Below are 52,212 nucleotides of genomic sequence, written 5' to 3'. Positions count from 1 at the left end.
GATCCCAGGACCCTGGGATCATGACCTGAGCTGAAGGCAGATGCTTAATGACTGAGCCACCCAGGCGCCCCAACTAGGGGATTTTCTTAATTTTGGTAAACTATACAAACAAAATTGACCATTCTACCATTTTTTAAAGATTTATTTATTTGAGAGAGAGAGCATGCAGGAGGGCGGGGGCAGAGGGAGAAGGAGAGAGAGTCTTAAGCAGATTCCATGCTGACCGCAGAGCACTCACACGGGGCTCAGTCTCAGGACCCTGAGATCAGGGCCTGAGCTGAAATCAAGAGTTGGATATTATCCATCTCTAGAACTTCTTCATCATCCCAACTGAAACTGTGTCCCCATTAAACAGTGACTCCCCATCCTCCCTCCCCTCAGCCCCTGCTTACCGTCATTCTGCCTTCTGTCTCTACGCAGTTAACTGTTTTAGGTACCTCATATAAGTGGAGTCATTCAGTTTTTGTCCTTTTCTGTCTGGTTTATTTCACTTATATTATCAAGGGGAGCCTATTTAAAATAGAGGAGGGCGCCTGGGTGGCTCAGTCAGTTAAGCATTCAACTCTTGATTTCAGCGCAGGTTGTGATCCCATGGGTTGTGAGCTGGAGCCCGGAGTCATGCTCCCCACTCAGCGGGGAGGCTGCTTGAGATTCTCTCTCTCTCCCTTTCCCCCTTCCCCTCCCCCTGCTCACTCGTGCTCTCTCTCTCTCTCTCTAAAATAAATAAATAAATAAAAATCTTTAAAATAGAGGAAAACAGCAGAATAAATAAATAACTTAGTTGGTCGGCAGATGTGGCAATGGCATGGGGGTGAATAAATATGGGGAATTGTCAGGCTGGGAGAGCAGAAGACTTCTCATCCCTCCTGTCTTCAGAGGAGCAGCCAGAACTCCATCTGTTATGCCTGCTGTGAGGAAACATGTCAAGGACACAAGGAAGAGGAGGCAGTGAAGGAGGCAGAGAAGGAGCCAAGTATAAACTCCTCATCCAAAGAATTAACTGGGCTATTCTGGGAGACTTTGCCCTCCCAGAGCCCTTGCACTCCCAGAGCCTAGGGATTGGCTGTCCACTCTGTGAATGGCTGATGGGCAGCTGATAGATGGCCCAAGCTACAGGCTACATCTGGTTCCACTTCAAACCTTCTGGTGCCATCTTTTCCCACTCATCTAACTGGTCAGGGCCCAAGCGACGGCATCCAAGGGACTTCGAACTGCTGCTAACTCAGGTTATGTCCAAGACACCAAATGGAAACCAATGACTGGATGTCACATATCTCAAGGATCTGAGTTAGTAGGGAGATAATACTTCAGGCAGGAAACAAGCAGAGAGAAGACGGGCTGGAAAATCCCCAGGGACTAGGCTCCAGAGATTGCAACAAATGAAAGCATTTTCAGGATGGAGAGGGAGGCTAGTTCTTCCCTGAGGGTTGGGGTCCTGGCAGAGTCCAGACCCAACGTCTGAGTAGGCAAACTCGTAGCACCATGGCCCAATGAACCAGAAATGTCAGGATGTATGATTTTTTTTTCTGAGAAACACATTCATTGCCTGGAATTCTCTAAATAAATGTCATGTGCATGCTACAGGGTGCTTTGTGCTGAGTGCGTGTGTGCGCTCCGGTCTGTGGGAGGGACTACCGCCATGTCGATGGTGTGGATTGCTGTGAGCAGTCCGGCCCTGCAAGCGGATCGGTTAGTTTCTGACTCAGGTCAGCTCTAACTAGCAGCCAGGCCTCACCCAGCTGTGCAGTTTATAAGATATTATTCTTTAATCCCATAAACTATAAACTCTTGAGAGAAAGGATAAGCTCTGTTCTATTCCCCGGTGGTACCCTCTCTCTAGCACAGTACTCAATATATCTACCTAGGTAATGTAGCTCATTGAATATCCGTGGGATGAATCAACATATGCATGATCATAGGCTCTGATATCTTTTATTGAATTGTCATCTTTCTCCGGTGTTCTTTTAAAGATATATGACATTGACATATATTATATGTAAAGATATACAACGTAAGTTTATGTGTATATATGTAACATCTATATGTTTGTGTAAACATATAATTTGTTAGCTTTCTATATCTAGTTTTGTAAATATCCAGAATCTTGTGATATTTCTTGAGGAAAAACAATTTGCTTTCTAAAATATAATTTCCATCTCTATTGCTGGAGTGCCGTGTACCCACTCCTACAATCAGTGTATCTATCCCTGAAAACAGAACAACTACACAACAGCCACAATGTGACTAATGGAATGTAGTTCCTTTTTAAAAATTACAACAATCTGGGGCGCCTGGGTGGCTCAGTCGGTTAAGCGTCTGCCTTCGGCTCGGGTCACGATCGCCGGGTCTTGGGATCAAGCCCCGCATTGGGCTCCCTGCTCAGTGGGGGGCCTGCTTCTCCCTCTGCCCCTGCTCCCCCTGCTTGTGCTCTCTCTCTCTGTCAAATAAATAAATAAAATCTTAAAAAAAATAATAAAAATTACAATAATCCTAAGAAATCTTCTTTTGAAAGAGGACACAATTCAAATGCGAGTGGAGTCATCACGGGTGAAAACAAGAGCTCCAGCGGAAGTCCTTTCTATGCAACATTCCCCTTAAGGGAACAAGTTCTTCATGAGAGGAATTCCATGTTTGTCCCCAGTCAAGAACTTTCTGCTCCAAGTTGCTAATCCTATTTCAATATTTTATTTCAATCTTGGGTCTACTTCTGGGGTGGAAGTACTTTTGGTGTTACAGAGAATCTAAAGAATGACAAAGGGAAGAGAGACAATGTCGAGATCTTAAGTGGTAGAAAGTATTTTTTTTTAAAGATTTATTTATTTATTTGAGGGCGGAGAGGCAGAAGGGGAGAGCATCTGAAGCAGACTCCGTGCTGGGCCTGCTGGGCTTAGTCTCACAACCCTGAGATCAGAACCTCAGCTGAAACCAAGAGTCGGAAGCTTGGTTTAAAATATATGCCCTACATGGTTGAGATACAGATATATACTCTTTGAACAATACTAGATGAATAAAAAGCCATCTGAGCTTATGCAAAATGTAAAATGTGGTTTTGCCGTCAGGAAACCTTCCATATCACATGTATATTTATATGTACCGTGGTCACATGTGGTCAAATTACAATAGTCACAAGCAGTAATGCAGATAATAAAGCAGGGGCTGTCACATACCCAGCTCTGGCCAAGGGGTCTTCTCTGTCCCCTGCCCTGTGGACGTCCACCCGGGCCAGGTCTTGAAGGCTTTGCGCACCCTGGCCACTGGCCCTCTGGTTCCATTTGGATCTGGTTAACCATTTGCTCCGCTCCAGGGTGAGGTAATCTGAGCTCACTTGGGAGAGGTGAGTACCTGCGGGCAAACCAGCCCAGCCTGCATCGCAGGGCTGATGTCACCCTGACCCTTCCCGAGGCCGCTGCCCTGGCCAGGCCTCGAGTGGGTGGGGAACAGAGGGTGCTTTCTTGAACTAAGGTCACATTCCAGACTATAGTCACCCCTTCTCCCACCCTAGCTGTCTCGTGGAACCCCCTCCCATAAACCCAGCCCCAGGTCCCAGGTGCAGCAAGAGGAACCACGGACTAAAGGAAAGAGAATCTTGGGGCGCCTGGTGGCTTAGTCGGTGAAGCGTCTGCCTTCGGCTCAGGTCATGATCTCAGGGTCCTGGGATCAAGCCCCGTGTCTGTTGGGCTCCCTGCTCAGTGGGAGTGTGCTTCTCCCTCTGCCTCTCCCCCTCCCGTTTGTGCTCTCTCTCAAACAAATAAAATCTTAAAAAAATAAAAATAAAGGAGAGGGAATCTGGAAAAGCCCTCCCGCCTAATCTGAGGGGCACTTGATGGTGGGGCAGGCTGTGTGGCAGGGCAAGAGACACAATAGTTGGAGATAACCCAGGAAATGTGGAAAAAGCCCTGCATTCGGAGTCTGTAGACTTTAGTCCTGGCTCTGCCACGGCCCCATGCCCCCATCCTTACTCCCCAGTAAGGACAGACCAGAAGCTCCTTGGTCCCCTGTCTCTGCTTGGAAGTCCCTAACATGTGTCAGGTGCTTTACACAGATGACCCTGTTTAATCCTCAGAACAACCTCAGGAGATGGATATGAGTACTAAACATATTTCAGAGGTGGGAAAGTGGAGGCATGGAGCTGGAAGTCCCAGCCCCAGGACCGCACATCAGCAAGGCTGACTGAGGACTCCAACCCAGGCAGGCTGGCCCCGGGGCTCTGACCCACAGTGCCATCTTGCCTGGTGCCCCTGGTGGTCCTCCCTTCTGTCTGATCCCCCAGCCTGGCCTCCGTACCCTGCCCTCCCTCCCTCTGCCTTTTCATACTGATTCCTGGCAAACCCCAGGCCCTGCCAGTTCTGAGAGGAAGGCCTGTGACGAGCTCACTCACACAGTTTCCTCATCCCTCCCAAGAGCACGACAAAGAAAAGTCCACCGGTAGCAAAGATGCCAATCTTTTACCTGTTGATTAGAGTTAAAGGTCCTCAACCTTGTTAGAGGTCACCAGTGAGGAGGGGTCAAAGGTAACAACTGATGGCCATTAATGTCTGTATGAAGTGTGAAGTGGGTCTGCTCATTTATTCAATAAATTATTTATTGAATGTCTTCTCTGCGTTTTGTGGCATTGTGACAAAATGGGCAAAACTCCATACCCTCACGAAGCATACAGATTCATGGGAGAGAAGGTCAACTGACAAAAATAAATAAATAAACCCATATATGGTGTGTCTGATCATGATTAATACAATGGAGAAAACGAAATAAAACGGGAGGAGAGGATGAGGCGTACTGGCAGGGCTGAAATGGGGGACGGGTTGCAATTTTAATCAGGGAGATCGGTGGACTTCGCAGAGGAGGTAATATTCAAACGAAGACTCACAGGAGGTGTGACAATAAAGCATCTGGGTACAGAGAAGACTCCCAGTAGAAAGAGGTGGCAGTTCAAAAGCTCTGGGGCCCCAGCATGTTCCAGAGCAGTGGGGTCTATGTCTCGAACAGAGCAGAAAGCAGTGGGTGCGATCAGAGAGGTGAGGCACCAGAGGGAGTCCGGCCTCACCTACCCCTGGGAGGATCTCAGCGTCTCCTCTGACTGGGAGGGAAGCTTCAGAGGATTTTAAGCAAAGGATCCACTTGATCGCAAGCCTGGAAGAACAATTAGAAGACTTTTGTGTTAAGATAAGTGATCTGGTTGGTAGCAGAGGAGATGGGTGAAGTGGTTGGATTCTTGATATATTTTGAATATAAGACAACAGGATTGCATCCAGGAAGGATATGACACGTGAGAGAAAGAGAGGAGTCAAGGATGACTCCAAGGTATTTCTCAGAGCATGGTGGCTGGGTCCTAGAAGCAAGTGTCCAAGAGAATGAACCAGACGGAAACTATATTGCCTTTTGTGGTCCAGCTTCAAGAAGACACAAAGTCTTTCCACTGCATTCTATCCATTAGAGTTACTAAGACCTGACTGTATTCAAGGGGAGGGAAACTACACAGATTTTCAAACAATTGCACCCAGCCAATTGCACTTAACTGAGAAACAGGCCATCAAAAGAGAAGGCCCTTCACTTCCTCCATCTGCACCCTCCCCTCCTGCCACAGTCAGAGAGGGGGTGCCTTCCTACTGTCCCACAGCTCAGCCTCCATTGGTGCTCTGACTTCATGCTCACGGAATTCTGATCTATCAGCCATTCTTCACCCTCTCTCTCCCCCCGAAAGACCACATCCTCATGACGTTCATGATTAGGAGCTAAGACTCCCGTCTCTGGAGTCAGGATCCTTGGGAGCCTGGTCCTGTCACGTACGTACTTGGCTCTGTGATACCAGGTGATTATTTAACCTACCTGGGCTTCATTTTCTCATTTGTAAACATGGATGGTGGTAATCCCAGCTTCATAGGGTTGTTGAGGTTTAAATCAGATTATCCATGAGCAGAGTTCCTGGACTTAAGGGGGAATACCCATTCCTCATTCCTGCCGTCTCTTTGGGAGGGTAACTTTCCTGGCCCTTCTATGCCCCTCACTCACTTCTCTCCTGGCAAGATGGAGTGACTGGTAAATTGAGGAGCATGAACAGAGTACACGTAGCCCAGACCCTTCCTCCCTCTTTCTCTCTGGACTGAGAGGGTACAAGTCCTGTTCTGCCTATGCATCTAATTTTTACAAGGGAAGGCCTCAACACGGTTGGGATGTGGAGGAGCACACGTCTAGTGCCTCCAACACTGGATGAATGAGTCTGTCTAATTGTGAGCTCAGTATTTCTGCCTACAGAGAAAACCCACATTCTCCAAGGTCAGATTTATCAGGAACACGTGTGACATTTTACTCTTCATTTATCTTACTCTTGTAAAATGTGACTTTTATTTCTCAGAATTTGGTTGGGAAATCCCAATCTCTAGTACATATGGAAAATGCTCCACATTACTATCTTCTGGGTTTTCCTTTTTAAGATGTAGACATGCCCAATGTTCATCTTAGAAATTAACACCTATGTAGGGGTGCCTGGGTAGCTTGGTCGTTAAGTGTCTGCCTTCGGCTCAGGTCATGGTCCCAGGGTCCTGGGATCGAGCCCAGCATCGGGTTCCCAGCTCAGCGGGAAGCCTGCTTCTCCCTCTCCCACTCCCCCTGCTTGTGTTCCTGCTCTTGCTATGTCTCTCTGTCAAATAAATAAATAAAATCTTTTTAAAAAAATTAACATCTATCTATATCTTCATACATAGTCACATCCAACTTCTCAAAGAGAAGTCTATATTTTTTTATAGTTTTTAAACAATTCCAGTATAATTAACATACAGTGTCATATTAGTTTCAGGTGTACAATAGAGCGAGTCAACAATTCCATACATTACTGCTCAGTGCTCGTCATGGTGAGTGTGCCAGAGCAGTCCACGTTTGTGAAGAGCTTAGAGACACAGACCGTGGACTCTGTGAGTACAGTGGCCTTCTCTGTCTTCTTCACAGCCTACGTATTCCCAATACCCAGTGTCCAACTCCTAGAAGATGCCCCATAAACCCTAGTTGAATGAACGAACATTCCTTAACTCTCATTTCCTTGTGTGGTTTCTTTCTTAACTACTGTAATCGCAACAGCCCCAATGAAGCCACTATTCACTCATATTTCCAAACTATAAGCACTTTTCTGATAAAATGCTACTTAAGCTTCCTTTGACATTTGATACTGTTGACCATTTCTGCCTTGATGTTTCTACTTCCGGGTCCCCTGTGACACCATCCTCCTCTGGTTTTATTTTCTTCCTACCTTGCGGATCTCATTTTCTCAGTCAACCTGCCCTGCTTCCTCCGTCTAACCTCTAAACATCCAGAAGCTCTATCTTTGGATGTTTTTCTCTCTATTTTCTATACATTTTTCCTGATGGATAACCAACTGTTAGCTTCAACTATCATATATATATACACTTGATGACCCTAAAGCCTGTATTTTTGGCTCAAATCTTCCTCCTACACACCTGCCTGCGGAACATCTCAAGCCCCTTGATACTTTTTTTTTAAGATTTTATTTATTTAGGGTGCCTGGGTTGCTCAGTTGGTTAAGCCACTGCCTTCGGCTCAGGTCATGATCCTGGAGTCCTGGGATCGAGTCCCGCATCGGGCTCCCTGCTCAGCGGGGAGTCTGCTTCTCCCTCTGACCCTCCCCCTTCTCATGCTCTCTCTCTCTCATTCTCTCTCTCAAATAAATAAATAAAATCTTTTTAAAAAAAAGATTTTATTTATTTATTTGTCAGCGAGAGAGAGTGAGTGCTCGCACAAGCAGGGGGCACGGCAGGCTCCCCGCTGAGCAAGGAGCCCGATGGGGAACTCAATCCCAGGTCCCTGGGATCATGAGCTGAGCTGAAGGCAGATGCCCAACCAACTGAGCCACCCAGGTGTCCCTCAAGCCTTCAATTCTAACAAGTGCAGGGTCAGATCAGCCCATGGGATCTTTCTTCTGAAGAATGGCAGCCCCACCTACCCATCATTGAAGCAGATCCTTTGTGTTATCCTGACTCTGCTCTCCCACACTCATCACTCACCATTCTGTCCTGCCCGTTAGACATCCTTGGATCTCCTGACCCCTTGCACCACCCCAAGCCCATCTCTGTTGCCTTCCCCATCACTCAGGTCCTCACCCCCTCTTACTGGAAACTCTAACAGCCTTCTGGTTGGTGTCCTTGTCTTCAGTACTACCCCATCAATCTACAGCATACGCCGCCCTCCCTGCCCTCGGTGGGATGTTTCGCTAAAGCAATTACGACTCTGTCATCCCATTAGGAATACCTCAGCCCCCTCCGTGACTATCATTACCCTTAGAACCTGACAAAGGATTTCATGGTTTACAAACCTCTTGGCCTCATTTTTTGCCTCCACCGCCTGGAATGCTATGCTCCCATCCTACCCAATCTCTTACCAGTCTCTGTACAAATGGGACCATTTTGTGCATCTTTACCTTTGCACATGATGTTCTTTCAGCCTGGATGAGCCCCATCTCTGTGCCCTGGCAAGTTCCCGCTCATCTTCCCACCCACACCTCGTTCCAGATTCCATGCTCTGCTCTGTGGTTTCAATATCACTTGGTGAACTACTTTCATCACACTAGGAATCCCAATGTGCAGAAAACACCTGCTTACTCATATGACTTCGTGATGGGAGGAGAGTGCTGGCCTAGTCCTTGCTTCCTTCATATCATCAACGTCTGGAACACAGCAGATTCTTCAATGAATCATCATTTTTAATGGAGGCATAATATTCTAGATTGTAAATAGATGAGTCATACTTTAGTTACCTTATCCCAAATATTAGATGTTTTGTTTTCCTTTTTTTGAGTTACTAATGTTTATTTTTCAAAATGGAAAAAGCATTTGTCTACTTTTTTATTTTAAGAGCACTGCAGGCTTATTGTAAAAGAAAATTCAAAAACAAACAAACAAAATTCAGGCAGTACAGAAAGGCATGAAAACAAAAGGAAAAATCATACCTGATCTAACCATCCAAAGATGGCCTTTGTTATCAAGCTGATGTACATCTTTCCAAGCTGCTTTCTATGCATGCAGACCCTATAGTTATCTCTACATTTAAAAACCAAAATTGAGACATACTGTCCATACTATTTTATAACCAAACTTCTTTTTTTTTAAAGATTTTATTCATTTATTTGACAGAGAGAGAGAGAGCACAAGCATGGGGAGCAGCCGAGAGAGGGGGTGAGGGAGAAGCAGGCTCCCCCGCTGAGCAGGGAGCCCAATGCAGGACTTGATCCCAGGACCCTGGGACCATGACCTGAGCCAAAGGCAGATGCTTAACCGACTGAGCCAACCAGGCGCCCCTACAACCAACCTTCTTTACTTAACAGTAGAACATGAACAAAAAGAACAAAAGTCAATGTTGATAAATAGTCATATATCATTTTTCATGACTGCATAGTGTTTCATTATATGCATATGACAATTTATTTAACAAATTCCCTCTCTTTGGACATTTTGATTGTTATCAAGATGCCGTGAACCTCCTTGTAGAAACATCTTTGTAGGGCGCCTGGGTGGCTCAGTTGGTTAAGCGACTGCCTTCAGCTCAGGTCATGATCTCGGAGTCCTCGGATCAAGTCCTGCATTGGGCTCCCTGCTCAGCGGGGAGTCTGCTTCTCCCTTTGACCCTACCCCCATCTTGTGCTCTCTCTCTCTCTCTCAAATAAAATAAAATCTTAAAAAAAAAAAATCTTTGTACACATCTGATGATTTGCTTAAAATATATTCCTTGAAGTTAAATTGTTGGGTTGGAGGGTTGCACATTTTTAATGCTTTGTCCCAACTGTTCTCCAGGAGGATTGTACAATGTTGTATTTCAACATACAGCTGTAATGTATGATAGCGCCAATCTTGCATACCCTGACCAATAATGCAGATTACCATAAATTTTCTCTTTGTTACCCTGGGATGAAGGGAGAAATGTTTATGTATCTATTCTCTTTGAGAGAATATTAATCAGCTTTGAAGCCAGGAACTCCCCCAGATAATTACATTGTAGGTGTTTAATAAGTACTTTAAGAATGAAGGAATGGGTGAGTGAAGACAGATGCATGGAGATAATACCACACAGGATAAGCTCTGGACTTGGGTCCAACACACACAGTGTTCCAACACACTGGGTTCGAATCCTGGTTCTGTTACCTAATGTCTGTACAATCACAGACTAGTTACTTAACTTTATTAAATCTTGGTTTACTCAATTGTGAATTGGAAATCCTAATTCCTATTTCATATGACTATTGTAAGGTTAATAAGATACTGTGCTTTAAGACAATGCTAAAGGGTGCCTGGCTGGCTCAGTCGGAAGAAATGTGACTCTTGATCTCCGGGTCATGAGTTCAAGCTCCATGTTGGGTGTAGAGATTACTAAAAACAAAATAAACAAACAAAAACAATGCTAAAAGCATTTTAAAAGGAATACTTGTATACAGTAAAGTATTCAAATAGTGCTCAATAATATTCAAAAGTATTCAATACTATTCAATTTTATTTAAAACTTATAAAAAGTCTCCTTCTCATCCACACTGATTCCCATTCCTATTCCGGAAGTAACACAAGTTACCAGTTCATTTTGTGTCCTTCCAGAGCTTCTTTCTCTCTCTCATTCTTTCTTTCTTGCCCCTGTGCACACACATGCCCACATGTGTGATAACAAATTATACACATTGCTATTATCTGCTTTTTCCAGTTAATCTGTTTTGGAGGTTGGTCCACATAAATTTATGCATTCTTTTTAATTCCATTTAATTTATGTAATCAGTACTCTATTACCAGACATTTGGACATGTTTTTGTTGTTGTTGTTGTTACATTTGGACATGCTTAAGAGAATAAGCTCCAGAATCAAATTGCTTGGGTTTGAGTACTAGTTTCAAACTGGCTGTGACACCTTGTAATGGGCCTTTGTGCTCTGCACCTTAGCTTTCTCATCAGTAAAATGGGGGATGATATAGACCCACCTCAAAAGGTGCTCGTAGGCACCTGGGTGGCTCAGTTGGTTAAAGGTCCCATTCTTGATTTCGACTCAGGTTATGATCTCAGGATGCTGGGATGGAGCCCCGCATAGGGCTCCCCGATCAGCAGGGAATTTACTTGAGATTCTCTCCCCCCTCTCCCTCTGCCCCTCTCTCCACTCGCTCTCTCTCTCAAAAGAAATAAGAACTGGGCGCCTGGGTGGCTCAGTCGTTAAGCGGCTGCCTTCGGCTCAGATCATGATCCCAGGGTCCTGGGATCGAACCCCATATCGGGCTCCCTGCCCAGCGTGGACCCTGCTTCTCCCTCTATCTCTACCCCTTCCCACTGCTCATGTGCTCTCTCTCTCTCTCTCTCTCACTGTCTCTCAAATAAATAAAATCTTTAAAAAAAAAAAAAAGTGGTCATGAAGATTTAGAGTTTGCACATGTAAAGCACTAACAACATCTGACACATAATAACCACTCAGTAAAGTGACTTATATTTTCTTTCCAGTATTTTGTTATTTTCCCAGAAAGTCTGCACTGATTATCCTTGTACCAACATGAAAGTTTATCTGGAGGATGAGTCATTAGAAATGAAATAAAGATGCTCTTGGGCCCAGAGGAAGATTCACTGGTAGGCAAAATTACATGCATGTGTGCATTTGGGGGTGGTGTCAGGAGGATTTTTATTTTTCTTAAGGCTATCGAAGAAGTCTAGAACCCCCCTCAAAGAGCTAATATGCCCAGCATATGATAGAAGGACACCTCAATGTGGATAAAGACTGAGGGGAGGGGGCGCCTGGGTGTCTCAATCCTTAAGCGTCTGCCTTTGGCTCAGATCATGATCCCAGAGTCCTGGAAGCCCCGTGTTGGGCTCCCTGCTCAGCAGGAAGCCTGCTTCTCCTTCTCACATTCCCCCTGCTTGTGTTCCCTCTCTCGCCGTCTCTCTTTGTCAAATAAATAAATAAAATCTTAAAAAAAAAAAAAGAATGAGTGGAAGTTAAGTTTCCACTCAGGATGTAGCAAGCTGAAAAGGGCGTTGCTCCCACCCTAATGATAAACAGTCAGAGAAACTACAAAATCAGAACTTTCCTTGAACCTATCAGAGAGCTGGGGGCACAGGGTAACCAAGTAACATAGAAGAGAGGCCCCTCCAGGGAGAGATGGGATGCAGGAACAGGCTGGCCTGGGGCAAAGCAAGTGGGGAGCACTCATCAGGCCATACCAGTGGGGAAGAGCTTTGCTGATATTTTTAACAAATTGCTGAAGGCTGAGTGAGGGCTGGCATGACAGAATAGAGTCCCTGGGAGCTGCACATTCACAGGTGGACTCTTCACAGACCTCCTCAGGGGCTCAGGGGCTCAGGGGCAAGAGTGGGGGCAGGCAGGAGACTGCAGAGAGCCTCCCTCAGTGGTGGGAGGAAGCCTGTTAAAGCAGCCATTCTGGGGATGGGGAATTTTGCCTCCCAGGGGACATTTGGCTACATCTAGAGACAGTTTTGGTTGTCACAGCTCGGGGGAAGGGATGTGCTATGGGTATTTGGTAGGTAGAGGTCAGAGATGCTGCTGAATGTCTTTCAATGCCCAAGACTGGCCCCAACAACAAAGAATCATCCAGCTTGCAATGTCTGATAGCGTTAGCTTTAAGTGGGGGTTACAGGTGAGGGCTACAGGTCTCCCACAGTTGAAGGAGAGGCAAGAAACTCTTCTCCATACAAGATCCTGCCATAGACACAAGGCAGTTTGGTTGCCACAGGAAGGAGAGACAGGATCATTAAAAATAACCACCTTCGGGCGCCTGGGTGGCTCAGTTGGTTGAGCGACTGCCTTCGGCTCAGGTCATGATCCTGGAGTCCCGGGATCGAGTCCCGCATCGGGCTCCCTGCTTGGCAGGGAGTCTGCTTCTCCCTCTGACCTTCCCCCCTCTCATGTACTCGCTCTCTCTCATTCTCTCTCTCTCAAATAAATAAATAAAATCTTTAAAAAAAAAAAAAAAAAACCACCTTCAAGACCCAGACACACAGGGCCTGCCTAAAATGGAGACTGGACCAGAATAACAGAACCCTCCTGACCCCTCACCCCTGTGCCACTAGGCTAACAAGCCTGAAGTAACCAGCAGTAGCAGTCCACTCCTGGAGGTGGTAGGAGAGCATGGAGAGAACCCTCCTGGGCACAGGTGCACAGGGAAGGCCAAAAGCTGAGGGTGGGGCAGGAACAGTGAGAAAGCCCAACATGAAGCCCAAGGTAATGCTGGAGGAACACAAAGCCAGTGGTACACTGAAGACAAGCACCCACAGCAACAGGGAAGCTCAGGCTAAAGTAAGGTCCTGACCAGATTAACTCAATGCCCCTAGGCAGACAGACAGACAGACACACACACACCCCCCAAAGACCTAGCAGAGGAGGCATACCCATTTCCAGCCATATGTACTATTTATCTCAATCTCTACTCTTCTACATAGATGTCCAGCATTTAAAAAAAAATTATGAGACAGGGGTGCCTGGGTGGCTCAGTCGGTTGGGTATCCAACTCTTGATTTTGGCTCTGGTCGTGATCTCACGGTTGTTGGATCAGGCCCCAAGTTGGGCTCCGTGCTCAGCGTGGAGTCTGCTTGTCCTTTTGCCTCCCCCTGCCTGTTCTCTCTCTCTCTCTCCTTTTCAAATAAATAAATAAATAATCTTTAAAAAATAAATAAATAAAAATTATGAGACTTACAAAAATATCAAAGAAAAAAAATCCCACTACCAAGAAACAATATAACCAGTAGAACGAGATTCATAGATGAACCAAATGTTAAAGGCTCTAGTAGAAAAGGTGGATGACATGCAGGAACAGATAGGGAATTTCATCAGAGATAGGAAAATTTTAAGAGTCAAAGAGGAACGCTAGAAATTAAAAAATGGACATGGAGATGAAGAATGGTTTCAGCGGGCTCATCAGAAGACAATACAGCTGAGGACAGAAAGAATCAATAAAAGAACACCATAACTGCCTATGAATCTTTGGACAAAGCCTTAATCTCTCAGAGCCAAAGGTTTCTCATGAAATTGAATGGACTCGTTCTTGCCTCTGAGTGAGTGAAAGGAAGAAACATCCTGGAGACATTTTATTGTATTTTATTTTATTTATTTGAGAGAGAGAGAGAGAGAGAGAGAGCATGAGCAGGGGAAGGGGCGGAGGCAGAGGGAGAAGCAGACTACCTGCTGAGCAAGGAGCCGGACCAACCAACTGTGGGGCTAAATCCCAGGACCCCAGCATCATGACCTGAGCCGAGAGCAAGCGCTTAACTGAGTGAGCCACCCAGGCACCCCCCGGAGACATTTTTTTTTAAAGGGCTAGAGCAACGTAAATAACAGCCCTTGAAAGCTTTTTCCAATCCCTTTGATACCTAAATTTCTTTTTCAAAAGGAGAAATGGTTTAATTTCCTTCATAGCAATATATACATAATCTAACTTTTTTCAGAAAATATAAAGTGATTTTTCATCATGCCACCCAGAGATAGCCATAACATTTTACAAAGGTGAGATCATTCTACACACGACGAATGCAAACCTACCTTTTCCCGCCACTTCATAACAATAAATACAGCTCTGAAGCATCACTTTAATGGCTGCCTAGCATTTGAATAAATATCTCTCCCGGTGTTAATTTCACCAGTCCTCTTCTGATTGACACTTAGGTCGCTGTTGTCTGTCTGCAATTATAACACTACCGTAATGAGAGTCCTTGTACATATACATATCTTTGTGAATCTATCCAATTATTTTCTTTGGAAAAATTCTCAGGCATGAAATTGCTGTGTAAAGTGGTATGCATGGTTTTTTAAAGACTTTTAGACAATTTGTCAAACTGTTCTTCAGAAAGTGTCTCCTAATTCACACCTAGACCAACAGTTTATGGCATGCTTGAGTTTATCTTTACATCCTCAACAGCTCTAGACATCAGGGATGTTCTTATTATTCTTTTGCCAGTTTGATATGTGAAAGGTAGTATCTCCCATGGTCTTAAGCTTCTCTCATATCAAACCATGATAGAGAAGAATAAATGCTTCTGTCTGCCTTCTCCATAGAGATTCTAGTTTTCTGAACCCCAGTATTGGCCCTGCCTGGAGCATTTTATCTTGGCTAGAAATCAGCCAAGGACCCAAGCTTGTGCTATAAGGACTCTAAATCCCAGCATGCCTTGCAAACACCTGGGGTAGGTGAGGGATGGACCAAGGGATGCTGGGACTTTCCCCTCAGTGTTGCGGCCTGGGTCACTGAGACTGGTGCAGGTGTGGAGGTGAGCAGGTGAGGCTGAGTCATGCAGGACACTGGGCATGGTTTCCTGGATCAGCTCCAGAGTTGACACAAAGGTTCCAGTAACGGGCAGCTGAGCGGGGCTAATTGCTGTTGCTGTTGGCCCAGCCCAGCCCTGCATATAGCAGGAGGAGCAGGGGGAGGAGGAGGAGGGGCACAAGAATGACTATGCAACCCTCCCAAGAGATGGCCCCATGAGGATCTCAAAAACTGAAAACTCACTCTCCATCCTTCCCATAGGATCAAGAAGTCCCTGAAAAGCATCTCTAATTGAATCCATCCCCCCTCCCGGGCGGGTTTGTAGATCAGGAGAGCACTTCTCAAAGTGTGCATCTAATGGTGGGATTTCAGGTGCTCGTAAGCAGTGAGATATCGGCATTGCTCGGCGCCTCTCAAAACAGTCAGTTGTGGGGTTGAGAGAAGGTCAGGCAGCCAGGGTTCAAATCCTGATTTCTTCAACTTACTACCTCTGAAAACTTGAGCTGTTTCTTTATCTCTCTAAAGCCTCAGTTTCTCATCTGTGAAATGAGGGGCTCATCCTACCTTGCAGACTTGTTGGGAAGCTCATGTACATGACTTTGGAATTTCTTAGGCTCCAGCCCAGGCTCTCTACAATCCCTGGGTGACCTCTTCCCAGCCGGGTCCCCTGCACCCAGCATAGAGCCAGGCACTCAGCAGACACTCAGTGAATGCTCACTGAGAGAATAAATGAATATGGCACATTGAGCACTAACTTGACACATTACTTGGCACCTAGTAGGTGCCTAATAAGGGGCCAGCTGTCAACATTAATCTCAGGTTCTGTACTGGCACGCTGTGTGACTTTGAGCAAGTCACCTTCCTTCTCTGAGCCTCAGCTTCTTCACCTATAAAATGGGGCTTGTTCATTTGGATCTTGTGCTCTATTCTATAAATCACTGGTAGATGATTATGATGTAGGGACTAACTTAGGACACTGTTCTTCCTGAAAAGAGATGGGTTAAGGGAAGAAATACTATATGAAGAGCTGTTGCACAGATGAATGAGGTTATGACAATTCTCCTTCTCCCTCAGCAGGGAGAGAGCTACCTGGATGGGCCAAGGTTGCTGGGCAAGACTGGTGTCTTTGGGCACTCTGCGTTAAGCAGCCATGCCCAGCACAGAAGGTCTGCGCTGATACTCAGTGCGCATGAGTGCCCATTACATGCCATGCACTGAACTGGACTGAAAATGTTCTTGGAGGTGAGAAAATGTGATATTTCCTAGTGAGTATCAGAGGGCTCTGATCCCCATCCCAGGCCCTTATTGTAGAAGGAGTTGGCTGGGTTTCTATACTAGTTTTTGTTTTTAAAGATTTTATTTAGGGGTGCCTGGGTGGCTAAGTCGTTAAGTATCTGCCTTCAGCTCAGGTCATGATCCCGGGATCCTGGGATCGAGCCCCGCATTGGGCTCCCTGCTCAGCGGGGAGCCTGCTTCTCCCTCTCCCACTCCCCTTGCTTGTGTTCCCTCTCTGTCTCTCTCTGCCAAATAAGTAAATAAAATCTTTAAAAAAAAAAATAAATAAATATTTTATTTATTTTGAGAGATAGAGAGCATGAGAGGGTGGGGGAGGGGCAGCGGCAGAAGGAGAGAGAGAATCTCAAGCAGACTCCATGCTGAGTGTGGAGCCCACGACTCTGAGATCTTGACCTGAGCCGAAATCAAGAGTCAGATGCTTAACCTACTGAGCCGCCCAGGTGCCCCGGGTTTCCATACTTGTGAGCATGACTACTCCCCACACCTCCCCGCCCCCCGGCATTATGCATTTACTTACTGATATCCTCAACAAACCATCATTTTGCCAAGTAGAGGGAGTACAGAATGAGCTCCTGGTCTGGGAGCAGTAGGTAGGGGGCTAGGCATAGATATTTTCAACCAGGGGTTGAAGACTTCCTGCCTCTGGGGCTACATAGATTTTTTTGTGGTGGCCAGAGGGGTGAACTTGAGAATATATAGGGGACAGCATGATCTTGCTTCTGCATCTAGTGGTCCAGTGCGCGAGCTGGCTCAGTTCTGCCAGACCTGACCTTCTGATTTCTTTTTTTTTTTTTTTTAAAGATTTTATTTATTTATTTGACAGAGAGAGACACAGCAAGAGAGGGAACACAAGCAGTGGGAGTGGGAGAGGGAGAAGCAGGCTTCCCGCGGAGCAGGGAGCCCGACGCGGGGCTCGATCCCAGGACTCTGGGATCATGACCTGAGCCGGAGGCAGACGCTTAACGACTGAGCCACCCAGGCGCCCTTTTTTTTTTTTTTTTAAGATTTTATTTATTTACGTGAGAGAGAAAGAGCTCCCGTGCGCGCTTGGGGAGAGGGAGGGGCAAGCAGACTCCCCGCTGAGCAAGGAGCCCGATGCGGGGCTCCACTCTAGGACTCCAGGATCATGACCTGAGCCGAAGGCAGACGCTTCACTGACTGAGCCACCCAGCGCCCCAACAAGGGCCCAAGTTTTCATTTTGCACTGGACCCTGCAAATTATGCAACTGGTCCCAACTGGAGGGAAGGTCTGAGCCCACCTGGTGGGGGGAGAGGGCAGAAGGGATGGCAGGAAATGAATCAGAAAGGGGGTCAGTTGGGGCATCTGGGTGACTCAGTCGGTTAAGCATCCGACTCTTGATTTCAGCTCAGGTCATGAGATTGAGCCCCAAGTTATGCTCGGCACTGGGTGTAGGGCCTGTTTAAGATTCTCTCTCCCCCTCCCCTGCGAGCTCTCTCTCTCCCTCTCCCTCTCTCCCTCTCTAAAGAAAAGGGGGGGGCTCAGTTGTACCTGAGGGAAGAGATGAGCAATGTAACCACAGGGCTCAGGCGGGGCGAGCCTGGGGTTTCATCCACTGGGGGGAGGTTGAGGCTGTGTGTGTGAGTGTGACTGACATGTGACAGTGTGAGTGTGACTGTGATGTGTGGGTGTGTGTGATGTGTGTGGGAGATTGAGTGTGACTGACATGTCAGTATGAGTGTGACTGTGATGTGTGAGTGTGTGTGTGATTGTGACTGACGTGTCAGTGTGTGACTAATGTGCGTGTGACTGTGATGTGTGTGTGTGATACGTGTGGCAGAGTGTGAGTGGACTGACATGTGTGAGTGTGACTAATATGTGAGTGTGTGTGATATGTGTGGGAGAGTGTGAGTGTGACTGTGATGTGTGAGTGTGACGTGTGAGGGAGCGTGTGACTGGCGTGTCAGTGGGACGTGCGCGCACGCACGTATGGGAGTGGTGTGGCCGTGCAAGACCGCGGAGTGTGTGAGAATGTGTGCGGGGCGGGGGTGTGCAGGTGTGCATGAGCGTGTGTGGGCACCTGTGTGGGATCTGTGAGTGTGGGTGCGAGTCTGTGACAGTGTGTGCAGAGGGGGAGGTGGTGGCCGGGGCAGGGAGAGGCAGGGAGAGTCACCGGGCGGTTTAACAAATATTTATTGAGCACGTTGCGTGTGCCAGGTGCTGTGCAAGGTGCTGAGATGAGTGCGCGGCGGCCCTCACAGCCCGCGGGCGGAGAGAGAACTGGAGGGCAAGCGCGGCCTGAAATCAACCCTTCACGAAACCACAGCCTTACCCACTTCACCCGGGGGGGCAGGGAAAGTTAGACTTCCCCAGAACTGGTGTTGGGGGGGCAGAATCTGGGCGCTCTCTCGGGGAGGCCCGGGGCCAAAGCCCGCCCCGCAGGCACACCCAAACACGGGAGGGGTGACCTCCCTCCGACCTGCCCCGCAGCACACCCACCCGCTCCCACAGAGGCAGATAAGAGGGGACCGGCAGCCAGGGGGCACAACCTAAACAGCCCAGCCCCACCCAGGGAGCCGCACAGCCCTGGGCGGAGGCAGGGCCCATCTCTGGGGGGGTCGGCTCAGGGGCTCCAGAGCTGGTGAGAGCTGGGGGGACCGAGAAAGGCCAGCCTTGGGCTCTGCGTGGGGCTCTGCAGCGTCCTGAGGGGGAAGAGGGTGGAGAGCAGTGTTGGGGCGAAAGACAACTTGAGTAAGAAACATGTCGCTCGCCGGGGCCAGAGGAGCCCTCCCTGCCTCCCCAGCGCCAGGGCTGCCCAGGCGCCCTCCTGGGTTCCCCTCCCAGAGCTGCAGCATGGCGATACTGCCGCCCGGGCCCCCGCAGGGGCAGGAGCCCTCGGATCTGGCCCCCCGCTCAGCTGGCGGGGGTGACCTTGGACCAGCCACTAGCCTCATCAGGGACCTGGGGACGCCCAGTCTCCTCAAAGGGCTATGGTGTGGATGAAATGAGATAATGGGATGAGGAAAGCACCTCATAAACAGAAAATGGCGGGACAAAGGTCAGAGTGTAGTGCTGGGCCCAGAGCCGCCTCCCAGCCCTTCGGCAGAGGACAAAGGGGCTCAGCCCCAGGGTCCCAGCTCCCCTCCCCCACTCAGACCGTCGGGTGGGCACCCAAGGCCAGTGGCTCCGTCTTAGAACTGAAGACACTGGGGAGCAGGGCGGTGTGCTCCGAGTTCCTAAGGTTCATCCCGCACTCCTGGCTGGGCAACTCCGGCGACAAGGGTCACCTCTCTTTAGGGTATGAAGACCCCCCAAGATAACATGGGCCGAAAAATCAGCGGTGCCTAGCACCTCTTCATTTCTAAGACATGAGGTCATTCTTAGGCTAAGTTGCCCAAGGCTCCCCAGCCGAGAGGTGGCCTGACCCGCACAGAGACCAGGGCTGTTTGAGGCTAACCCTTCCCCTTACTCACTTCGACTAACCTGCTTGTGCAGTCACAGGAATACTTTGTCCAAAATGGCTCCAGAAGATTCTAGCTTCCTTCATGACCCCACTAGCCTCTCCAACCAACTTCCCCACTTTCCTTTTTACTATTCCTTATTTCTCCAGAGCAAGGCCCACTTCCACACGTCTGGTTTTCTAAGCTCCCTTCCTTACCCACAGCCTTCAGTGAATAATCTGCTATTTCCAAGACAACTAAACAGCATTTTAAACTTACAAAATGCCTTTTTAACATGCTCTATGGAATTTGAAGCCTCAAACTTAAGGAGCTTTCCACTGGAAGATATTCTTCATGAGGAACCATACGTACACCTCCTCTTAGTAAAATCCTCTCCTAGAACCTGGCTGCAATATCACTGTGGAGACACAGCAACACAGTTCTGGAATGTACTGAGGATTAAGTCAGAAGAGCCCTCACCCTGGGGACACCCCCAGGGTAAAAGCTACTGAGCACCAAGGTGCTGCCCTAGAGGCCTTGGCTGAGTCGCTGGCCCTATTGAACCTCACTTTCTGCATCTGTAAAATGGGAGGGATAAATCTCCCTCTCTCTTTTTGGGAGAGGATCAGGTGGGCTGAGGGGCTGTCTGACCCAGTGCCTCGCGTACACGAGGCTGGCAAACGTTTATTCCTTCCCCCCTTCTTTCTTATCAAGTACTCATCTCCATTTTGTTTTCTGTTTGGGGCCAACACGGCTGGAGTCTGAGGCGTCTATCCCATAAGGCTCGATACGTAATTCTAGACTTCTTAGAGAGCGTCGGATCCAAACCCCAGCCTTTCAGCAAGGAAGCAGGCCCAGAGGGCTGACTTGGCCAAGGTCACGGGGCAAATGTGTCGCGGCAGCCGGGCTGGCCCAGTGTCTGGCTGGCCGAGCTCATGCCCTTGCTTGCACGGAGCCTGGGAAGCTTTCTCAGTCTCACCTTGTTTCCTTTGCTTGCCCTCCAGCCACCCTGGGGCAGCTTGTCTGTAAACCGAGCCCTCCTGCTCTCGGACACCTGTCCCTACCCTGCAGGCCTGCCTCTGCCTTCACCCCCAGCCCGGTAAAGCTCCTGCCCCGCCCCTCCTCCAACCCCACGGCCTCATCCAATCCAGAGGCCCCAATTTCAGTATGCAGGTAGCTAAGACAAAGGTTAGAAAAAGCGCAGAAGACACTTTATTGGAGGTCTCTGCTTCCATTCACAGGAGAAAGGAGCCAGGAGCCCCAATCTGAGGGTCCCGGCATCTCCCCGCCCCTCACTGGCCCAGCCAAGGGCCTAGAACAGTCAGTCTGACCACGAACACGTGGAGGGAGAGGAGCGGGGAGGGGAATGTCTTAGAAAAAATAGATCTCTATGTACATCTGACGTATTTATAGCACATAAATTAGGGAGTGCTCTGACCCCTGCCTGCGGGGTCCAAGCACTGAGGTGGAGGCCGGTCCGGAAAGCAGGGGGCAGGAGGACCCCGTCTTGCCCCCTCTCTCGCAGCACCCCTGCTGCTTTTTCCTGGCCTCCTTGGCTCAGTCCAGGTATCTGGAGGCGGAAGGCATCATCTGTAGCTGCTGTCTGTGTTGGGTCTGGGAGGCACCAGGTAAGAGGAACGATGCTGGCAGCTGTGGTCAGCCGACCGGTCACCTCAAACCCCAGGGCTCGTAATTCCAAGAGGAGGGCAGAGAGGAGAGGCCGCAAGCCCCAGATCCCAGGATGGCGGCTGGACAAGGAACCCGAACCTCAGCTTCTCTCCACGGCATGGCCCCAGCCTGCCCGAATGGTGGGGGCCTGGTGGTCCTCCCAGGAGGGGCTGCAGGCCTCAAGTCCGTGCGTTTGGTCCTGGGTCCTGTTCGGACCCTCAGTTCCGACTCCCGGCAACCTCTTCCTCCTTCCAGCCGCTGGAGTTCTTGCCGAACTTGTAGACCAGCCGCCGGCCATCCACTCGCTCCAGGATCTCCCGTTTGTAGTAGTACCTGGGTGCGGACAAGGGTGGTCAGACGGGCCCGGGTAGGGAGCAGCCCGGACTGCTGATGCCCTCCCCCCAAGCCCCTGATATCCTCACGGGGCCTGGCCCACTGGGTTCCAGCTTATCGTGAAACCACGTGATTTTAGGGCTGGAAGGGACCTTAGTGATCGTTCAGGGGGAGACTGAGGTCCAGACAAGCAATCTAATTGATTCAATAGGGGGAAAGCCAGGTCTTGGTGGAGGCCTTGGCTCAAGCTCTTTTCACCACTAAGAACTTTTCTCAGGACAAGCCTTGCAGATAATGCAAAGAAACGTTGCCAGAGAGAGTTCGCTGTGTTTGCTATGCCGACCTACTGCTTTCCCCATGTCATCCTTTAATCCCAGAAGTGGGCAGACACTATTATCCTCACTCTACAGGACTCCAACCTGTCAGGAGGGTGGTGGTCAGAGAGCCGTGGGAGCGGGGACAAGCTGTCCCCGGCAGCATCTGCAGGACCCCGGGCACCTGCTCACCTCATGGCTCTGCTCAGCTTCTCGTAGGTCATGCTGCTATTCTTCTTCTTTTGGCCCCAAAGCTGGGCCACAGCCTCTGACCGCAGGAACTTGAAGACACCCTCTTGTCGGTTCTCCCACTTCATGAGGCCTTCATTGAGTTCCGGGTGGATGAGGATGTCCCGGATAAACTCCCACAGGTGGGTGCCTCTGGGGGCTGCAAGGCCAGAGGCTTCGGTCAGAGGCCAGGGTAGCCCCTCTCCTCCGAGACCGGTGGGCCCCGCCTGGCCCAGCACGCCGCCCCCGGATGGCTGCGCCGTGTCACGGCTGCTCCCTCCCGCCTCCCACACCAGAGGGGGCCTGCCTCTCACACAGCACAGATGTCTTATGCGCTCCAATACTGATCCTGTGTCTGGCTGGGATTTGAGAGTGACTGAGACCCACTACCGCCTGAAGGGGCCCATGGTTCGGTGGGTGCCACCGGGAAAACGCAAACACACCAACAGGTGGTGAGAGCTTGGCGAGTACAGGACCAGGGAGCTGGCCCTGGCCTGGGGGATGAGGGGACAGCTTCCTGGAAAAAACAGCCCCCTGAAGACAAGAAGCAAGCCAGGCGCAGCGTGTGGGGGGAGGGAGGCTGCCCGCACGAAACGGAGGCAAGAAGGAGCTGGGGGCCGTCACCCAGCGGTTCCCAGCGGCCGGCTGGCGCACACCAGGGCCTGAGGCCTGCAGCAGGGTCACGGTCCTCTGCCTGAGCCCCCTGCGGCCCCGCGGGCCCTCCCAGCACCCACCAGCTGCCCCCTCACACCACCGAGGGTGTCCCAGCAGGCAGGACAGAGCAAGTGCAGAGAGAACTGGAGTGGGTGGGCCGCGAACCTGGGCTCTAGTCCCACGGGCCTTCTTCCAGGGGCCTCAGTTTCCCCTCCTCTCCAGGACCACTGACCTAGGCTCTGCAAGGAGGTGGTGACCAGTGCCACACAGCCTCGGGCCCCGTGCACAGCCAGGACGGCGGCAGGGAGGAGCCGGGTGGACAGCCGGCGAACACGGGAGAAAGAAGCCCCAGCGGCGCCACAGTGAACCTGCCGCCCGCCCCACCCCCCAGGCCTCAGAGCAAAGGGGGGGACCCCAGGAGCTCACCATGCTTGCTCTTCTTGCCCTCCAGACACTCCCGAGACTCTTTGCTCAGCTTTCGAGGCCGACCCCGTTTCCGCTTCCCGTGCTTAGGATCCCCCTTCTTATAGTCGGGAAAGCCGTCTAAGACAGGGGAGGTGCAAGGTCAGGAGGGGAAGGAAGGGGGGGCTCGAGGGGGCAGCTCCTGCAGGGAGACCCTGCAGGCGAGCAGGGATGAAGGGAAGGACCAGCCCCAAGGGCCCTGCCCACTGGGACCCCCACTCACCCCTAGAGAAGAGCTTGCTGTCACTGGGATCCAGGTCCACGTCACTTGCACCGGAGTCTGAGGAGTGGGGACTCTGGGAAGTACCAGTTCCTGGGGGGGTTGGGGGCAGAGTGAGTCCGTACCTTCTGCGGGGGGGGGGGGATCGCTGCCCAGCCCACTCCTATTCCTCACAGAAAGCCTGGGCTCTAGTGCAGGAACCAAGGGCTGCGGGACGTTTGGGGGAGAGGGAGGCTGTGGCCCGGACGAGGGTGCTCACCTGCGGTGGAGACATCGGAGCTGCCGGGGGAGGGGGCTCCTGGGCCGTAGCTGCTAGGGAGGTAGGGACCGGCCTGCCGGCACTCCCCCAGCATCTCTTGGTTGAAGGGGCTTTCCTGGTCTGGGAAGAGGAGGTAGGGGTTCAGACAGGGTTCTGAGGAACAGGCAGGGACACTAGGCCACCTAGAGGTCCAACGAGCTGCTGTTTTTCTAGCTGGGGGAGACAGAAGTCTGGCGACCAAGGGTCAGCTCTAGCGCTTCAGGGAGAGGCTGAGATGGGATAGGACAAGCTGGGGGATGATTGAGAAAATGAATTCTCACCAAAGGGGCCCAGGGTCTCCTGGAAGGCCATGCTGTCCTTCTCCAGCAGCTCAATGATCCAGCTGAGTTCGTCAGGAAAGCTGGAAGCTGATTGGGAAGGGAGGAGGGGTCAGAGCCCAGGCAGGCGTCCCACTCCCCTCTTCCCTCAGGGCTTCCTTTGCGGTCTGTGCCCACTGGCCTGGGGCTGCAGGTCCTTCCCACAGCCCTGCTGGCCTCAGCTCGGGGTGTGGGCCGTTCCCTAGGCCAGCCTCCCCAGCTGAGAGGGAGGACTCCCCCTCCAGCCCTGGGCTCCCGGGGGCACCAGCGGCCCGGACTCACTGAGGTCCCACAGCTGGGAATAGAGTTGGTCCCCCAGAGGCCCGAAGACCAGGCGCAGCTCCTCAGGGGCACAGTTGCAGAGTGTGGCCCCGTCCATGTCACACCGCGAGAAGTCGATGGAACTCGCGTCGTATTTGTTCTTCTCCACTTGGTAGCTGATCCAGTCCAGAACCTGGGCCTTTGACCAGAACTGGGGCTGCTTCCCCGACCAGCTGGCCTTCTCTACAGGGGACCGGGCACAGCATCAGGTCAGCTTGAGCCACCCGGACCCTCACCGCCCGTTTCTGGCGCCCATTGGGCTTCTGTGTGCATCGCCCCCCCCCCCCTCCACCCCCACGTCTCAGAGACCCTGCCGGGAGGAGGGGCAGGGGGTGGCATTCACACCTTCGCCCAGCACCTCACTTAGTCGGTCGCTGCCCCTCAACCCCAATACCTCAGCCTCTTACAAGTCACCCCAGCCCCTAGTGCTAGAATTTGCTGGGGGGACCCTCCTCCCTGCCTGACTTCCCCATTTATCTAACAGACTCTTAGAGGAATGTCTCTCCCTCCCCCAAACACCCCATCCCACCTGCTGAGACCCACCTGTGCCCTCCAGTGGCATCTGGGGGTTACTCAGGGTCAGCACCAGGTCATCAGCCCCAAAGGTGGCAGCAGGGGGGACGGAAGTCAGAGCGGGCTCTTCTGAGCTGTACATAGTACTGAAGTAGTTGCTAAAGACGTTGCTAATCTCACAGGTTGCAGCCATGAGGCTACCTGGGGAGAGAGAGGCCAAGGCTGGTGAGGGCCAGGGTCCTTCCCTTACCCTCTGGCTCTTCTGTACCAGCCAAGCCTGGGGCAGGAGGAGCCCCAAGGGGGGGGGCGGTGAAGGTCAATATCTCTTTGGACACCCTCTCCTCATGGAGGGCTCCAAGATCTCAGAGCCTGCTGCGGGCACTAGGCCTCCTATGGGCCCCCTCCTCAGCCCCCCTGGGCCCTTGGGTGGGACTGGCAGAGTTAGGGCCACTCTGTCCCTCCCAAAGACAGTGCCTCTGCGACCTTCAGGGCACTCCCACTGCCCGACACTCCTGCTCAGGGGCCCTACAGTGCGCAGCTGCAGTGGGTGGGTATAGAAACTACACATCCCCTCGACCCCTCTCCGTTTCCCAGGGCCCAGGCTGGGCAATATGACAGGTGGGGGGGTCCTACCTGACTGGCGGAGTGTGGGTGTGGCAGGCAGGCAGGATTAAGGGACAGCAGGCAGGCGAGAAATCCAGGAGGCAAAAAGCTGCGCCAGGTAGCTCTGAGGCGTCTGGCCCGCGCTCCCCCACCCGCCCTAAATAGAGGCGTGTGGGAGCTCCTCCCTGAGCCCAGGGCTTTATAGTGCGCCCGGCGGTAACCTGAGCTGGTGGCTCATTGGACGGAGGGGATTTCCTGGCCTTTAGACTGGGCTTCTGGCCCCAGGTGATTTGCATATTTTGTGCCACTTGGCCTGGATCCTGGCAGGCGGTGCTGGGAAATCAGGCCCGGCTGGTTTAATGATTGTCAGAGTCTGTCATCCCGCACCCTCTGGGGTTGGGCACAGGGCACTGGCCTGGGCGGGTGGCAGGAGAGTCGCTGGGGTGGGCATCTGTACTTTCGGCCACCCACTGGCGCAGGAAATTCCTCAGGGGGGCCAGGCCGGGGATGGGCTGGCAGGGGGAAGAGAACAGGGTAGAACTGGGGAGAGCTGCTAGTCCCCAAACGGGTAGAGATGTGAGGGCAAGGGGGCCTCGTAGGGAGAGCAGATAGTGGGGTCGAGGGCATTTTCCGACAATGCCCAGGATTCCTGCTGGAAGGCTCTCCAGACACTAGGCAATATTCATGGGCTCGTCCAGCCTAGCCTCAGGGCCCCAGCGTCCCCAGTAGTCTGCTGGCTGGCATCTACTTCGGTGGTAAAGTCTTGACATGCCTTGCCCACCCGGACCCCCTGCAAGCCGCAGTCACTTCTGGAGAGGTCCGGCTCTCCCTCAGCCCCAGCCGGAGCCCTCGGACCCTGCAGGTGCCGGAATCCGCGTGGCCGTGTTCATCCCGCGCCGTCAGGTCTCCCTTCTAGTCTCCCCGCCCTCGGCCCAGTTGACCGGTCGGTACCTGTCTGCTACCCTCTAGTGGCCAGAAGCCTGCCTCCCTGGGTCCCAGCATTCCACGAAGAAAATGGAACGCTCAGTATTTACCATTTACCAGGCACTTGTAACGTAGTCTCCACTTAAAACTCACAAAAACACTAAGGAATGTAGGGTTGTCTCCATTTTAAAGCTGAGAGCATCTTAGCTCAGAGGGGTTTTGTGACTTGCCCAGGCCACACGGAGCTGGTTACGTGGTGCGGCTGGTGCTCTCTCCCCATAGCAGGCGCGACCTGGCTTCAGGGTCCTCTGCTCAGTGGCTCGGAGGCTCGGCCAGCCCCTCACCCTCCCCATGGGCACGGTGAGTCCTTTGTGTCTGTGGTCCCATCTAAGAACGCAGAGCCCACTGGAGACCCTGAGCACTGGCAGCAGAGGATGGGGGGTGAGGAGGCAGGAGACCTGTGTTCAGGTGACTCCCCAGCTACGTGATTGTTTGTTTCCCCATGGATAAAAACAAGGTTGTTTGGACTTAATAATCCCTAAGATCTCTTCCAGATCTAGTTTTTTATGCATTGAAGATGTAGGATCTGAGTGTCTCTTTCCGCACCTCCTTTGTTAATGCCACAACCCTGGGTGGCTCATGGCCAAGCTTAGCCTCAGTGGGCGAAATGGCTCCTCACACAGTGACGCCCCCTCCAGAGCTGCGCCCTTCTCTCTAGAGCCAGATGACTAAGAAGGCCATCTCCCGGAATCTTCTCTTTGTCCCTGAAACTGCTGCGCCCTAGGAGAGGGGCTTAGGGTCCAGGGCCCCCTCCACTGGGGTGGCAGGAGAGCCTGGGGCTCTGGCGGTAGGATTTTCCCCAGCCCTTCAGGGGGCCTCCCCCAAGGAGCCTGAGGCGGGCACACCCTCCACCCAGTCACTCACCCTGGAATGTGGGAGAACCGGCTTCTAGCCCCAGGACGGCTCACATGCTCCCCTGCCCTGGGGGACACCTGGCTGAGGCTCCAGAGGGTGGGATGAGAAGGATGTTTGCCTTCCCAGGGCTTCACAAAAGAAATGGGGCTGAGATAAGGAATCCCTATAGGCTAGCACCTTATCTCCCAAGTATTAATGCTTTCAATAGCCCAATAGTGGGTGATGTTATGGAGGGTAAGCGGGAAAGACTTCAGTCTGAGGTCAGTGCCTTGGAGGTGGAGTGGGGAGAGGTTCTAGGATAGCGGTCAGAGGAGCTGTGGAGTAGGCGGCCTTCCCAATACCCTGCCCACGGCAGGAAGAGCCCATTGGCCCTCCCCATAAAGCTTGCCCAGACAACGGCACAGCCTCATCTTCAGGATATGGGATGGCACTGCCTCCCAGCCCTATAAAAGGATAGGCACATCCAGCAGGACTGTTGGGTGGCAAAGGGGTGAGCAGGGCAGGCAACACAACTCAGGATACCCATGCTGTGCACTGTGAGGATGCTCAAAGTTAGTGGGGTCAAGGAGCGGCTGTCAGAGGAAGGGCTTCTCCAGCGACCCTACTATTCTGCCATAGATATTCGTGCAAACAAGGCAAGACAGCCACGGCTGTCAGAGCTGCTAAGCCAGCCGCCAAGTCGGGGAGCAGGCGAGGCATCTGGATAGCCCTAAAATCATCCTTGCCTATAGCATATCAACAGGGACAGCCCTGAAAGAGCTATGGAGACATTCTGCCATCAGAGTGCCAGGGCCCGGAGGAGATCCTACAGTCCTGTGCCTCCAAATCCCTCTCCTCAGACCCAGAGTTCCCTCTCTGCTGGCGAAGCTCCGGGCGCGCCAGGGGATGGAGGCCCTCACCAGCCTGCACCTGCTCACCGCCATTCCCTAACTCTTGCTAGGAGCGAGAACACATCTATTGAAGTGGCTACTCTGCGTTCTCTTTCCCAACCCAGTGCGGGGACAGCAGGAGGCCTGAATGGATAACCTCAAAGCCAAGGACACGGCCACACATGGAGACTTGGTCAGGAGTGCCCTGTATTGAAGAAAGGCAACTTAGGGGACCCTGGGTGGCTCGGTCGGTTAAGCGTCTGCCTTCGGCTTGGGTCATGATCTCAGGGTCCTGGGATGGAGCCCCACATCAGGCTCCTTGCTCTGCGGGGAGCCCACTTCTCCCTCTGCCTCTGCCTGCTTCTCCCTCTGCTTGTGCTCTCTCTGTCAAATAAATAAATAAAATCTTAAAAAAAAAAAAAAGGCAACTTAAATATATTTAAATATTGGGTTTTTCTTCGAGACCCTCCCTCAGCTGAGATTCCTGTGTTGAAACCAGGAAATCGGAACTTAGTGCCAAGTTCTGAACCGACTCTATTTCTTACCACACCATTAAAATACTTACCCAGGAAAAAAAAAAAAACTTATCCAGGAGCAAAAGCAGGTGAGGCCCAGGGAAGGATGGTGAGAAGGCCAGAGAAAAAACACTAAAATACACATTTTTTAAGCAATGGAAGAGATGAACAGGAATGGCCCTGCAGGTAGGGAATTCAGCTGCCTTCACAGAGAACTGGAATGAGGTTTGTTCGCTACAGGCGTGCAATGGGCATACTGCCCTGTATTCTTCCATCTGCAGGTGTGAGACCCCTACCTCCTAGGCCCGGAGTTTCCTGCGGACAGGGAAGTGCTGTCAGCCTCTGGGGCAGGCCCCCCCACCCCCCACCCCCGTGACCTTCTTAGAACATCTGCCCCCACAGAGGGCACGTGTGGAAGCAGAATTTTCACAGCCACTCAGGTCATAACTCTAACTTAAATACTTTTCATTTAAAAATATTTATTAAAATAAAGATTAAACCTGAAAAAATGAATTACCAGAATGCAGCCCTTTGCATAGTACTTCAAGAATCAGAAAAGAAAAGAAAAGAAAAGGGGAGGGAAAAGAGAGGGGAAGGGAGGCATAAGAAAATCTCTGATCTTCCCAGACAGCAGGGAGGAGGGAGAAGACTGCCCGCCCTCACCAAAGCCAGCAGAGAGCTGTGGAAGGTTCTCTGGTCTTAGGACTTGCTGGTCCAGAGAAGTTTCCACCAGAGCAGAGGCCCAAGAGTCACAGACACCAAGCCCAGAGACCAGATTTCCCCAAGGGTGTGTAAACTTCAGGAATTTGACTGGAGAACTGGAATTTAGGAACAGTATTCTGAAAGCCTGCAAAGTCTGAAGAGGCAGAAGCCAGGCCCAGAGCCTCTAACTGCCCTTGGGCGCCACGATCTGCTGGACGTAGTTGACTACATTGCTGTGGAGCTGGGGGGCAGTGGCCTCGAAGGTCTCCTTGGCAAGGGTCTGGGCCACCTCGCTGCCAGCCATCATTGCGTGGTACAGCGGAAGAGTGTACTTCTGCTTCCCCTGCAAGAAACACACACACACCCGTGGCCTGAGCAGCCTGCTCAGTGAGTCGGCACAGCCCCCGGCCCCGGGGCCGCTCCAACAGCAGGCCTCAGCAGGTGCCAAAGAGGATGTGGGTAGCAGCGCTAGAATAAGGAGGCTCCCAGACAGGCGTGCTCTTATTCTGGCATCTTCTTGGGGCCAAAGATCCCTGCAGGTAGATCTTCGTATTCACTCCAATCCATGCTAGCACAGGGGTGTCTACACTCATTTTTTTTTTTTTAAGTAGGCTCCCCAGCGTGGAGCCCAACACGAGGCCTGAACTCACGACCTAGATCAAGACTGAGCTGATAGCAAAGGCTGCCGCCCATAAAACTGAGGGCCGCGTGAGGCCCAACTGCAGGCAAGCACAAGAAAACCCACAAGTCAAATTCACACCCATGTGAGAAAGCTACATCACAAAGCTCCTCAACTCCAGAGGCTTGGAGAAGCCTGCAGAGGGCTCACAACACCTCCAGACAGGAGCGCAGCTCCCACCGCAAACGGATGAGGGCATCCGAGCGCTGCTTTGGACCCAGCCCCATCCTGCCCTGGGCTCTGAGGCACTCCGCCCCTTCCCCAGCAGAGCCGCTCTCACAGGGCGCCCGAGGCTCCTGCTGGCCTCTGAGCCCTCCCAGGTCACGGGCTTCCCCAGGAAGCAGGAACCTATGATCTTACCCTTCACTCACCTCTCTTGTCCTTGGGCCCCTCTCCCCAAGACCAGCCCTCGAGTCCCGCTTTACCCTTCTTCCCAGTTTGGGGTTAGCTCTGACCAGCTTGGACCCTTCAGGCCTTACCTGGTGATCTGCAAAAAGCTCCCCAACCCCGGAGGCTTCTTCCCGCCATGGGAACACCTCCCCCAGCCACACTCAGGAACCAGACCACTGCGCTGGGTCCTCTCCCTTCCCCTCCCTCCTCTGCTCCACAGAAGAGCACACGGGGAGGCTCGACCCACGGGACTATGGACAGTAGGGGGTCACCCACCTGGCTCTGCAGGAATGCCTTCACTTTCCAGAAATCCTCCTGGTGGTCATTCTTAAGGACAATCTGGCCCCATCGGAGCCGGAGCTCCGCGTTCTGGGAGTCTGAGATCTTTGGGTATGTCTCTCTGAGGGTCTCCACGTTCCCTGAAGAAAGAAAACAGGTTTTTAATGGCTGTGTCATCAGAGACACGAGTGTGTCTGCCCACAGGCCCTCCTGAAAGCCCCCAGGATGACGTCACGGAGGCTCCCGACCACCCCCTTTACACTCATCCTGCTCATCTTATTCTCTGGAAGGGCGCTGTCCGATCCTTAAGTTTACCTTCATTTCTAAGGCTCTTCCACCAAACTTCCCTTACTGTAATTACAGACTTTCTGCCATCATCCCACTTACCTTCCAGGTTAAAAGCCCAGGTATCCCCCTAAAACATGCTGCGCCCCCCCCCCCTTTTCTCCCACCACCACTAAGCTGCTGAAAGTTCTCCTGGCTTTCACGGGTTCTCTTTCCAGCACCTCCGGGTGAATGTTATTTCTGGCTGAGCAGCCACGCAGCAAGAGTGGGGGCTATTTGTGCACAAGCTCATCCTCCGTTCCCTGGGGGTCACAATCACAGCCCCCAGGCATGGAGCGGTCAAGAGGACTCAAATGAAGACTTCGATGTGAAGAGCTGAGAAGAATCACCTGCAGAACTCGAGGGCACAGCAAGCGCTAGGCTTTAGGATTCTCTTCCTAACCTGTGTGCAGGACTCACAGCAGCTGTTGACGTGTTCACCTTGAGGGGCTTGCATCCACTTGCCAACCCCTGGCAGCTGCCGAGGGGTGAGCCCTGCCCCTGATATCAAGCTCTGTACACAAGGGACCTTGATATGCTGCATTGATTTACCCCACTTTTTCTTACCGGGAGGGAGAGGGGATTTCTGGAGGATCTTATCGAGGAAATACACCAGCTGGTAGGTCTTCCAGGCAGAAATGGCCACAGCTTCAATGGCCTTCATGTCCAGCTCCTTGGCCACCCACAGCTGGGCCAGCTCTTCAGCGGGCTTCATAAGTGAGTCCCCAGGGGAGAGGTCAGGGAGGTAGGGGGGCCAGCCCGGGGTATTCAACCACCGATCAAACTCAAAACCTGTTTGGTGGAAGGAGAGGGGGCTGTCAGAATTCTCTGGCAGCTTCAAGGCCAACTTGGCTCCAGCAACACCTAGATCGCAAGCTCCTGTCTGCGTCTCTCGATCCCAAACTGCTCCTCTAATTTTAACATCACTTTCTCACAGAACTACCTGCTCTGGTCGGGTCTCACTAATACTGAGACCCAGAGATTGTTATTGTCAGACTGGATGGCCCCTTTTTCTACTGTGACAGTCGTTTTGATTAACACTGGGCTGCCAGAACCAAGTGGATGAAGGCTTTCCTAGCTTTAGTCAAGTTCACGTTCTCCTTCAGATGAGAACAGCACGGTGTTGAAGCTCCTGGGCCCTGGGGCCAGGCTGCCTGGGCTCCTATCCCAGCCCTGCCATGAACTAACTGGGAGGCCACGGGCATGTTACTTCGCTTCTCTGCGCCTCCGTTTTATCTGTAAAATGATAAAAGGCAAGAGGCCCTGCATGTGTTGGTAGTGGTGAGGATTAAATAAGCAAATACACAGTACGAGTCTAGCATGCTGCCTGGTGCGTAGTGAGCACTCAGTAATTATTAACTTTCATTAGCCAGGGAGTCTCGTGACCTTCAAGTGCAGGCCTCCAAGCACAGGGTAGGTGCCCCAGGCCTGACCAGTCCCAGCTGTCAGGGGACGTGAGTTTACCAGACCAACGATGGCCTGACTCAGAGTACCCAGCAGAAGTGGGGTGTCTCCAGGGGCAGCCTCATCCACGACAGGCCACCGTCTCCTCTCTCTTAGGGCCTCCCAAGCCGAAATCAGGGTGGCCACCGGGATTTGGCTTCACTCAGAAGGCCGTATGGGGCAACTCCATGCTTGCAAGGCGGGGCGGCTGCCGGTACCGTGGGCCTGGGTCATAGCTGGGGCGGCGGCAGCTCTCTGGGCAGAGTCGGGGGTCTGGTTATGTGTGTGTACGTGTGAGGAAAATGGGGACACAGAGGAGACACTGAGGGGAAAAAGTGGAGAAAACGAGGCCTGGAGGAGCTGAGAGAAATCATTCCTGTGGAACAAGGTCTGGGACCCTGGGTGTGCGCCCCTAGGTGCCACTTACTGGAGGACTTGGATTTCGTATTTTCCCGCCCCACTTTCAGTCTTCCTGGATATAAATCAGACATAATTCTCTATCATCTCCCAGGAGCCTTAAGCCAGCTCCTCTGCTCACCTGGAAGGGACTCCACATTCTTTTTCTTCAGCTCAGGGAAGTATTCCAAGTAGAATTCTAGAAAGTCCTCAGCTAAGATACTTTGGAATTTGAATTCATTAACATAGGCCTGCAGGGAGGGAGGTACTTTTCAGTCATGCTGGATCCTGTGGGGAGTACAGTCCCTCCGTGCCTCAGGTCCTCCTCCAACCCCTGTCCCTTCGGCCCCCGTCTCTACCCCTGAACTCTGGCCCGGCTGGCTTCTCGGCGCCTCCTTCTCCCATCTCTGAGTCGACTATACCTTGAGAAAATTGTCAAATTGATCCTGATCACCCACCAAGTGGGCCAGGTATGAGACAAAGCAGAAGCCTTTCTCGTAGGGAGTCTCGTTGTAGGTATCATCTGGGTCCACACCTAGCAGAGAAAGCAGACACTTATAACCTGTCACTTTGTTGTCCTTCTCCAGCTCCAGATTCTACAAGTAATTATGGACGAGATCAGAATTCAGCTTCCTCGGATTTAGCAAGGCCAAGAAAGTTTCCAGATCCACCTTGGCCTCTCTCAAGCCACTTCAAAGTTGATCTTAAAGGGTCATTAACTACGGATCTAACAAGAAGACAAAGAACCAGCCTTCCTGGGGAATTGGCAAGTTTCCTTATTCCTGGGATTGCTTTGCTCCAGTGGGTTCCATGGACTCTTAGGACTGAGCACAGGGCTTGGTGCCTTTTCCAGCCCAACTGGTCACCACCTCCACTCAACCTCCCCTCCCAGAACAAGTGGTTGTTTCTACGAATGTTCTAGACCAAAATAAACGAATGACCAGTCTATAAGAAGTTCATTTTCATGGTCACTGGCATCAAGGAACGTGAGCTTAAATCACACACAAAGGTTTTAGATTAGTCATACATGGAACTAAAGAAAGATGTCAGAAAATAAAAACACATGACCTTGGACAAGTCATTTGACTTATTGGGCGCTCACTCACGTCCTCTGTAAAATAAGCGGTCAATCTACAAGACTACAGGTCTGACTTGATAGAAAAAGAATGGCAAAGAGCCCTGGAAAATGATAGGGGCCCGTACAAATGCAGAGCAACAGTAAAGTCACTAAGAACTGCACAAAACTGGAAAGAACTCCCATTGGGCTGGAATGGCTTCCGCTGAGTCTGCCTAGAGGCCAGGGAATGGCTAAAAAGAGCTCTGGAGGGCTCCTCCTTCCCAAGGAGAGTATTCAGGGTGTGCACTGATCAACATGAAGCTCAAATAACTTGGGGTTCCAAGCTCAATGTCGGGGAGGGGGTAGTCAGACAGAGGAGCCTCCCGGACCTGGTTCGATCTTCACGCGGAGCTTGTTGAGCGGATGTTCCTCGCCAGTGATGTCCATGTGCTGCCGAAGCAGAGCCCGGCCAGTTGCAGCTTCCAAGCAGGTGTAAGCAGAGCCTGGGGCAAAAAGAATCCTTAGGCCTCAAACCACGTCCAAGTATAATTTCCGGACAAGAAGGTGTGCTGCCTCCTTGTGGCCACAAGAACAATGACAGATAACTGAAGATTCATATTGTGACCCTCTGGGGACCCCAGGGCCAGAAGGGTCAGTGACAGAGAACCTGACTCAGCCCCCAGCTCCTTGTTGCTCTGGACTACAAATGACTCGGTTAGCTCAGGCTGTCAGTCTCGCCCAGACATGAGGATGAGGGAATCTCACACCTTTTCCTGTGACTGTTACCTTTCCTCATCAATATGCTTTTATTTTTAGACATAGTAATTTGATCTTCAATAAAAGCAGACTATTTTCCTTTGACTGTTCCTGTCAGACAGCAGAAACTGTCACCCAATATTTTTCTAGGTGTCTCTACATTTCCTTCTGGCTCTAAAAATGGAGGGGAAGGGGACCAGGTTTCGAACCAGCCTCCTCTGCCACTCACAAGGTGTTCAGACTCTGGGAGAGGTACTCAATCTCTCTTAGCCTCAACTTCTTCATCTGCACAGTGGGCTGACAACATGTGCTTGCAGGATTCTTAGTGGCTCAGTAAGATATTCACAAACAGGCTCTTGTTCCATATACTCTGGATGAAAGTAAATTTGCACAAACTTTCTGGGAGGCAATGGACAATATGTGCTAAAAAGTCTTTAAAATGTTTGGATCCAGAAATTACAGTTCTAGGAATTTATCTCCATTGAGATGGTCTGGGATATGTTACGAACATTTATATGTAGAAGTATTTGTCCAAATATTCTTTCATTAGAAAACTGAAAGTAACAGGGGCGCCTGGGTGGTTCAGTCAGTTAAACATCCGACTCTTGATTTGGGCTCAGGTCATGATCTCAGGGTCATGAGATGGAGCCCCCTGTTGGGCTCCACACTCAGCGTGGAGTCTGCTTGAGATTCTCTCTCCCTCTCCCTCAGCCCCTTCCCCTGCTCACACACACTCTCTAAAAAAAAAAAGAAAAACTGAAAATAACCTAACAACTGGAAACTGAGTATGTTAAGAAACGTCCATACAATGCAGCTATAGAAGAAAATTTAATGACTTGGGAAAACGTTTAACTTTATGAAGGCAGTTGGAAGGTCTGATGATTCACCCACACACAGGAAAATGTCTGAAAGGATATACATCAATTATCTCTGAACAGTGAGATTATGGATAAATCTATTGTGCGTGCTTTCCCATATAGATCAAAATAGATTTTGATGAGAGAAATAATAAAAATAATACATGTCATGTATTTTTTCTTTTAGGATTTTTTTTTGATTTATTTATTCATTTGAGACACAGAGAGAGAGAGCATGAGCAGGGGGAGAAACAGACTCCCCGCTGAGCAGGGAGCCCGAAGTAGGGCTAGATCCCAGGACCCTGGGATCATGACCTGAGCCGAAGGCAGATGCTTAACGACTGAGCCACCCAGGCACCCCATACATGTTATATTTTTAAAGCACCTGATATGTAGCAGGTTTTCAATAATGAGACAATGTTGAGAAAGTTATTTTAAAAGCACACCTGGGCTCAATGTGGGGTTCTGCCCCCACCTGCCAAGTGGCTTGGACACATTTCTTATACTTTTTGAGTCACAGTGAGCTCATATATAAAATGGAAATTATATCTGTTTCATAGAGCTATTGTGAAATTGTTAAATGACGTATTTTTAATAAAGTGCCTGTACCAAGCTGGTAGGTAGGTGTTCAATAGGAGGTAATGATTATAATGATCTTATGATTCCTTTGTAAGATTAACTAGCTATGTGGGTGAATGACCCTGGGCAACTCTCCCCGAGGGGTTGCCTGGCTGTTGGGAGAACAGAGCTTTGCGTGTGGTTTCAGCTTAGCTGCGGGGTCCTTTCACTGTCGGGCCCCATTGGTTCATTCAGCCAACATGCAGTTTCTGAGACCCCCTCTCCCCACCGCGCCTACTGCCATGTGACACAATGGGGCTCATCCACTTGGAAGGGACTTTTGTCTAGAGCCGGCCCTTGCTGGCCTCTCGCCGGAGCTTTCTGCACCACTGCCCCTCCCTTCATGCCCGCTTGTGTCCCGAAACCCCGATGGAGATCACACTGGCCTCGCAGGTGAAAGAATGGGGTGTGGGGTCCCTAGGAGAGCTGGCTTACCGAAGAGGACCGTGGAGATCCTCCTCTGCGCATACATGGTGAAACCTTCATTGAGCCAGAATTCACCCCAGTTGGCATTAGTGACCAGGTTCCCGAACCAACTGTGGGAGATCTCGTGGATGATGACGTCGGCCAAAGAGCGGTCCCCTGCCAGCAGGCAGGGGGTGACAAAGGTCAGACAAGGGTTCTCCATTCCTCCAAACGGAAAGGATGGTGGCATGAAGAGCAGGTCATACCTGCCGAGAAAGCAGGAGGTCACAGACAGGTCTCGGCTCCCCAGGGCAGAGACCCTGGCTCACTTCCCCAGGCGGGACCCTCGGCCTAGACAGATGCAGCCACTGAAGAGGCAGCACGCAACCCCAAGCCCAGCGCTGAAATGACACTAAGATTCCTCCATCCCCAAGTCGCTGGGACCTCCCTTTCCCCAGGTTTTGCCCTCTTGGAGGCGGCTCTCTGAAACCTGCTCCCCGTTCTCCTTCCAAGCAGGGTATGGTCCTATCATCAGCTCTGTCACAGTCAGCTTGCTGATGGCTCGCTTGGGGTCACACAGATCTAACAGAGCCTTTGATCTGAGGTGGCTAAAGTCTGGAGATGTCAAAGGAAAAAATGGGAGTGTGTGGCTGCTTCTAGTCACCAGGAAAGGTAAGTCACAAAGGTCCCCAAGATCCCCTGACAGTGTTTCCCCATCTCCACACTCAGCAGCTGGAAGGCCCATTTTTATTACTTCAATAACCCTCTCTCTCCGGGTCCCTCCTCAGCACATTGAAGTAGGCCTGGCTTCTCCCTTCCTCTTTCTCTTCCTCCTCTCCTTTACTTCCGGGATTGGGGAACTTGGCTCTAGGGGAGAGAGGAGAAGCAGCACCAGAAGGAAGAGAGGGGGAAACCAGGGACTCAGTTTAGCTAAAGACATTAGAGTCAATGTGATACCACACCTTCCCCAAACGTAGGGTCCAAAAAGTTTCTCTCCTGTAGCCAGAAATTCTTCTATCACCCCACTGTACTCCTCCTTGGCAGCCTCGATCAGGCAGGGCTCAGCCCACACCCGGCTCCTAAAGACAAGAGCACAGAAAAAAGCAGGCTGGTGTTTGGAGACCCATTGTGGAGGCCCGATCTCAAAAGCACCTGGAGAAACCTGGCAGTCTCATATCTGAGCCGAATGCATGCGACAGTGTGGCCAGCCACAGAGACAGGAGGTGCAAGGTCAGATCGCCTACACGGGTCCAAGACTGCTCGCTACACCTGATAAATAAGACCCCAACACAGCGTCCTGGAGGAGCTGCCCCCGTGTGCAACAGGCTCGAACTCACAGCGCCATCATGTTCCGTCTCCAGCACTGAAGGTGACCTTACAGTCACTGACCTCCCTGAGCCTCAGTGCGTCTATCTGTAAAGTGAGCGGGGAAGATGAAAGAAGACAGCACGTAAGATAGCAAAGTGGATGGGCTCCAGGTCAGGAGGAGGGAAGGTTTCCCCTCTGTCCCTGTGGAAGCTCAGGAACTGCTCTAGCAGAAGGAGAAGGAGCAGGGGCTTCCCCAGGAGCAGAAGCAAGGGCCTAGGAGAGGAAACTGTACATGCAGGTGAGGAACCACCGAGAGTCTGGGATACTGGAGCACTTACCATCAGATCAGGGCTGGGGGAGGGGAGGGGAAGAGCGGGTAAAGAGGCCCTCGAGGCTCCAGTCACAAAGGGCCCGATATGCCACGTGACACAGCTGGACCTTCAGAGCCATGAGAGCATTTTAAACCAATAAGTGGTGGGCGCCTGGGTGGCTCAGTCGGTTAAGCGGTCTGCCTTTGGCTCAGGTCATGATCCCAGGGTCCTGGGATCGAGTCCCACCTCGGGCTCCCCGCTCAGCGGCGAGTCTGCTTCTCCCTCTCCCTGTGCCCCTCCACCCTGCTCATATTCTCTCTCAAATAAATAATAAAATCTTAAAAAAAATAAACCAATAAGTGGTATTAATCAGATTGAATCCTGAGAGATCACTCTAGCTGCAGTACCCAGAAGATACCTTTAAATTACAAAAGCGAGTGCGTATCCCCAAGGAAAGCATGGAGGAAAGGCGAATGGGTCCAAAACAGAGTCCTGGGCAACACCAGCACACGGTGGGGCTAGGCAGAGAAGAGTCCACAAAGGAGACCAGAAAGGAAGAGCCAGGAGGTCCTGGAACCAGGACAGAATTGCATCATGGAAGCCAGAGGAGGGTCAAGAGGCAGAAGAGAAGTGCAGAACACCAAGACAAGGACTGAGGAGGAGCCAATGTGCTACATATGCTGAGGCCAGTGGCCTCTCTTACTACAGGAGTTTCTGTGGCACGATGGGGAGAGGTGCTGGATTCCCACGGGTCCAAGCAGTACGTGGGTGGTGGGCGAGCAGAAACGCTACTCTTCTAAGAAACTCGGCTAAGTAGGGAAGCACAAGGTAGTGTGCTAAGAGGGAACATGGAGTCAATGAGTTTGTTTTTTGCTTTTTTCAAGCTACAAGAAACAGGAACATGGTTAGGGTTGGAAGGAAAGAGCCAATTGGGGGGAAGGCTGCATATTTGAAAAGTGAGGGCTAAACAATGAGGCAAAGCCCCACTGGATTTGGGGAGGGACTGAACCAACAACAATGGCTCAAATGCAGAGATGTGGCTTTAAACAGAAGGATGGACACCCCTCTTCAGAGTCCGGAGGGAAAATGGGAAGGACGAAAGCCTATGAAGATGACTTTTTACGTGGAAAACAGGAAGCTGACATAACCATATCTGACAAATTAAATATTCTCAATAAAGTAGGAGACAAGATCATCTGCTTGGAGGGAGGATCTGGTGTTTGAATAGGAAATTTGAAGACAAGAGTCATCCTTTAAGGAGAGTGAGCTAGGAAGATAAATAGAAGGACTGGTGAGCAATAATTGAAAGCATCTATCTGTAGTTGAAGACGACATTTGTTCTATTTTTCTTGAAAACCACATAAATGTCAACTTTTTAAAAAGATTTTATTTATCTGAGAGAGAGAGAGAGCATGAGAGGGGTGAAGGGCAGAGGGAGTAGCAGGCTCCCCGATGAGCAGGGAGCCCAAAGCAGGGCTCGATCTCAGGACCCTGGGAGCATGACCTGAGCCAAAGGCAGACGCTTAACCAACTACGCCACCAGGCATCCCTATTTCAACTTTCAATTCCAGCTTTTCACCAAGAAACCAGAAATGGATAGTACAATCAGTATGCACAGCTGTATTCTCCTCTCAGACACCCAGGTACAGAAGTAGAGAAAGGGGACAGCAGGACCCGGCGCTGGAAGTTAGAGCAGCAGGAAAGCACGCAAGGCGGCCTGCTGTGTCAGGAAGAGAGGATCAACCCCACACCTGGGCCACAGAGAAAAGATGGGCCTGGCCACAAGAGGCTGGCTGCCCAGGAGGAAACGCACAGCTTGCAGGAAGAAAGGCCTCGGTTAGCTTAAGAAGCAGATATAGCAAGAGTGAGGTCACCAGGGGGCTGGCAGGTTAGGGGCATGGGGTCAGAGAATGAATGAGGCAAAGGTGTTTAAAATTTCTGCTACAGCACAGCTCATGCGAATGCCCACAGCTAGGCCCTAGATGGTAGAGTGTGTGCCCCTGAGTGTGGGGGGCTGGATCAGGTGGAGAGGATCCCTGAGTAGAGGAGGTTGAGGAACCCTGAAGCCACCCTCATCCCTGGCATGGGGACAGGTAATCCAGATGGAGAAAAGAGTCACCAAAAATGATTTGACAGAGCTGAGAAATGACCATGACATAGGTGTCGAAGTCTTCAAGGAATTGCTTTGTGATCAGCTTGGATATCACAACTAGCAAAGTCCTTCAACCCAGGCTACTTCAGCTTGCTACAACGAGAAGATGAAGGCCAGGCTAGACAGGGGGCATCTGAGACACCTCCTCCAGTACAGAGATTTCTGTCTAAAGAAACTGGAATGTTCTCGGTCAGGCTGGATTTTTATTGCCAGTAGTCTAGCTCAGCAAGCACGGGCTCTGCACAGAAATGCCTGGATTGGAATTCCAGTTCCGCCAACGATGTGACTTTGCACAAGTAATCCCACCAGAAGCCTCAGTTAGCTTTATCCACAACAGGGAGACAACAGTAACCCCCTCAGTGAGGTTACGTAAGGATTAGAAGAGATTATATATAAAACATGACTAGGACATACCCACTATCTCTTCTGCCCAGGATTTTCCTCCTGTGGTAACAGGGACTGGGACTGGGGGCAAAGTTTGCCAGAAGACCCTCTCAACTAACATACCTTCACAAGACCCTAAGATGTTCCCCCGCAAGGCAAGGACCTGGCTCAGTTGGTTAAGCATCTGCCTTCAGCTCAGGTCATGATCCTGGGGTCCTGCGATCGAGTCCTGCATCAGGCTCCCTGCTCGATGGGAAGCCTGCTTCTCTCTGTGCCCCTCCCCCGGCTCGTGCTCTCCCTCTCTCTCTCAAATAAATAGTCTTTAAAAAAATAAATAGGGGTGCCTGGGTGGCTCAGTCGTTAAGCGTCTGCCTTCGGCTCAGGTCATGATCCCGGGATCCTGGGATCGAGCCCCGCATCGGGCTCCCTGCTCCGCGGGAAGCCTGCTTCTCCCTCTCCTGCTCCCCCTGCTTGTGTTCCCTCTCTCGCTGTGTCTCTCAGTCGAATAAATAAATAAAATCTTTAAAAAAATAAAAATAAAAATAAATAAATAAAAAATAAAACAGGGGCGCCTGGGTGGCTCAGTTGGTTAAGCGACTGCCTTCAGCTCAGGTCATGATCCTGGAGTCCCGGGATGGAGTCCCGCATCGGGCTCCCTGCTCGGCAGGGAGTCTGCTTCTCCCTCTGACCCTCCTCCCTCTCATGCTCTCTGTCTCTCATTCTCTCTCTCGCAAATAAATAAAATCTTAAAAAAAAATCAAATTAAATAAATAAATAAATAGTTCATACTCTTACTAACAGAACCTTAGTAAGACTCAATTCTCTAAAATAACATTCCTTTACTTATTTACTTTCCGGTCAACTGCAACGCTGACGCTGCTTTGGTTACGTACGACCCACTCTGTCAGAAAGACTGCCCTTCGTGGCAGGAGAGCACCTGGTCTTTCAAAACTGGTACTGTGTTCAGTGTGTGTGCTGGAAGCAGATGCCAATGGCATCCCATCTCTCCTTCTCTCTGAAGCCCAGGAACTCAGATTCATGATCTTAGCAGTGCTACTGAGCCCGGCTATGAGGTCTGATGCCTGTAACCAATGCGGTCAAGGTCACCACCGCCTCCAGGACCTGAGAGAAGGGCTGCAGCAGCAGAGCCGGGAAAAGCGCCACAGCTCACTGTCCAGCCTTTGATCATTTTACTGCAGGATTATGCTGTACTGGCAGATAATACGAGAGCCAGGAAAAACCGACACTCCTGGTCAAGTTTCTTTTAGCAGGAAACCTTACAAAATCCTTATTCATCTCCGTTAAACCCATCTAATTTCACGGCGGTATCTCTGCCACCATGGGTTCAGGTGTATGTATCTGGAGCAGACAAAGAAGGATGTCCCACTTTCCTCTCTGCAGAGGGGAACAATGAGATCAAAGTTGTATATTTCCGGGAATTATGTGCTGGAGAAAATGGGGAGATTTGGTACAAAGATTAAAAAGCAAATATAACAGCTAGAAGGGAATTCAGAACTAAAAGATAGTGATAAAGATGAGTCTTCTAAAACTTCTGCTTCGGTGCCAACCGCACTCCACAAGGTGGCCCAGGACAGCAGCTACTGCTGTTAGCAGGACTGATGACCTCATTTCAGACAGCAGGATGAGAAGCGGAGGGGGAGCGGGGCGGGGAGAGCCCTTCCTCCCGCTGTACTCACGCCACACGCTTCGCTTCCAGGCCGCAGAGAGGCTGTCCATTGAGAGCAGATGCAAGACTGTCCCAAGAACCATCCCAGCTGGGCCACTGAGCAGAGGCCTCCTTGCCTCAAGGTCAGTCCAACCTTGCCTGTGGGGGTCTTTGTCTCCTACCTGGGTCCAACTTCAGCCGAAACCAGATCTCCGATGGCCAAAGCTATCAGATAGGCGGGGATGGGATGACACATCTGGAAGAAGAACTTATTTGGACCTCTCTTCTCCCAGGTGTTAGCACTCATTACAGCTGTGAAGCCATCTGGGACCTGACAAGAGAGAAAGCTTAGGAGATTTTACCCAGAGTCTCCTTTTGATTCACACTAAGAACAGCGTGGGGGGCAACCTACATGGTGACAGCCATGACCGGGAGCCTGTCTTGGAGAACACAAAGGTTTCAAGAAACTAAACTTGTGCTAAGCTGATGGAATTTAGCACAAATAAAATTTCTGTACATGGAGGAATTTTGCAGAGGTACCAATGAACGGATGTAACAATTTACCAGTTGAAATGTGACTAGATAGATCTGAAATCTTCAATCCCAAGGGCAGGTCTTAACCTTAATCCTCTTACCTCAATAAGTGCTGAATATTTGCATTTCACTGCAGGAGTGTCGAAGCAAGGGAAGAAGGCCCGGTTCAGGACAGCCTGACCCTGGGTATAGACAAAAGGCTTCTTCTTTCCTGCTGTCTGCTCAGGAGCCAACCAGCAAACCTAAGAGAATAGAAGAACATTTCCAAACTGACACCCCCTACATGAGCTCAGTCCAGCCAGAGAAAAGGAGTTGGCTGGCAGGGGAGAATTTTAGGTAATCCTTACAATCCTGCCAGCAGTTTGGTCCTGACTGGGAAGTTCTCTCCTACTGTGTATTTAATCCACCCTGGAATCCATGCCAAGGTATTGACGTCCACCTCACATGGTAGAAACACCACAAAGGGTCTATTCCCCGCTGTATCCCACTAGGTATCTCAAGAATTCCAGACATGGCCTCTGACCCTGGCATCCTGTCTTCCTCCTGAGTCCTGCACGCTGTAGTAGTTTCTCATTAAAAAACAAACAAAAACCAATTGAGAAGCAGCTGTATTTGAACTTGGTGTAAAAGGCACAGAAAAGCAGAAGGGAAGTGGGAGAAGTCTGTGATTAATATGTGTTCTCCATTCCTGAAACTTACCCTTTCAGAATAAATGTATTTTACATTATAGGTACTGGCTATATATAATTTTTTAAATTCCTTTTTTAAAGATTTTATTCTTAAGTAATCTCTACTGCCAACGTGGGGCTCAAACTTACAACCCCAAGATCAAGAGTTGCATGCTCTACCTCACTTACAACATAGATATAACTGTGAGGGGGAGGAGGGTATGTCAGCACCAAGTGCCACTTAGAATTTATAAAAGGATTAGATAACTCTGGCAAGGTTTCATAGCGGAAGCAAAACTTTCTGGTTTAAAGGTGAGTAGGACTGAGATGGCTGGAAAGGAAAGAAGACATTTTCAAAGAGGTAGATAGCAGCGTGAAGAAAGGCATGGCGATCTCTGGGAATTGGAGGTAGGTTTCAGATACAGAGGTGGGAGGCATGCCTCGGCAGGTGGACTGAAAGGCTTTGAACACGGGTATTTGAGACACACTTTTAAGAGGCATAAAGATGCCACATGGAGATGTTGGCTTTTTCTTTGCTTGAGTTTCTTTTGTGTGTGTGTGAAAATTTTAATAAGCCTCCTTCCAAAGAGTATAGTACAGATGGAAAGGAGGAGAAAGAAATACCACGGTGGAAAAACCAGCACTACTTCGGCCAGATGAGGTCAACTTCAAACAGTCACAAATCATGCTGATACTGTGTATTCGCAATATGATGTGAAGACAGAACTTTGCCTTTGTGACATTTCACTGATTTTGTTGTGAACCTAAAACTGCTGTAAAAAATAAACTTTTAAAAAATTTTTTAATAACCCCCAGTCTGATCATGCAAAAAACAGACAAATTCCAATAGAGAGGCATCCTACAATATTATCAGACCAATACTCCTCAAAACTGTCAAGGTTGGGGTGCCTGGGTGGCTCAGTTGGTTAAGCCACTGCCTTCGGCTCAGGTCATGATCCCAGGGTTCTGGGATCAAGTCCCCGCATCCGGCTCCTTGCTCAGCGGGGAGCCTGCTTCTCCCTCTCCCTCTGCCTCCTACTCTGCCTGCTACTCTGCCTGCTTGTGCGCTCTCTCTCTCTCTGTGTGTCAAATAAATAAACAAAATCCTTAAAAAAAAAAAAAGAAAAACTGTCAAGGTCATCAAAAACAAGTAGTCTGAGAAACTGTCATAGCCAAGGGGAGCCTAAGGATACATGAAAGCTAAATATACTGTGGTATTCCGGATGGGACCCTGGAACAGAAAAAGATATTAAGTAAAGCCTATGAAAATCTGAAAAAACTATGAACTTTAGGGGCACCTGGGTGGCTCAGTCGATTAAGTGTCTGCCTTCGGCTCAGGCCATGACCCCGGCGTCCTGGGATCAAGCCCCGCATCAGGCTCTCTGCTCAGTGGGGAGCCTGCTTCTCCCTCTGCTGCAGCTCTCTCTTTTTCTCTGTCAAATAAATAAATAAAATCCTTAAAAAAAAAACAACTATGAATTTTAGTTAATAATACTGTATCAATATTGGTTCATTGTTAACACATGTATCATACTTGCAAAATGCTAATAGAGCAATCTGTATGTGGAAGGGTATATGGAAACTCTGTACTATCTGCTCACTTTTCTTGTTAATCTAAATTTTCAATCCTTTGGTGGGGGAGGGGCAGAGGGAGAGGGTGATAAAGAATCTCAAGCAGGCTCCACGCCCAGCACGGAGCCCAATTCAGGGCAGGGCTCAATCTTACAACTCTGAGATCACGACCTAAGCTGAAATCAAGAGTCAACCGACTAAGCCACCCAGCACCCCTAAACTGTCTTTAATCCTATTACTGAAAGAAATTTAATGAGTTAACAATAAGACTAACACACAGTATTCACTAGGTACCAGGCACTATACTAGACACTTCCATAAAGACAACTCATTTAACTTTGGTCAAGCACATAGACTAGTACCTGGCACATTTTAATAAATACTGGTCATCCCTCCACCATACCTTAATTCCTTTTTTTGTTTATAATGACATAGAGGAGAAAATGAAGGAGCCTGGTAGTACAAGTATTTCTGCTCTATAAGAAAGAGTCTTAAGTCAGGGTGAGGCTGTTACCTACGGTGATTAAGGTGAGAATCCTCACTTGGGATGGTGGCAATGAGAAGAAGGAATAAATACAGGTGACTTTAATGTCGACCTTCACAGTGCAAAGTGTGGGTGTCTGCTCTTAGTCTCTAATGAAAGCTGTTTAGTATTGGCGTTTAATTTGAGGTGCCATTTTCAGTAGGCAATTTCAGAGAGGGCTTAATTTTTCCAGGTATCCTGTTTAATTCCTAGTTCCTGCCCCAAACCAGAAGCTAGCATGTAACAGGGCAACCAAACACATTTACAGTGTTTGAGGGCACTGGGTTTTTTCTTTGCCTTAGAGGTTTGGACTTTCCATTTTTTAAACAAGTTCTATCACAGGTTCATTTATTCCCTGAATAAAGATGGAAACAGAACTGTCTTTTGGGCCAGCTCTAAGAGTGAAAGGAACTGCTAGCTAGGTAAGTGAACTTTGATTGTAGGCAAGCAGCCTACGGGTGAAACGTATAACCCACCCTACCTGAGAAATGGCTAGCAATCACAGCCTCAGGACTCTTTATGGAGGAGTTCCAAACTCCTACAAATGTTAAGCCACATAACCATCCATCCTTTTATTTCCAATTATTTGTCCCCCACCCCAAAATGTAATATTTAAGAGTTAATCAATATTTAAGAGTCAATCAAGAGTAGTAACAGGGCCAACTTATTACAAAGCCTAGAACACCCTAATTCTAGTTCTCATTTTTACTCAAATTCTTCCATTAAACAAATCTGGGACTTCGCGGAAGAAAGCCAAAATAACTCTCGGGTTCAGAGTTATTTCAGCCTGTGGCACCGCAAGAGCACACGGACAAAGGGCTGAGTCAGCACCCAGGGCAAATTAACCGGCAGTGTCCAGGGCTGCCGTAAAGGGAAAACTAAGTAGCTCCTTATCAGGGACCTAGGCCCCAAAGCCCAGCGAAACGTTAAATTCGATTTATAAATAGCCGGTTATCCCGAAAGCCGCACAGGACAGGGTTTCCTCGGCAGGCAGAAAGGGCAACCAGACAGGGCGGTGTGCGAGAAGGAAACAACGTGGAGATGCCACCAGAACCGCTGGGCGGGGAGAGGCAGGACGGGTGGAAAGGACGAAGGGTGCACAGCTCGGAGGCTGGCCGGAAGCCACAAGAGGGAAAGCGGGGCAGCCTGGGAGGAAGAGAGGGCGCTGAGGGTGGGAGGGCGAGAGGCGTGCACCGGGAGGCTCCGGGCCCCTCCGGGCAAAGGCGGAAGCATCTTCTCTCTCTTTGAGGGTGGGGATGAGTGCAGGTCCAGGCACCAGCTCCGAGGTAGGAAGGGCGGGCAGGAAGCGGCCGGGAGAGGCCGCGGCGGGGCTGGGCCCCGGAGTCGAACTCACCCCGGGTCCCTCCCCGACGCGGTAGGTGAGCAGAAGCTGGAAGCGCTCGCCGGCCGGGCAGGGCTGCGGGAAGGCCACGCACAGGGCCTGGCCGTAGTGCGAGAAGGGCTGCGTGTGAAAGGGCACGGGCTCCGAGGGCGGCTCCTCCAGGCCGGGCCGCTGCCGCCGCAGCGCCGCCGCCGTCACCTCGAGGCACGGGTGCGAGTCGAGCCGCAGCTCGGTGGCGCCCTCAGGCACCAAGCAACGCAGCTCCAGGACTGCCGTGCCGCTCAAACCCCGGCTCCCGGGGCCCGGCCCCGGAGGCCCGAACTCGACCCGCAGATCCAGGTGCAAGTGCAGCATCTGGAAAGCCCGGAAATTGGAGGCCGAGGCCACGTCCACGGCCTGCGCTGAGTGCAGCGGCCGCGGAGGCGCGCTCGGAGACCCGTCGCTCGCCATCGTCCCGCAGAGCCGTTGAGGAACTGCGGGAAAAGCCCACCGGCTCCGCCGACTGCTGCAGGGAAGCCACGCCCCAAGCGCGCCGGGCCGCCGCAGGCCCCGCCACGCCCGCCACGCCCCCAGAGCGGCCTGGGCTGGGTCACGCCCCTCTCCAAAAACCTGAGACCTAACCACACACCTCTCCCTTGCTCTCCAAGTGCCCACTCTTCCAGCTTTATTCGAAATACCTCAGGACCTTGGACAAAAAGGTACGGTGGGATAATTTGGTCCACATTTGTCCGAACTCATCCTACTGCGATGTTACAGTAGTCCGAGTGTGCACCTTTCTCTGCTGACGTTTCGTTCCCCAATCTCCCAGGAAGGTATTGGGATGTAGATTGAGCCCTAAATTGGAAGAGTCTGAGTTCGAGATCTCACACTCTGCGCTGGACCAATCATTAGGACTGTGTGTGTCACCTTGGGCAAATCACCCTCAACAAAGGTGAATCTCTTCAAACCCCTTTCTGCACCTCTAAGATAGGAGTAGTATCTCAGGAGTTGTGAGAACTCAATCGGGCAGTTTGTCTAAATACCCTTGGTAAACAGTACAGAATTCCACACCAGATCAAGGTTCATCCATCCCCACGGGTTCCAAGCACACTTATCTTTCCGTTCTTCTGCCAAGGAATAGTCAACACCATACAGTGTAACGCTTGGCTATCCATCATGTGCGTTTTATTTCCCATAAAGCCTATTGAGCTAGGGACACCTCTACTTTATACTTTCTTTTCTGTATGAATAGGGTTGCAATAGTCCTTCTGTGAATAAGGAGCCAGTCAATGATATTTTCACTGATCAGGTGGGAAATGAGATTTTTATTTATTTATTTATTTTATTTTTTAAAGATTTTATTTATTTATTTGACAGAGACACAGCGAGAGAGGGAACACAAGCAGGGGGAGTGGGAGAGGGAGAAGCAGGCTTCCGGCCAAGCAGGGAGCCTGATGCGGGGCTCGATCCCAGGACCCCTTGATCATGACCTGAGCCAAAGGCAGACTATTAACCGACTGAGCCACCCAGGTGCCCCGGGAAATGAGATTTTTAAAAGAATGTAGGAAGTTTTTCATAAAAGGTAATAGTATCTTATCATGTGTCACCTTTTACAGTGTTAAAATTTTATTTTATGAAATGCTTACAGTTTTGTTTTGTTTTTAAGATTTTATTTATTCAGGCGCCTGGGTGGCTCAGTCATTAAGCGCCTGCCTTCGGCTCAGGTCATGATCCCAGGGTCCTGGGATCGAGTCCCACATCGGGCTCCCTCCTCGGCGGGAAGCCTGCTCTCCCTCTCCCACTCCCGCTGCTCGTGTTCCTGCTCTCGCTATCTCTGGCTCTGTCAAATAAATAAAATCTTAAAAAAAAAAAAGATTTTATTCATTTGAGACAGAGAGCATGAGCAGGGAGAAAGGCAGAAGCAGACATCCCACCCCCACTGGGGGCCCCCATCCCAGGACCCAGAGATCATGACCCCAGCCAGAGGCAGACGTTTAACCATCTGAGCCACCTAGGCACCCTGCTTACGGTAGTTTTATTATTTTTTTAAAAGATTTTATTTATTTTGAGAGAGAAAGTGAGAGAGCACAAGAGGGGGGTAGGGTCAGAGGGAGAAGCAGACTCCCCGCTGAGGGTGGGGGGAGCCCGATGTGGGACTCAATCCCGGGACTCCGGGATCATGACCTAAGCCGAAGGCAGTCACTCAACCAACTGAGCCACCCAGACGCCCTTACGGTAGTTTTAAAAACTTCCATATAAGATCAATGTGTTTTTGTTTTTTTTTTTAAGATTTTATTTATTTGCGAGAGAGAGAATGAGAGAGAGCATGAGAGGAAGGAGGGTCAGAGGGAGGAGCAGACTCCCTGCTGAGCAGGGAGCCTGATGTGGGACTCGATCCCGGGACTCCAGGATCATGACCTGAGCCGAAGGCAGTCGCTTAACCAACTGAGCCACCCAGGCGCCCTAAGATCAATGTTTTAACTTGTTAGTGAAATCCAAAAACTTTGGAAAAGCACTTTTCTGTGGCACTGAGCACAGAAAAGGTAACTTAGATATTCAATACATCTGCCTCCAAATTATTCATTCTCTGATGCAATGCATTTTGTTTAAGGTTTTATTTATTTGACAGAGAAAGAGACAGCGAGAGTGGGAACACAAGCAGGGGAAGCAGGAGGAGAGGGAGAAGCAGGCTTCCCACCGAGCAGGGAGCCCGATGTGGGGCTTGATCCCAGGACCCTGGGATCATGACCTGAGCCAAAGGCAGACACTTAATGACTGAGCCACCCAGGCACCTCTGATGTAATGCATTTTTGTTGAGCATCTACTACACACCACCCATTAGTCTGGGTGCTAGGGATACGATTTTAACAAATCTGGCACAGTCCGTGTGGTGTTCACAGTCTAGCTCACATTTTAACTTAAAGACAAAAACAAAACAAAACAAAACAACCAGGCCATGACAATTCCATGTGCTGTGCTATTCTCTGGGAAGAACACTATGCTATGACAGTATAAGGGAGACACACACAGCCTGATCTTTCCAGTTAAATATAGCTGGAGTGAGAGGATCTATTGGCTGTTGGAGAAAACATTCATGGAGTAAGGTTTCTCCTTTTAGCCTTAACTTCTTCCTGGGAATATTCCCATCATTCCCATTTCTGCTTCCCTGCATGCCTCCCAGTGTCTGGTTTACCTCTAGATGGTATTTGTAACAACTCACAGCAGATTCAGGAAGGCCTTCTACTCTGTAGAAAGACACTGCAGACACAACCCACCTCTCCCCACCAAACTGCTGTCATGATTTATTTACTTACTTTTTTAATGTTTAGAATGCAACACATATTTCAAAATAATAGCTTAAAATCCTCTCAAATTGATGAAAAATGTGGTTTTATAGGTTTAAAGGTCACAACAAGGCCCCCCCCAAAAATCTACATATAGATGTGTTTTAGTAAAGTTGAGTAAATCCAAGACATAAAGGAGATCTTAAGAACAGCCGAAGAGGGCACCTGGGTGGCTCAGTCGTTGTCTGCCTTTGGCTCAGGTCATGATCCCAGGGTTCTGGGATCGAGTCCCGCATCGGGCTCCCTGCTCAGCAGGAGGCTCGCTTCTCCCTCTCCCATTCCCCCCTGCTTGTGTTCCCTCTCTCACTGTGTCTCTGTCAAATAAATAAATAAAATCTTAAAAAAAAAAAAAAAGAATAGCCAAAGAAAAAAGACCAATTACTTATAAAAGAATGATGATTGGAAACTGGACCAATAGCAGGGCTCTCATTAGCAACAATGGAAGCCAGAGCTATTATCTTCAAAATACTGAGAAAAAAAATCAACTGTCAACGGAGAATTGTTGACTAAAGGAATTACTTGGAAGGAAAATGATCACACAAGGAAGGAATGAGATGCAGAATCACTGGCAAAAAAAAAAAAGTGGGTGAATTTAAACAAACACTGTATAAAACAATAATATATCAATAGTGTTTGCATGAGGGAATCAACAAAACAAGAATATTAGCTGAAAAGAACATAAGAAGAGGAGCCGTGGCTGGAGTTAAAGCATTCCAAGCTGCTTGTATTACTGAGAGGAGAGATTTTTTAAAATTATTTATTTATTTATTTATTTATTTATTTATTTATTTTTTAAAAGATTTTATTTATTTGACAGAGAGTTAGCGAAAGCAGGAACACAAGCAGGAGGAGTGGGAGAGAGAGAAGCAGACCCCCCGCCGAGCAGGGAGCCCGATGTGGGGCTTGATGCCAGGACCCTGGGATCATGACCTGAGCCGAAGGCAGATGCTTAATGGCTGAGCCACCCAGGTGCCCCGAGATTTTTTTTTTTTTAATATTTATTTATTTGACAGAGAGACACAAGCAGAGGGAGAGGGAGAAATAGGCTCCCCACTGAGCACAGAGCCTGACGTTGATGATGACGATGACAACTCGGGGCTCAATCCCAGGACCCTGGGATCATGACCTGAGCTGAAGGCAGATGCTTAACTGACTGAGCCACCCAGGCGCCCCAGGAGTCGATTTAGGGATAAATATGGGATTTTAAGTATGTGTATTAAGATTTTATTTTATTTATTTATTTATTATTTTAAATTTTTTTTGGAAACAACAAATTTTATAGGAAACTGAAAAGGACCAGTGAGAATTATGAAAAATAAAAAGAACATACACAATTGTACCTTCAAGAATTTCCATGGAACATTATGACCCATCAAATTAAGGTACCCACATTCTCTAACAAAAATGAACTGATCTGAGTAAGGGCAGCATGAAAATATT

At 50.2% G+C, this 52,212-nt stretch overlaps 2 protein-coding genes across 3 annotated transcripts; both read right to left on the bottom strand.

The window, feature by feature from the left end:
* Positions 1-21,118: 21,118 nt before the first annotated feature.
* Positions 21,119-26,045, bottom strand: ELF3 (E74 like ETS transcription factor 3). Its single transcript, XM_006739638.3, has 9 exons — positions 25,891-26,045; positions 25,288-25,458; positions 24,706-24,927; positions 24,388-24,474; positions 24,068-24,187; positions 23,812-23,901; positions 23,553-23,669; positions 22,437-22,632; positions 21,119-21,930 (listed from the first exon to the last, which is right to left on the bottom strand). Exons 2-9 carry the CDS (start codon positions 25,448-25,450, stop codon positions 21,816-21,818), a joined length of 1,110 nt encoding a protein of 369 aa, XP_006739701.1. The 5' UTR covers positions 25,451-25,458; positions 25,891-26,045; the 3' UTR covers positions 21,119-21,815.
* Positions 26,046-29,542: 3,497 nt separating this feature from the next.
* RNPEP (arginyl aminopeptidase) lies at positions 29,543-47,970 on the bottom strand. Of its 2 annotated transcripts, none has more exons than XM_081823050.1 (11): positions 47,462-47,970; positions 43,446-43,586; positions 42,993-43,141; positions 37,952-38,068; positions 37,020-37,255; positions 34,743-34,856; positions 33,719-33,831; positions 33,439-33,547; positions 32,025-32,249; positions 31,131-31,273; positions 29,543-30,128 (listed from the first exon to the last, which is right to left on the bottom strand). In XM_081823050.1, the coding sequence occupies exons 1-11, from the start codon at positions 47,897-47,899 to the stop codon at positions 29,970-29,972; spliced, it is 1,944 nt and encodes a 647-aa protein (XP_081679176.1). In that variant the 5' UTR covers positions 47,900-47,970; the 3' UTR covers positions 29,543-29,969. The 2 variants fall into 2 exon arrangements, with proteins under 2 accessions (XP_081679176.1, XP_081679177.1); XM_081823051.1 differs by lacking the exon at positions 47,462-47,970 and adding an exon at positions 45,311-45,327.
* Between the last annotated feature and the right edge of the window lie 4,242 nt (positions 47,971-52,212).

Source organism: Leptonychotes weddellii, chromosome 6 (genome assembly GCF_054177405.1).
Source record: "Leptonychotes weddellii isolate Sample4059 chromosome 6, ASM5417740v2, whole genome shotgun sequence".
NCBI lineage: Eukaryota > Metazoa > Chordata > Mammalia > Carnivora > Phocidae > Leptonychotes > Leptonychotes weddellii.
The sequence above is the reverse complement of the archived record's forward strand: the minus strand, read 5'-3'. Positions and strand labels throughout refer to the sequence as shown.

What these genes read in the sequence shown, in the direction of transcription:
- ELF3 (XM_006739638.3), bottom strand. Translation starts at nt 25,450, where the DNA reads ATGGCTGCAACCTGTGAGATTAGCAACGTCTTTAGCAACTACTTCAGT. An exon ending in GGGCAAGAAGAGCAAGCATG is followed by an intron (nt 22,633 to 23,552) that starts GTGAGCTCCTGG and finishes CTGGCCTTGCAG; the next exon opens with CCCCCAGAGGCACCCACCTG. An exon ending in AAGCTGAGCAGAGCCATGAG is followed by an intron (nt 21,931 to 22,436) that starts GTGAGCAGGTGC and finishes GTCCGCACCCAG; the next exon opens with GTACTACTACAAACGGGAGA.
- RNPEP (XM_081823050.1), bottom strand. Translation starts at nt 47,899, where the DNA reads ATGGCGAGCGACGGGTCTCCGAGCGCGCCTCCGCGGCCGCTGCACTCA. An exon ending in AATTTGACAATTTTCTCAAG is followed by an intron (nt 33,548 to 33,718) that starts GTATAGTCGACT and finishes CCCTCCCTGCAG; the next exon opens with GCCTATGTTAATGAATTCAA. An exon ending in AGGCATTCCTGCAGAGCCAG is followed by an intron (nt 30,129 to 31,130) that starts GTGGGTGACCCC and finishes TGTTTCTTGCAG; the next exon opens with GGGAAGCAGAAGTACACTCT.